This window comes from Ziziphus jujuba, chromosome 3 (assembly GCF_031755915.1).
Source record: "Ziziphus jujuba cultivar Dongzao chromosome 3, ASM3175591v1".
Lineage (NCBI taxonomy): Eukaryota > Viridiplantae > Streptophyta > Magnoliopsida > Rosales > Rhamnaceae > Ziziphus > Ziziphus jujuba.
Genome location: NC_083381.1, coordinates 4375286 through 4447374, shown reverse-complemented (window position 1 = coordinate 4447374; position 72089 = coordinate 4375286). Strand labels below are relative to the sequence as shown.

At 32.9% G+C, this 72089-nt stretch overlaps 3 protein-coding genes across 11 annotated transcripts; all 3 read left to right on the top strand.

Moving 5' to 3' along the window:
- The first annotated feature begins 21512 nt into the window (after positions 1-21512).
- LOC132803216 (uncharacterized) lies at positions 21513-25225 on the top strand. The gene is made up of 2 exons (XM_060815548.1): positions 21513-23589; positions 24787-25225. The coding sequence occupies exon 1, from the start codon at positions 21675-21677 to the stop codon at positions 23133-23135; it is 1461 nt and encodes a 486-aa protein (XP_060671531.1). The 5' UTR covers positions 21513-21674; the 3' UTR covers positions 23136-23589; positions 24787-25225.
- A 22247-nt stretch (positions 25226-47472) lies between these two features.
- LOC132803069 (uncharacterized) lies at positions 47473-48992 on the top strand. The gene is made up of 2 exons (XM_060815290.1): positions 47473-47791; positions 47909-48992. The coding sequence occupies exon 2, from the start codon at positions 48046-48048 to the stop codon at positions 48697-48699; it is 654 nt and encodes a 217-aa protein (XP_060671273.1). The 5' UTR covers positions 47473-47791; positions 47909-48045; the 3' UTR covers positions 48700-48992.
- A 725-nt stretch (positions 48993-49717) lies between these two features.
- LOC125423472 (ankyrin repeat-containing protein NPR4-like) lies at positions 49718-61542 on the top strand. 9 transcript variants are annotated; one of them, XM_060815282.1, is made up of 6 exons: positions 49718-49868; positions 50158-51053; positions 51149-51555; positions 52686-53330; positions 54880-55075; positions 55574-55742. In XM_060815282.1, exons 2-6 carry the CDS (start codon positions 50231-50233, stop codon positions 55597-55599), a joined length of 2097 nt encoding a protein of 698 aa, XP_060671265.1. In that variant the 5' UTR covers positions 49718-49868; positions 50158-50230; the 3' UTR covers positions 55600-55742. The 9 variants fall into 9 exon arrangements, 8 of the variants coding, with proteins under 8 accessions (XP_060671265.1, XP_060671264.1, XP_060671267.1 ...); XM_060815281.1 differs by having other exon boundaries at positions 49718-49923; XM_060815284.1 differs by lacking the exon at positions 49718-49868 and adding an exon at positions 49891-50007.
- The last annotated feature ends 10547 nt before the right edge of the window (positions 61543-72089 follow it).

Sequence of the window (72089 nt, the reverse complement as noted above, 5' to 3'; positions counted from 1 at the left end):
CAAAGTTCCTTCTTCCTCTGCTTCTTCTTCTTGCCGGTGGTTGGGTTGGAAGAACTTCACCCTTTTGCCGTCGCCATCGCCATGTTTGGTGGGTCCTGTACGTCGCCGTCGCGCTGGGTGGCTGGGATTTTGGCCGTCTCGTCGCCGGGATTGGGTTGCTGGGTTTCTGCCATGCTGTCGCCGTCGGCTGCTGTGGTGGCTTGATGTTCCTCTTGATTGCTGGATTTGTAAGGGTGTGCTGTTTTTGTGTGCTGTTCTTCATCCCTTTTGGGGTTCGGTGGTGTATGTGTGCTGTTTTTGTGTGCTGTTTTTCATCCCTTTTGGGGTTCAGTGGTGTATGTGTTTGCTGGAAAAAATATTCTGTTTGCTGGTTTTTTTGTTTTTTTAAATATCTGTTGGGGTTTTATGTTGTCAAAATCATGGCTTGTTGTCGACAATGGGTTAGCTAAATTTTGTTTGGAAAAATAGCTATATTTATTGAGTGGGGTTCGATTGTATGTAAAGCAAAATGATATGCTAATATTTGTATTATATGTTTATATGGTTAAATTCAAGATATAGCCTTTATAAATTGCGTGGGAAATGTCAAAGGTGGTGCTCTGTTGTGGGTCTTAAAATGACGTCGTTTGTACGACTCAAAATCCATTAGTGATTTAGTCGCCGGATGCAAAGTTTGAAAATGTTAATGACTGTTAAAGAGGATAGATGTTAAGAGAAGATACTATTACTGCATCACTTGGTAAATAAATTACATGAATTTATCGTTTATTATTGTTATTAATGGTTTATTCATTATACTACACCCTATGTTCATATTGTTAGTAATATTAATTTGTGTTTATGTTTTTTGTATGTAGAATTATGGATCCTTTTAATGAACATGTCCTCTCGGATGGGGATGGCGCTGGATCACCATCCAGTGATATGGAAAGGCCGAATACGTCATCCCCAAGGCATAGAAAACGAGGGGCCACAACAATGAAAGGCTTTAGGAACCATTTGGCGGGAAACAAAAGCTTGGAACCTCAATATAATGAGGTTGGAGTTGCTATTAACTCTGAGGCTGTTCGACTAAACAATTTGGAGGGCTCATTGGCTAGGAGCACAATACCAATTAATATACCTAATTGGAGAGATGTGTCCGATAGGTTAAAAGATAACCTATGGGCATCAAAAAAGGTACGGAGTGCATTATTGTTAGATATTGTTTATTATGAATAATATTTAATTGATGGAGATTTTATAATTCGTTTTTTGCATTTGCAGCTTGTATATATGCATTTTACTTGCATTTCTAACTTACCGCATTTACTTGTCAATCAATGTTACTAAATATATATATATATATATTTTAATTTTGCAGCAATATACGGGTAAGGATGATAATTTTAGGAAGGCAACTTTAAAAGATTGTTGTGACAAATGGAGAAAATTCAAGAATTACTTATATAGATATTTTGTTCGACCATATATCGACACACCCGAAAAGTTGAAGCATCGACCCTCAATTTATGAATTCATAAGCCAAGAGGTGTGGGATGATTTTGTACAACAAAGGTTGTCGGATAAATTCCAGGTATAGTTTTATTTAATGCACGTTAATGTTGTATTAAATTGCGCTGCCATTATTTATATAAAAATTAAAATTTGTTATGGTGACTTATGTTATTTGGGTTTTCTAATATGTTTGTTTATAACTTTTGTAGGCATTAAGTCAAGAATATTCGGAAAAACGGCAATTAAACAAGTATCCGCATAGGATGGGTGCAATGGGCTACGCGAGATTAGAAAGAGCCATTGTATGCAATTTATTTTTATTTACATTTAACCATATTAATTTTGTCATTGTTACTTGATCACTTGCATTATTAAAATTAATTTATTTATAATTTTGAAGCAACTTGAAAGAGGCACCGAAGATTATGTAGACCGAGATGACCTATGGATACGGGCACGTATGGGGACGGATGGAAAATATGCAAATGAAGAAACTGAACATGTAGCGGAAAAAATTGTGAGTATTGTATTTTTTATGAATATTTGTTGCATATATTATTATTTAGTTCATTATTATATAAACTGATATATTCAATCATTTAAACAATATATTGTAGAATGACTTAAAGAAGAAGGCAACAAAGGAGAAATTCGGCCTTCACCTCCGGTGGATATCCTAACACAAGCTTTAGGAAAAGAGGAGTATGGAGGTAGGCTTAGGGGTCGAGGCAAAGGATACACGGTGAATAACTTTTTCCATACTCATAAGCCGAGTTCACAAAAAAAGACCAAGTCGGAGGGAAGTGGAAATAATTCAATCTATGAGATGCTGCTCAAAGGTCTGGTGGCGATCCTCAGAAATTCAAGCAGCAGCAGCACTGCCCAAGTTGATGCGCTCATATCGGCATGTGGTATTGAGATTCCGTCACTCGCTCATCCAGCCGATACTGTTGATGCTCTTGGGACCCAAGTCGATGATGTTGCTGGTCAAAGGACCCCCCCAGCCGATGATGTTAATGCTCCTGGGACCCAAGTCGATGATGTTGATGCTCATGGGACCCCCCCAGCCGATGATGTTGATGCTCCAGGCACCCAACTCGATGATGTTGCTACTCATGGGACTCAATCTACATCTTGGATTGATGCTCATCGGATCTATCCTGAGGTAATTATTTCATATATATATATATGTATGTTTAAGTGGGTTATTACTATCTATATAGCTCCCATGGTTGAAGAGTCTTACCTACCACCATGAGGTCATGGGATCGAGTCTTTAAGTTGAAGGAATATTGTCATGTGAACATATATTAATCTTTTTATTTTTTTTATTTTAAACTTTGCAGGGTGTAAAATGCAATCTTGCACAAGGCAATGTTGGCCATATAGTAGCACGTGGCACTTTGGTACCTTCGCTGCCAACGAATATGTGCCATGGTGTGAAGCTAGGTGCAGCAAATTATAAGGTCACTGTTGATGACGTTATTGATGGATTTGCACCTTTGCCTATTCCGTCATTTGACATCATACGTGTCGGTGATGCTGAAGGTGCATTTGTTGCATGGCCAAGAGATCTTGTTATCTTGCCATCTGAGGAGGTATTGTTCGATGCAGCTATATATATTAATGAAGTTTAAAATAATTTCGTTTTTGTTCTCTTTTAAATGTTGTTTGTTGATATTTTATAGGGAAGCTTGAACAGGGCAAATGTTGAGAATGATCAAGATGATAATGTTGATCCCTTAGTCGTTACCCTAACGATCCAAGAGTTGCTACGTCGGATCAAGGACGTCGATAGCGATCATTTATGGTTTTTTAATATGAAAAAAGAGATCTTTGGGGAAGAACAACAATTGGGCATAGCGAGTAGCGATATAAACGATTTTTGTTACATGCAAGAATTATCTTCCGAATGCATCTTGTTCTACATAAATTAAACTAAAGTTGGATGTGTTTATAACTAATTCTTTAATTTAATTAATTAAACACTATAATTACTTGTAATTGAATTATGTAGGCAGTTGTGTGAGGGATTGATGGGGTCCTTCGAAGGGAATTATTGCTTTGTTCATTTGGATATTATTGCTTCGGTTGGTCATCCAAACCCTCATGAACGGATATTAAATATATTGAGTAGATGGCAAGATGCAAGAAATAATCAACTATGGTTGTCAGGACCCGTCCAGAATTCCTCCTCCGGAACCCTAGACAGCCCTGATCCCAGGGAAATACCACCGAACCTTCCAACGGAAAATCCGGCAGCACCTCCCCTAAGGGATTTACTTACCACAAATTTACCTGCACTGAAAACACACTTCAAAAATATCCCCTTATTCCTCCCACAAACTACAAATTGGTTCCACAAATTCCAGCACTTCAAAATACAGTAATCCAGTGCAAAATAAATACAACAAGAATGAAAGAAATAGTACAACCGCAATAAAGAAGAACAGGGTACTTCACGAAGTAAAACAGCGAGGAAGATCAAGTCCGCTCCGAATGAACACCGACAACCTGGAACCTAGAGGAACGGAATTTAAGAGTGTGAGATGCTAATCATCTCAGTGAGCGACCCTACTACTATACCATATAATATCACAGTAATAAGTATAAATAATAATTATTTGGAAATAATATTTTCTCTCACAACCCTTACAATTCTCTCAGTTGGAAAGGTTCCCCTTTTAAAACAATTTCACAAAACCCTTTATCCATATTCCCCGAAAACCAAGACATCAATTAAATACCATAAGCGGTAACAATTATATTTTTAATTCCAATTCAGTTTCCAAACATTTTATTTTTTTAAAACACAGTTCTGAAAATCATTTGATGCACCCACTATATACCAGTGGCGCCAACAGTACCCAGCGTCCCAAGGTACCGCCAGACAGGAGGTTATAGAGAGAAACCGGCATACGGTCGCGTGGCGTCCCACAGCGCCGCTGCTAACCTGGTGTCCCGGCCAAAGGGGGGTGGCCGCCCTCTCCGATGGCATCCACAGGACACCCTCATAATATCAACCGCGCGCTACTCACACCCACCTGCGCGCTAATCACATCACCTGCGCGCTAATCACACCCACCTGCGCGCTAATCACAACCGTGTGCACACTAACCATATCACATATACCATATCACATAATCAGAACACCAGTACGTGCACGGTGCATCTAAAAATTATAAAATCCATAAATTTAAATCATAAAACAAATTTCACATTTTTCATAAGCATAGCGGGCATAATCCATCCGCTTGAACCGGGAAATTCTCCACAATTTCCTTATAATCCATACCATAAATTCCATGATTTTCAAATCCACCAACTTCCAAATCCATCAATTCAAATATCCACATTTTCCCAATAGCATAAATAATTTCTCGAAATATCATAATCAAATCTCATAATATTCCATGGGCATATTTTATAAAAATTGAAATCACCAATATAACCAAATATTTTCTTTGAAATATTTGAAAATCAAATCATGCCCAATTTACCATTAAAACCACACCAATTTCAAAATCCTCAAAACCATAAAATAATTCCACATGGCATAAATTGTAGAATTCGCATTTTCTTAAATCCAATAAATTCATAAATAATTCTACAATAAATTCAATAAATATTTGGCACATAGAAATTAAATTCCAAATATTTAATTCACACATAATATATTCATCAATTAAATTCCCCAAAATTAATTTGAAGGTGGGTCACTCACCTGGAGCACGCAATTAACCCATGATCCACTACGGGATCAATTCTACGACTCACCGGTGCTCCTAGAACAAAATTCACAGACAGTCAAATAAATTAATATTTTATTCGGGTAAATAATACCCGGTACCCGGGGGGTCAAAACACAAACGATAACTAAAATTTACGAATCATATACCGAATCGAAGCTCGAGTGATGCTAATCACAGATCCGGTCTTAATTTCCGATGATCGTACCCGACGGGGTCGGAATTTTATCGGGAAGCTTTTCGGGTTTCGGCTCCGCAATTCTCCCAAACCGTCGCGAATTGGTGGAAACGGAAGTCGGATTTGGGTTCAGGAGGTCGAACACTGCGGACTGGAGCTGGCCGGAATTTTCGGGTACTCGCCGGAACAGTAATTTCCGGCGGGCCGCCACGTCATCGGCAACCGTCGCCGGAACAGTAATTTCCGACGGTGGCCGTTTGCTGTGAAATTTTGCAGATTTGTAGATCGTGAGGAGAGCAATCCAACGGGACCGACGGTGAGCAAAACGGAGGTCGGACGGCGGAGAAATCACCGTTTGAAGATTTTCGACCCCTCGCCGGAAAACGCTCCGATCCCGGCGCGTCGGTGGTCCGATGGCCGTGATTTTTGGTGGGTAGGCCGGACTTGAGGAGAGGATGCTGGGTGTATGGCGCGTGTACTGTATATCGGCCGGAATAGTGCCGATTCGCGGTGGCCGGCGGTGGAGGGGGAAAAATCGCCGCCAAACTTCGGACGTCCGATCCGGGCGCGTCCGGCGGCCGTTCGCCGTGAAATTTGGAGGTTTTGCCGGAAATGAGGTGGGCAATCTGGCTGGCCGGCGCGTGTACAGTAACTAGGCCGGAAAAACATGAAAATGACCGGCGGCCGGCGGGTCCTCTCTCTCTCTTTCTCTCTCCTCTCTCTCTTTCTCTTTCTTCTCTCTCTTTCTCTCTCTTCCCCGAGAGTTTTTCAAAATTAAAACCCTGCATGACACTGTTCATGCCACGTGGACCACTCAGAAGCTGACACGTGGCATTTCACTGTTCATGACCCAAAAACATTAAAATAATACGGTATCCGGTAAACTTCAAACGTCCATAACTTTTTAACCACATGTCCGATTTAAGAGTGCCGCTAGTCTATGAACTCGTATCGACGAGTACTTTACAACCATACAAGAGTCAACTCACAATTACATCATAAGAAAAAGTCAACTCCCGACACCTTTTAGACAGTTTACACTTCAACTTGTTTTGCCCATAACTTTCAAACCGTAGCTCCGTTTTCGACGTGCTACTAGTCTACGAACTCAGGGCATCATGCACTTCGCCATGGTACCCTAGTCAACTCAAAATTCTCACCGAGTCAAAAAGTCAACTTTTGACCCCTTCAGTCAACAGTCAACGGTCAACCTCGGTCAACGTGCACGGATTCCGGTGCGATTTGGGACGGGGTGTTACAATGGTTCTTTCCCTACTGTGCAAGGTAATATTGTGTTAGTTTTAATTGAATTATGTTGTGAAAATATTAATTTCGAAAAACATCATAATAACTAAAATATTTATTGGTGTTTTTAGGAATCATTGGATGCTATCTGTTGTTGATTTATACAAAGCAGTAGCATGGTTTTTTGATTCTTTGAAGACTCATAAGAATATAATTGATAAGGATCTAAAAACTTTGATCGATGAGTAAGTTAATAACTCTAATATTTTTAATTAATTGTTCTTATATTGGATTTGTACTTTTGAAGCTACTGTATAATCTTATACAATATTTATATTTCTATATAGTTCCTTCATTGCATGGAACCAAGGAAAGACATTTGAAAAGAAACTTCGGTGGCAAAATACTAAGGTAATTATTATATATAAACTTAGCATTATTAGTTGTTAGTTAATTTAAATACTTGTATATATTCGTATCTAATGTTACACATAATTTACTGTTTGCAAATTTAGACACCGATGCAGCCCAAGAGTACGGAATGCAGTTACTATATGATGATGATAATGCGAGATATCATTAGGTGCAAAGTTCCTCCCCGGGACTTAAGAGGAATGGTAAATTATTATTAATTTAATGATTTCATCATATTTCTGTTATGTAATAATTAATATTTATGATTATTGGTATATGTATTAACATAAGTTTCTCATGTTCAGTACGAAGGTGTCACTTGGTTACAAGCTGAAAATGTCAATGAATTTAGAGATGGATGGGCAACAGCGATGATCACAAGTATCTCAAACCAATGAATATATATGCATGGTAGTGAAATAGCTAGCTTTTGTTAATAGCTTTTGTTTGTACATATAAAATATCGTAGACAAATTTGTGAAAATTGCTCATAAGGTAGTATTTGTTTTGCATGAACTTTGGTTTTAAACATACCAATTTTACAAAATTTCAAACAATATTAAAAATAATTAAAATAAACGGTGAACAAGCGACACACAATATACTTGAGAGTCGTCTGATACAAATAATGCCAAAAAAAAACAAAAACCATCACAGTTATGTGCCTCAATATTTTAACAGATTATTTGATGCCAAAAGTAAAACAGATTGATATATATTTTTACAAAACCAAAAGAAAAAAAAATATTTAAATAAAAGGTGAACAGGCGACACACAAAATGCTTGAGGGTCGCCTGATACAAATAAGAAAAAAAAAAACAAAAAAAAAGCTCTGTGATGCTGCTTAAACATTTTCACTTGTTATTTAAAGTTGAAAGAAAATCAACTGTTTAATACTTACTAAAAATCCCAAAAAAAAAAAAAATAACACACTAATAGGCGACGCAAAATGCTTCTGCGTCGCCTGATATCAATAAAATGTTTTCCAAAAAATTTTTTGGAAAAAAAAAAAAAAGCACTGTGAAGCAGCTTAAACATTTTCACTTGTTATTTAAAGTTGAAATAAAATCAATTGTTTAATACTTACAAAAAACCCCAAAAAAAAAAAATAATATACTAATAAGCGACGCATAATAGTGAGTTTGCGTCGCCTTATATCAATAAAATGTTTTTCAAAAAATTTTTTGGAAAAAACAAAAAACATAAAAAGCACTGTGAAGCATCTTAAACATTTTCACTTATTATTTAAGGTTGAAAGAAAATCAACTGTTTAATACTTACAAAAAACCCCAAAAAAAAAAAAAATATTACACTAATAGGCAACGCATAATGATTCTGCGTCGCCTGATATTAATAATGTCTTCCAAAAACTTTTTTGGAAAAAAAAAAAAAGGCACTGTGATGCTGCTTAAACATTTTCACTTGTTATTTAAAGTTGAAAGAAAATCAACTGTTTAATACTTAGAAAAAAACCCAAAAAAAAAAATTATTACACTAATAGGTGACGCATAACAGTGAGTATACGTCGCCTTATATCAATAAAATATTTTCCAAAAAATTTATTTGAAAAAACAAAAAAAAAAAAAGCACTGTGAAGCAGCTTAAACATTTTCACTTGTTATTTAAATTTGAAAGAAAATCAACTGTTTAATACTTACAAAAAACAAAAAAGAAAAATATTACACTAATAGGTGACGCATAATGCTTGCTTCTGTGCCGCCTGATATCAATTATATGTCTTCCAAAAATTTTTTTTGGAAAAAACAAAAAAAAAAAAAGCATTGTGATGCTACTTAAACATTTTCACTTGTTATTTAAAGTTGAAAGAAAATCAACTGTTTAATACATACTAAAAGCCCAAAAAAAATATAATACACTAATATGCGATGCATAATAAAGCTTCTGAGTCGCCTAATATCAATAATATTTTTTCAAAAAATTTTTTTGGAAAAAAAAAAAAAAAAGCACTGTGATGCTGCTTAAACATTTTCACTTGTTATTTAAAGTTGAAAGAAAATCAATTGTGTAATACTTACATAAAACCCAAAAAAAAAAAAAATATTACACTAATAGGCGATGCATAATGCTTGCTTCTGTGTGGCCTGATATCAATTATATGTCTTCCAAAAATCTTTTTTGGAAAAAACAACAAAAAAAAAAGCACTGTGATGCTGCTTAAACATTTTCACTTGTTATTTAAAGTTGAAAGAAAATCAAATGTTTAATACATACTAAAAACCCAAAAAAAAAAAATATATTACACTAATAGGCGACGCATAATGCTTGCTTTTGTGTCGCCTGATATCAATTATATGTCTTCCAAAAAATTTTTTTGGAAAAAACAAAAAAAAAAGTACTGTGATGCTGCTTAAACATTTTCACTTGTTATTTAAAGTTGAAAGAAAATCAACTGTTTAATACATACTAAAACCCCCCAAAAAAAAAAAAGTAATACACTAATAGGCGACGCATAATAATGCTTTTGAGTCGCCTGCTATCAATAATATTTTTTCCAAAAAAATTTTTGGAAAAAATAAAAGCATTGTGATGCTGCTTAAACATTTTCACTTGTTATTTAAAGTTGAAAGAAAACCAACTGTTTAATACTTACAACAAACCCAAAAAAAAAAAAATTACATTATTAGGAGATGCATAATGCTTCTCGATTGCCTGATATCAATAATATGTCTTCCAAAAATTTTTTTGGAAAAAACAAAAAAAAAGCACTGTGATGTTGCTTAAACATTTTCACTTGTTATTTAAAGTTGAAAGAAAATCAACTGTTTAATACTTACAAAAAATCTAAAAAAAAAAAATAATAACTAATAGGCGACGCATAATAGTGCTTCTGCGTCGCCTGATATCAATAATATATCTTCCAAGAAATTAAAAATCCAGCACTGTTATTTTTCTTATATATTTTCACTGGTTTTTAAAGTTGAAAGAAAATCAGATTGATTAATATGTTATGAAAAATGAAAAGAAATAAATATAAGGGCATCAGGCGACTCACAATACTCCTATGTGTCGCCGAATGTATATGTTTTTGGGGAAAAAAAATTATCTTTCTCATGCTTCTTAAATATTTTCACTTGTTATTTAAAGTTGAAAGAAAATCAACTGATTAATATTTTCAAAAATCCAAAAAAAAAAAAATTAATAATTTAATAGGTGACTCATAGAGTTTGTTATGCGTCCCCGGATATTTATAAGGTGGAAAGAAAAAAAAATTAAGATACAGCTCTGTAAGTTTTCTTAAATTTTTTCACCTATTTGGAAAGTTGAAAGAAAATCAGATTGATTAACAATTATCTTTAGTGTAGCATTTAAACAATACAATTGATAAAAAATATACGCACTTTATTAAAGGCGACTCTATTGGGCTGAATAATCAGCGACTCTTAACGGATGCGTCGTGTGTTGTTGTTTCTCGCGACTTCTCGACGTCAACATTTTTCTTATGCGTCGTCGATTGGTCGAATTTTTACTAACGCATTAACCTCAGAGTCGTGGTTTTATTTTTTTAGATGCATTTATCTCGTAGCGTCATTAATGGTGTGTCGTTAGAGCTTAATTTTCGCGTAGTGAACAATGGGTAGCTTCATATTGCATGAAGAAACAGAGATCATAACCCTTATGGAACCTGACTTTTCTACACTATAGACTATAACATAAGGATATTTTCTAGCTTGACTATAGATTTTTCTACACTCTCAGGCTCGAGCATCAACTTATTAGAGTAAGCTTCAGGTTGGTCTTAGTATAGTTTATTATGTGAACTGATTGAAGCTATCATATAGAGATGCCAAGATCATGTCGATTTGCATATCTCATTCCAACTAAAACCTCATCACTTCCACATGGCTGATGCGCAACATTATCGTGAGACAATGTTCCCGCACTCTTTTTCGAGTCACAAGAGTGTACATTAATGCTTCTACAGCTTCTTGTCCAGGATTAGGCTTTCTAGTTTGAGTAGTTATTTCATCTAAAGCCTTGATCATTTTCAATCCAGACTTCGAACTAGACATTTGCTTATACAGATGGCCAACAACCTGGGTTGGAAGATTGTGGCGAATCTTAATATTCATACATTACCATTCTACATATTTCGTCCAAAATTTCCTTAGATGCAACAGTAGTAGGCTTTCTAAGGCTTTAGGGTTGTTAGGACAAATTTGATTATTTCATAATCACGAATAAAAAAGATATTGATTTTTCATTCATTGTAGTTACAATCCACAGGTGTTTGACTTATAATCATAGCTAGATGGTCGAGGGTTAACATTTTCTGAAAGTGAAAATGCATATATATTAAGGCATAACCTTCATAGTAAACATATAAATATGTAGCTCCCTTGATTACTTATTTTTTATGTTTGTTGTAACAATAATTTAGTTTCCATTACAAATACTTACATTGGGCAAGACCTTTGTAATAAACTAAATTTTGAACCTATATATAGTAACCTACAATGTTAGCTCCTAGAAAAGTTGACATAGGTTTTAGACTCCTTAAAATCCCATCTTCTTATATAGAGCTTTCTCAAATAACACAAATACACACTAGTAAAAGTTGAATTATTTTTTTTTATCAATAACTGTTCGAATAATCTTTGGGATTTTAGTAATATTAATAAAGCTTTCTTGGGAGAATTATTAATATTTTTAAAATTTAATGTATTAAACATTAATTTAATTTCAAAATTCTTTTGATATCCAAGTATTGTTGACGTGGGTTGTACAACCTTATTAAGATTTTAAAATTTTTTGAGGTCCAATCCAATAACATCTTGTCATGTTTATCTATTGGGATATCATATAACCATTTCATTATTGGACTTTTAATAAAGTCTGCAAGTTTCAAATTACTTAAATTAGTTTTAACATTAATCCATTCAATATTTTTATTAAATTAATTTAGGGATTTTCTATAAAAATATGAACTAGACAAAATCATATAGTATTATGTGCACGTATATATCATATGATGTAATAATATGACACCACCTATTCTATATAGCATGTTAGCACATTGATACATGTTGTATCCATGCAATTTAAACAATTATAAAAAAACCAAATAATAAATAGGGCCTAATCCATAGTTTCTTGAAAAGGAAAGATACAAACCTAATTAAGTCAGAAGCCCAATATTGATATCTTGGCCCGTTCTTTTCCTTTCTCCAATCTTATAGCTTATGGGGTTTGGCCCAAGGTAGAAATGATATTCTAAGATTTTAAGCCCAAATCACAAAACTTTAACTTGTTCAATTTTGAACTCTGGGAGCCAAAAACATCACCGGCGACCACATATATATATTGGATTACCACGAAAGTTTGCAAGCAAGGCACACCTAGAGGAAGCTAGTGTTAAAATTTCAGCTTGATGCAATGGTCTGTGAGCTGTCACATACCCTAAGAAGACAATCAAGTGAGATACTTACAACAACTTCTAATGGCATGTGCGCTCGCATTTGATTGCTTCAGGCATCATTCTAGCATTAGTTGTGTGACGACTCATCACAAGGTTAAAAATAGTTTAACCAGGTTTGAGTAATAAGACTGTTAATGAGCCCTATATTTGACTTTTTTTTGGTCAATAATTTGGTTTAATTGGTATACCATAGTGTAGAGCCTGTCGATATTGACTTTCAGATGAAAAGCCTCAGTTTTGAATATTGGGTATTTAGGGCTCACGGTATAGTTGGACCATTTGGTATTCAATTTTAAAAATTTTAGAGTTATAAAAATTATTTTGGGGCATCAACACACACCAATTCTTTGATTAAAATTTTGGAGCCTGAGAAATGTTTTATTATTATTTTAGGTACCGAAACTTATATTGGAGCCGATTAAGCGGAGGAGTTGGTTTAAGTTATGAACTATGAGTGAACTTATATTTTTGAAATGGTTTTGGGAATGATATATATTATCGTGTTATTATTATTATTTCTAAAATTATTTAATTACATGCTTTATTACTTACTATGAAAGAATTATCTGATTTATTATTTTATGATATATTAAAAGGAATGGTTTGGCATAAATAAAATTTGACATATGACTATATATAAATTATGTATGTTGGTATTTGCGAAAATATTTTGATATGATGATTATGGATATTATTTGATAAATCATATAAATATATTAGGTTATGAGTTGGATACTGGCTCGTGGATTGTTGTGTATTATACTGTACCATAGTTATAGATTTGTTAGATTATGATTATAGACGATTGTTTGACTATCACCTGCTTAACTACATGATTCTTAAGATTGGATGGGAGGTCTCAATCTGTGACGCTTCTAGGATGTCGAGGGTTGCATTGACATTTTCTCCCTCCTCCGGTATTCGATGACATACTAGGATGCTAGTTTTGATCATGCGATAGATTATGGTAATGGTTATGGTACATAGGGATGTTGTTGGATGCACTAAAGATACAGAATATACATATATTTTTACAATTATCAATATTTATGAATTATGGTCAGTAAAGTGTTATCTTATTTATGAAGTAATAGATATTATCTGATTTTAATTTTTTTACCCTATAATTTATGAAATTCTTATGTTTTGAGGATAATTATAGGTTTTGTGGAAATTATTTATCAAAACAGGGGAATTTTCAAAGAGTTAAAGTGAGGTTTTGAGAAAAAAGATTTTTAAAAGTAATACTTATTTTTATATAATATTTTACATGCTCACTCATTGAGCTCGTCTTATAGTTTTATATTTTTAAACTATTCCCCTAGGCCTCAATTAACAGTTGGTTTATACTACGTCTTGGTACCGTTCATTATCACCTTTGTATATTTCATTGTTCTCATGTTTTCATCTTTGATGCATTTCCACTGCTAATATGCATTCTCTTTCTTCCCTCTTATGACATACTATTTATGTTGTTTTATTTATTTTTAGACACATTTACTTCCTTTAGTATGTTTTGGTAGATAACCTAATATGTATATTTGATTTCTATTTTTCCTTCTCTTGGGTCTTAAGTTGAAACCCTTGATGGGTATAATTATGATTTATATAAATTTTATTAGAAACATTTATGTTTGTCTATTTTATTATTGGGTTATATCCAATTTATAGAAAGGTTCCACAAAACTTTCAGTACCGGTTCAGTAAAGTTTCCCTAGGCAGGACTCTCTTAGTTATCTAGAAAGGGCTTTAGGAGCAGTCCTATCAAGTTGTCTTTGTCTCTCTATTTACTTTTCATCCATGGTGGTTGACCCTCGAGTTAGTGTTTAGATTGGAATGAAATACAATGAATAGTAAGAGTGTATAGTTTTTATCGAATAAATTTACATATTTTTCTGGAAAATCTGAATTCATTGAAAAATAAATAAAAAAAATTGCAGAATAAATAAATAAATAAATAAACCAAAGAGCAAATTTAATCTTATGATTAATCTTCTTGTTACATCCAGAGTTAAAAAAAAAAAAAAGAGAAAAAAAGAAAAAAGAAAGATTAAAGATCTACCATGAATTAAAGCCAAAACCAAATCATCATTTATAATAACATAATTATAAATAACACGAAGATACAAATCCTAGGTGTCATATATCTAATAAACATCACATGTATATGAAAATAAAATTATGGCTTCAATCTATCACACACCAATTCAGCATGTGCTTCGATACTTATTGTAGCAATATTAAAGTGAAAGCTAGGATCACTCAATTGAATAAAACATATGATAAATATATTTTTATTGTCCATTACTAACTTATAATACTGCATGAAATATTTTTTTGAATTCACAAGATCTTCCAAGCTATTTTTTATGTGATATCTATGTGTGGGTGCACCTAGTCACAAAAGAAACAAAAACCTCATTGTTTCATTATTTCTCTCAATGTGTTTTATTTTCTACTGATATTTTAAATCTTTAAAAAATAATTTGTAAACACTATGTGGCTAAAAGGTAGAAAACAATATATTTATTGATTGCAACCCTTAGTCTTGTAGGATTTAGTTAATACTTTGGGCCCAATTAATATGCTTCTTCTAGTATCTAATTAACCATTTAAATGGACTTTGTTACTTATAAAGCTAGTTTGGGATCCTACGATCGTTACTCATCAAGATGCTGAATCAATAGATTAGCTTGCTCCTAGGGTATAATCTAATAGTATTTTTGCAAAAAGAGCTTTTGGCTCCTAAGTACAGCTTTTAGATTAAAAAAAAAAAAAAGAACAAAGAAAGAAAAAAGAGCTACCCCAAATAAATGCTTAATAGTCTAGTGATTTTCCCCTAATTATATACATGAGAAGCAAAATAAAATATTAAAAGAAGGTTTTGTTACTATTATGAAATTTTTTGGTGTGTTAATTGAAGTGATTTATTAGTTATGGACAAAATTAATTAGAATTTAACCAAACACTTTTATTTTATTCTCTTTCCCTTCGTAGTTTAATTTCACTGTCTTAAGGAATCACTCTTTTTGGACTGAAAAACCAATTATATCGTTATTACCCCCAAAAAAAAAGTTTCAATTATATCATAAGGGAAAAAAAAATTGGCAAGCAAGTTTTATTGCTAAAGCCTTATTTCTATAAAATATATTTTATTTATAATGGTTTTTAAATTCGTTAGTTTCTAATAATTCTTCCTTTTTTGAACATTTTTTACAATTAAAGAACGTTTTTTAAACATATATGAGGTCACCTTATAAGAATAGTTATTAACTGATTACCAAGCCAAAAATAGGGCCCAAAGTAATGAAGATAAGGCCCAAAGTAATCAAGTACGAGCATGGTATTGCGCCACAAAAAAAAAAAAAAAAAAGAAGAAGAAGAAGAAGAAGTGATTAATGTCATTATGGAGGATTCTAACCCAATAGCCAAGCCACAAGGACGACCCTTTGTAATAAAAAGGCTAATATTTTCTCATCAATAACGTGTAATAAGGACGCTTAAAAAAGTTTTAGCCAAAAATAATAAAAAAAGAAGAAGATATCATATCAACTTTCAATGTTTCATTCTTGTTTCAAAAAATAATTTATGTTTTGAAACAATTTAAAAACATGTTTTATGTGATTAACTTTAGTCCAATTTTTTTTTTCTTTTCTACATGACATTATAAAATGATTTAAATACTTTTACAATTAAAAATATAACTTAATAATTACCTGTACATTTAATATTATATACACACTTATATTAATTACTACTTTAACAAATACCATCAAACAAAAATAATTACTTATTTAATTTTATTACAGTACTATTCTCATATTTTGTTACAAAATTTTGCTTCAATTTTTTTCTTTTGTTTTATTATGTGCATAGATATATTTACATAATTTAAACAAAAATAGATATATTTAGATGTATAAAATTTGTCAAATATCTAAATATATCAATTAACTGTGTTATTTTACCATAAAAAATTAATTTTATTACTCTACCATAACAAAATTTGATTAAATATTTCGTATTAATATTTTTTTAGTTTCCATTATATATATGTTTATGAATTTTAAATTTGATTTATAACATAGTTTTTTTTTTAATTTTTTCAACAAAATTTGATTAAATATTTTGCATAAATATTTTTTTAGTTTCTATTATATATATATATATAGATTAATAAATTTTAAATTTGATTATAATTTTTTTATAAAACTAATTTTTCCAATATTTACCAAAAAAACTATTTTTTTCTATTGATTTATAACCAAAATGTATTACATACGAAATATAGAACAAAAATAGCATAAAAAAAAAGAAAAAGAAAAATGCAGATGAGCCTTGATGCCGCTTCTTCTGTGTCTTGACATGGATTTTATGGTTTGCAATTTGCAGATCACAAAAAAAAAAAAAAAAAAAAATAATAATAATAATAATACTAATAATAGCCCAAAAAAATGTAATAATAGCCAAAAAAATTCCCAGGAAATATATATAAAAAGAGAAAAAAAAAATATTTGTTGAACTCAAATAATCACAAATAAAATTTGAAAACCAAGTTAAGGAATTGAAACCCACAAATAAAAATCCATTCCACATGAGGTTTTTTTTTTTTTTTTTTTTTGCTTTTTCAATCTCCTGGATCTGCGTGTCAAGAAAGGCATTTCCCCCCCCCTCTTTTGCTTCTTCAATCCACTGAATCTGTAAATCACAAGCAAAAAAAATGCAAAATATGCAAATCAAGAAGAGGAAGAAAGCTTTTATTTTTTACTTTTCTCTTTCTTTGTTGCATCATCTGCAAATCAAGAAGATAAAGAAGAATAAGAAGAAAAAGAAGAGTGGGCCGGGTGTGATAACAGTGGGTCTTCTTTAATTCGTTTCATCTCCAAACCTGTTTTTTTAAAGATCTTTTTTCTAACATTTTGATAAAAATGGGAAGAAAATTTGTGTGGTTTAACTATATATAATATTAAAATAAAAAAATAATTAAATAATGTATATTAAAATAAAAATAACAATTAAAATATTGTTTATATTGATTTTTTATATAATGTTTTCAATTACCACTTTATGCATTTTTAAGTAAATTTAACAAAAATTGGCTAATGACATGGAATGTTTTTGAATTATTTCAAATTACAAATTACTTTTTGAAATAAGGATAAAACACATGAAATCTATATGACATTAACCCGAAAGATAAATGAAATGAGTATGCTGTTTTAGGGAAGGAAAAAAAAAAAAAAAAAAGAAAAAAGAAAAAACAGAAAGCTAGGTATTATCTTTATGGAGGATTCTGCCTCAACAGCCAAGCCACAAGGACTGTCCTTCGTAATAAAAGCGGTAATATTATCTCATCATGAACATGTAATGAGGACGCTTGACAAAGTTTCGGCCAAAAAAAAAAATGGACGCTTGACAAAGCACAATCATTGGACCCGAAGCAATAAAGATAAAGACAGTAAAGAAAAAAGAAAAAGTTGGTTACTGTCATTGTGGAGGATTCTGCCTCAGTAGCCAAGCCACAAGGACAGTCCTTTGTAACAAAAAGGGCAATATTATCTCATAATTAACATGTCATGAGGACATCTGACAAAGAATTTATATATACATAATATTATAATTTTAATCCAGTTGGCTATCTATGTAATATTAAGTTAGCAAAAGAGGAAACATAGATATTTTTATTTTTTTGTTAAAAAAAATAAAAATAAAGAGGCATCTGTACAACAGCATGTAACAATCTGATTCATTGTCATTAAATGATTCAAGAGTTAAAAAAAAAAAAAAGATTTAAACCCATAATTTATCAACAAAGCCAATATCACTTGATATGTTTTTAATATTTAAAATAAAATATAAATTAATATTGTCATTGATAATTTTCCATTTATATCATTATGTACAATGGTAGAGCCATGAATGTCTATGATGAGATGACAACTATATATATTATATATATATAAATACATATTTACTGGCTATTCTTACTGAATCCATTAAAATTCAAAAGTAAAAGTATTCTTTGAGAAAGAAATCAGCGACATTTTTTTTTTTTTTTTTGAATGCAAATCAGCTAGATTAAAGTAGGAGCCAATTCCTATTAACTTAAAAAGGAATTCAACTATAGAATTGAAAGCAATTACGTCAAATTTATTCTTTAGTTCCCTGGGCGAGTCACGTATATATTCCATTTTTAAATTTTTTGTCCAAACTGGTACTCTCGTTTTTAATTCACAAACACTTTACATCTTAAAGTTAGCCATAGTGAAAAAAATAAAAAATAAAAAAATGTCCTAATCAACTTATGAAAAGTCTATTTTAGCTTAATTAGTATCAAAATAAGGTAAATTATTATTTTACACTTTATTTTATGCAATAAAAAATTAATGAAATGTCATTCACTAGCCTTTTTATTTAAACCTTTTACATTTTATACATTATTCTATAAAACAAAGTATGTATATAATATTTATTTTGATCCCATTCAAAAAAATATTTGTTTTGATATATAAGGGTAAAGCAGATTTTTTTATAAATGAAGTTAGTACTAAAAAAGTTTACTATGGTTAATTGGTGGAAATTTTCCAAATATGTAGGGTATAAATAAAATGTATTTTCGTCGTTCCCCGTATATTTATAATGGTGAGTCTTATATTGAGGAAATTTTTATGGATGATCAACTTATATTCAATAATAAATTACTTATTATTGGTAATAAAGTGACTTATTCTATTATATAAATTAATTTTGAACAAAATTTTATCCGAGATCTTGGACGAAAGATATTTTTTATTTATAATATATATATAAGGAATGTATGCTTATATATAAGTACAGTTAATCTTTCATCAAGAAATTATGATAAATTTTGCATTAAGATTTCTTTAATTATCAATCCTTGGATCATTTCAAATTATTAAATTTAAAAATGTAGTATAGTACGATACTAAAAGCCCAGAATAGCAAAAACACTTTCAAAACTCTTATAAATCCCAAATATATTTTTTTAATCTCAGTCGTTGAAGAAATTTAATGATTGATAAAGGAGATTTTGATAAAAAATCTATCAAGATATCTTAATGAATGACTAGCTATGTATAAATATAGTATGTATATATAGATATATACACACAAATCATTTTGCTATCCAGACTTTTTAATATTTTTACCATTAAAGTAATCTAAGGGCATGTTTGGATGTATTTTTAGAGCTCCATTAAATGCTTTCAAAGCAAAAACACACCTATGATTATGCTTGGCAAAAAAATAAAAAGTGCTCTTTTAGCAGAAAATAAGCATTAAAGGTTTTTCTAATTGAAGCAGGGTGGTGCTTTTCCAAATAAGTGCTTCAGAATTTAAAAGAAAAAAAAAGACATTAAATGCATTAATTAAAATATAAAAATGTCAAAAATAAATTAGAAAATTTTTTCCATTGTACATAGCAAAACATTATACCATTTATTTTATGATGCACTTATTAATAAAAGTGCTATGAAAAATAAATATTTCTAAAAGTAAGCACTAATTAAAATGCATTTTCAAATATGCCCAGACATGTAAGGATGTTTATGATTTGAGAATATGCATATATATGTAAAGGACTACGATATAAGATGATTATATAAGTCGTGATATTCTAAAATTTTAGGAGAGCAAAGTGAAATATATATAAACTTATTTAAACCCTAACCGTATTTTTAAATAATTAACCTTTCAACCAATGCAAATGTTAGCATGTCATAATGTGAGAATTCCTATATATTTATATATATTATTTATTTACGTTACAAATTTTATTTTATTTTTCTTCCTCTTTTTGACATGAAAAGGAATATATATATATATATAGGCGTTATTTTGTTACAAGCAACAGTGACATATGTATATATATATATATATATTTACGTCTCTAAAATTTTGAGGCCGAATGGCCATTTATATCTATTATTAGAACATGAACTCAATCAAATATGAGTAGAATTAATAAAGTTGTGAACTCCGTCGCTAATTCCAATATATGGCCAAAGAATTGTTTTGTTAAAAAAAAAAAAAAAAATCTTTATACACATTATAAATTTTACATTAAAAACTTTCAGAGGCAAAACCAGGAATAAATTTTAGGAACCAGCAAATCAAGTTATACAAAATAATATTATATGTAAAATAGATAATATAATATTTTAATTTTCATTAATACAAAACTTATATTATATCTGATTTCACATGTTACCCTTTCTCTTTAGCATATAAGTTATTTTGTTCCTTAGTAAAATTTAGGCAATGCTTGAAAAATTAATATTAGTGTAGAAATTTGTCGGCTTTCAGCAATCACTAAAAACAGATTGTTTAAAAAATGTGCTTTTTGTGTTTAGAAGTCGAAATTTTTTTCTCTAAAGACAAATATACATGTTTGGCTATTGTTTTCTGAAAACAGATTTGAAGAGCAAGTTGTTTCAAAACTTCAAACGCAGAAAAAACAATGTAAAGTTGTTTTGGTTTTTTTTTTTTTTTTTTTTTTTTTAAATTTTATTTTTATGTTAAGTGTAAATATGCAAGAACAATTTGCTTGTATGGAGGTCCCCACCTCATCCATGATTCCCTGATCTTTTCCGTGCTCGATAAAAGATACTTAGAGCCAACCAGAGAAAACTATGGTAATTTTTTTATTTTATTTTTTTAAAAAAAGAAGAATTTGCCAAACAGGCCGTAAATCCCCATTATTTTCTGGTGTTGATTTCTCGCCTGTCTATTTAACTGCACAAAAGAGGGAAAAGGTTTATTCGCCTGTGAAATTAATTTGAGCTTTCCAAACAAATCAACGAAAATAAAGACAAGAGAATGGATTCGCAGAGTTTCAATATTCGGCCCCTGATAGAGATTTAGTTAACTTGAGGGTATCTCTTGTTGTCGAATCTGTTATGGAATCTTGCTTTCTATAATCTGCTGTAAATAGTTTTTATCAATACTCCATTGTATAGTTATCTACACCAACTGAACGGTTGTATAAATATAGTTTATTCTCATTCAATAAAATACAATTTTCTTTGATCAGTCAACAACAATTCTCATATGGTATCAGAGCATTAAAAGCTCTAATAGAGTTCTTTGTTTTCCTATCCAGTCTGTGCCGAACTTTTTCTTTTTACTCTTTGATATGGCTGACCAAACACCCATCTCCTCTGCTTCTTACTCTTCTATGGCTGATACTCAAAACTATGACTTTGCCAATCTGGTATTCATTAATGTTGCTACACAGGCAACAATTCGGCTCACTCCAGATAACTTCTTCACTTGGAAAGCACAGTGGGATGCTCTTCTTTATGGATACGCACTTACAGGTTATGTTGATGGTTCTTTACCTTGTCCTTCCCCATCCTCCAACCTGGCGTATTTATTTTGGACTCGGAAAGATCATCTTCTCTTTGGATCTCTCCTTGCTTCTCTGTCTCCTGACCTTGCATCAATGGTGCTTTCAGCTAAAACATCGCGTGAGTTATGGAGCAAGCTATGTCTCATCTATGCCAAGCCGTCTCGATCACGCATCATTAGACTTCGAGAAAAGCTTGTTCAACCACAAGGATCTTGCAGTATCACAACTTACATGTTTGAAATCAAAGCAGCAGCAGATGAGTTACCCTTGCTTGATGAACCGCTCAAAGATGAAGAGATAACAATTTATGTCCTCAAAGGCTTAAATCCTGATCTAAAAGGAATCTCTGCTGCCTTGAGATCAGGGGATACAGAGATCTCCTTTGAAGATCTCCATGAACGGTTGCTGGAATATGAAGCCAACATTCACAAGTCTGATATTCACACTCCTCATGATATCATCAGCATAGATCATCAGATGTACAGGGAAGCAGCTATTGGCCAAATTTCTGCATTTGAACAACATAAAGATCGTCTTCATCTTTTACTGACTCGAGGTAGGAATACAGTCCTCCATATCCATTTCAAAAACAGATTATCATTAGCTGAAAAACAAAAGTCTTGGTCAAAAATTCTATTTAAGATGTTTCCAGTAAATTGTGGAAACGATGGAAATGATTCTGAAACAAAGTCAGGCAACTTTGTGAAAAAGATCCTTGGCATGTGTCCAAGATTGTTGAAGCAACAAAACTTTATGGGAGAAACGCCGCTGCACGTAGCAGCAAAATATGGGGATGTTTTCGCCGTGGAACTACTTATTGGTCAATGTGTTGATCATCATGTAGACAGTGAAAGCGGTTTCTGTGGGGTCAGCAAGCAGATGTTGTTGAGGATGAAGAATAACGCCGGAGACACGGCGTTGCATGTATGGCTTGGGCTTAAGCTTCACAAATACAGTGCTCAGTGGTCGAAACATCGTGAAGTTGCAGAGATTTTGAGTGAAGAAGCCATTGAGGTCATGTATGATGGTAATGCAGTAGGCGAAACTCCTCTTTACCTAGCTGTCAAGGCAGGATTTTATTCTGTGGTAAAAAAAGGGTTGCACAACATGGATGCAAAAACAACTTCTACTTATTATGGTGGCTCCGATGGCAAAACTATTCTGCATGAGGCAGTAATTTCCAATTTTTTGGGTGTATATAAATATATATATATACACTTCAAGACTATTTATATATATGTTTAAGATTTAGTTTCATATGATTTTTAATTTCATATATTTAATTGTTGTAGGTATCAGCGTTATTCTGAAAAAGAGGAAAGAGTTATGCAGAGTAGCAGATGATGAAAAAGGTTGGGGTCCATTACATTATGCTGCAAACCGGGGAAACATAGATGCACTTGAAGTATTGTTAGAATATGATCCATTTGCAGCAGGTATCAAAGACAAAAATGGTCAGATACCACTTCAAGTAATAGCCGATCCCAAAATTTGTCGTTCATTTATAAGAGAAATTATGTCATGGTCTCCAGATTGTTGTGAATCATTATTGGTCGATGAAAATTTTTATCATGATGACCATGCTGCCACCGAGTTCGACAAGATCACAAAACAAGACCGTCGAATTATCAGAGCCTTTGATCTCAATTTTATGGAATTTGAAGGAGAAACCAAAAATGCTTTCAAGATTTGGACAAAGGTATGTATATTAGATGGTATATGTGCGACTAATATCACGACACGTTTTGCGTTTTACTTCCAAACTACAAAAACTTTATTTATTTATTACTATTAGTTTTTATCAATATTTATTTATTGTTATTATTATCTTTTATGAATTTAGTCCGGTAATAATGGAATTTTCTCTAATCAATACAAACAAACTAGTCAAACAAGCAAAAACAATATTTAAATTAAATAGAACATATTATAACTTCCAAAAAAAAAAAAGCTATGAGTTCTGTATGGTTGGCTTTATCAAACTAGTCAAAAGGACATGTACGATTCAACTAAACAGCAAAGAAAACAATAATTTAATGGGCAATGTGAGTAAGAATTTTGTAGTTCAAAGGATATTTAAATTGCAAAGCGAATCATTAATTTTTAGGGTGCCAAACCATATTAAATTATATTTGTACATATCAGGCCGGCTCAACCGATCTGGGGCTATCACAACAATAAAATGGCGAGTAATAAAAAACAATAAGTATTCAAAATTTGTCTTGTTTGGTTGCTTTGTTTTGTTTTATAAATTTTGACAAGAAAAATTGCTAGCTAAAATATTAAAATGATAGTTATTGTCACATTCCTAATTCATATAAAGATTGTAAGATAATAAAAAATGGAAGAATGTTTAGAAAAAAGAACAATTTTGATAGAATAAAATTAATGTGTATTTACAATATTTAAAATATGAAAAAATTAAATTAAAAAAATTAAAAGTTGACACTTGTTTTGAAAAGTTAGTTAGAGATAATTATTTATTTAAATATTTGATTGATTCAAACGTAGAAGTTAAAAAAATATTAATATGTCCCTACATTTCCAAAGAGATAAAAAACAATACTACTATATTTAACATAACAAATAAATTTTTTTATGTAAATAATACATATAATTAATAAGAAAAAAATTTTTTAGGTGGCCACCCTCTTTTCATCGTGGGGCCCTAGGCAGAAGCCTTATTTGTCGTACCCTTAAGGCGGAACTGGTGCATATATATATATATATATATATTCTTTAATTTCTCTATTTTACATTTCCATAACAAGTTCACTTTGGTGTCTTTCAAATAAAAAAGAGGGAAAAAAATAATAACAATAATAATAATAATAAAATAAGTTTCATTTTACTGGACATCTGTACTTGTATATATAATTTTGATCAAATATTGCAGGCGTTCAATGATCGTAAAAAGCCGGATAAGAAAAAGTCGTTGGACAAAGACTCAACTCTAGTGGTAGCTGCACTCATTGCTACTGTGACATTCGCAGCCGGTTTTACTATACCAGGTGGTTATTTGAGCGGCGGTGATAACCTGCCAAGCAACGCAGGCTCACAACCGGGCGCTGCTGGAAGTGCAGTTCTAAGCGAAAATGCAGCATTCAAGGCATTCCTTATATCGGATGCAATAGCCATGGCGCTTTCTAGTTGTGCTGTATTCATCCATATGTTCTTGGCACTCAAAAAAGATCGGACAAAGGACTCGTCATATTTCTTGCTCGCATTCAAGCTCATCATAGTGGCCATGGTAGTCATGGTGATTGCGTTTATGACAGGCATTTATGCGGCCTTAGGATCTTCTAATGCATTCGCCATTGCTTCTTGCGTGTTCATCAGCGTGTCTTTCTTGCTCTGCATTCTCAATCTCACTTTCGGATATTTCCCCGACAGGGCTCTCCGCATTTTATGGACCTTCCTCTATATCTTCGTGCGCCCCATCGTCCTAGCCATGGATTATACTGATGATTACAAAAATCGGAGAAGACGAGGCCAATTAGATAAGGTATGATTTTTTATTTGTGCTTTGAATAATATTCCTTTTTTTTTTTTTTTTGGGTAAAAAATAAATTGCTCTCTTAAACTATTGTTTATTTGCTCACTTTGCCCACAAAATTTTAAAAATCACCATATTGCCTTTTGAAGTATCATATATATATATATATATTATTTCTGTATCACTTTGGTCGATTAATAACGAACACCTCAGAACAATAAAATTGATTTTCAAAAAAAAAAAAAAAATCATTAAAAATAAAAATTGATTTTCAAAAAAAAAAAAAAGAAAAGAAAAATCATTAAAAATAAGTAATGAAAATTAAAACCAGAAACAGAAAAAAACTAAGCGGGCTGTCCTCGAGGAACTGTAAGTATTGCATTTTAGGTACATTAATTAGCTTGTTTTATTATGCTATTCTCACGCGTCATACCTGGTATATAAAGATTATTTCGTAATTTATTAATGATTATAATGATTATAATTATTATTATTTTTTGGGCTTTTTACACAATAAACTCTAATGTCTGTTGACTGTTGCAACTTTGTTAGTCTTTATTTCATTTTTCATACAATTTTTTTTTTTAAGTTTATCGAATTTTTTTGACAGATTATTTTCCATAAAATAACTGTAAAAGACTTATTTTTTGTTTTTTTTTTTTAATTTTTTTTTGGTAATATTGTGGTGGAGAATTTGAATTTAGATCTTAGAGGACGTATAGCTTTTACTATAGAAATATCCCCATAAAGATTACTCTCGAAGTAGCTTTGAATCTAGGAAATAGCTTCGTCGAAGCTTCTACAGAATATCCAACGGAATTTCTTCTAAAATATGGACATTCCTAAATATTCCTACATCTTGCACAAGACACAATAATATATATATCCATATCAAACACATCAACAACAACAATCACAACAATAAACATCCACATATATTATAATATTTACTATTTTCTTGATATGAGTATATTGAGAAAGCGCTTCCTAAAGCTAGTTGCTTGTGGTACTTTATTTGAGTAGCATTATAACCTCACTTTTTTATCGTATTGAAACATTTTCATTTAAGCAACATCATTTAGATTATTATCATTTCAAATTTCCAAGCATTTGCGGTATTTAAAATGCATATTGTTTTCGTCACAAGGTTTAATGTATATTCAATTGCTCACTGTTTTAATTAATAGAGCTACACTTTTGAATACATGTTCTCTATACATTGTGAACTTGATGTTGAATAGCTTCATTCGTTTTCCCATGTCGTAACTTTATTTTGTATATTACTTAATTTCAAAGTTTCCAAACATTAATAGATATCATAAACGTGAATTTCCTTAGTTTTTGAGGCTATGGTTTTTAAATAAAGTTTGAATTTTTTAACCTTTGATAGTTTACAAGTAAAAAGGTTGAATATTTTAACCTGAAGTTTAAGATTTCATTGATTTTAATCTCATCAAGACTCTTCAACAATGGATGTAGAAATACTTATAAGTTCTGAACCACTATAAAACTTATGTTTCGTGGTTGTATTTTATTTTCTCAGTTTATCTTGTTTACTTTACGTGTGAGTTCTTCAATTGAGAAGAAAATTGTTGCTGCAAGTTTAAAATAAGTTAATTTCCACTTGGAAACTCCACTCTTTCTTAAAATTATAATTGAATACCGCCAGCTTGGATAGTGCACATGAATATATAAAATATGGTCATATGTGCAAAGACAATTAATTAATGCTCATGTAGAGTGGAGATACTGGGATCTCATATGTGAACAAATTTTCTAGCATTATATATACATCAGTCAACTTAAGATGCTTATACTCAGCTTTTTCATTAAAAATTTCCTTCACAGAAACAAAAAAATGAATTCAAAAGGAGTTAATCGTTATAGATAGTTGGTTACTGAAAAAATAATGATGCCCCCTACATTGAGTTTTGGAAATTAAATGCCAACTTACGCATATAGTAAGAAAAATATTTGCTCGATAAATTGAAAATTCTAAGTTGAGCTTGTTTTGGGGTTACTTTGGGGATCCACTAGGCATGCTTCTTTTCCACAAGCCAAATAATTCAATTAATGAGCCAAGCTTAAAAAATTGACGGGCCAAATTGACTTTGGTCTTGTAAATAGGTACTTAGTTAATGCCATACATGAGCGTAACGCATTCCCTACACCTACACAACAATGATCACAGTACAGCAGACCATCAAAACTTATCCGACATTGTTATGGTACAACCCAGGCCAATAAAATTGGGAGAAATTAAGTCTTACTGCAGCAGAGGGTCCTATTAGCTCAGATCAGTCACTGTCCTAAATTTATTGAGCAAAACCAAAATTACGGCTCCACCTTTATTAGGAGGTTTACAATGAAGCAGAGTAGCTTCAGAAAAAAGAAAGAACTATCAACTTGGGCAGCCATAGATCACCTACAGAAGATATTAAGCTTCTTAAATAATTTGAAACTTTTGGCGAGTCTTACACAAATGCTATACAACCAATAAACCATATAATACCCCAGAAAATTAAAATCTTATCACTCTGATCTATGTTATGTAGAAGTTGCGACATGTGACAGTAAAATTGTTCTGAATTATGCAAATTTATATCCTCTGTTCTAAGCCTCAATCACATCTTGAATATGGCTTGTGCTACTTTGATATATAGATGTAAATCTATTCTCTCCCTTTAAATTCAAAGGAAAACAGATCATCTTGCAATCAGACTACTATCATCCAAACAAAGGAACATTACTAGTCGAATGTGGATACAAATCACTGATTTATTTTCCTCATGGTTACCTAGCAAATATGGATAGAAGATAGCAATTTATTTCACAAAAACCCTTTATAAATCTCCATAGTTCATTCTTATCAGTGCTTTTCAGATCAGTGTATTTTATTTTTTAACATTGGCGTAAAGATATTAGATTTTACAAATCAAATAATTCAATAACATGATCCTAGTATGCAATTAGATTTTTTAAACAATGTATTCTGATTCCGGCCGTAGAGGATGCAAAAACAATAACACCAAAGGTGAATAACAGAAGTGAAAATGAAAAGGAAAAGTCTAAGGTCGTCGAAAGCATATTAATCATAATAAAATAATTGGCATTCTCGAATAAAATAAGAAGAAAAAAAGAGAAAATGATGAATAAAATAAATTTGACATCAACTAATAAAAGAGATTTTTTTATTTTTTGGCTGGAACTATTGAAAGAGAACTTGTGGTGAGTAAAGGTCACCTTATTACAAGGAAATCAAGGTATTGGCTCCAAAGATATGTCAAATTGAACAACTCCATGTAACTTTATCTGACAGTGTTTTGTCAAGAACACTTGCCCCCACACCCAACTCTCCAACAGTTTTATAGAGGAAGGACCCGAAGGGTCGTTATCAATGACTCCACTTGACATTGCATTAAAAGAAACCGTGTGACTTCTCCTTCCTTTCCCATGCCATAGAGCCCCTCAATCAAACTAGCATAAGTAGACTTGTTGGGGAAACATCCCTTATCCAATATCTCCTTTAGAATTCTAATCCCCTCCTCTTCTTTACCAATAATACAAAATCCCTTAATTAGCATATTGTAGGTAAAAGCATTAGGAACACGACCATTTTCCACCATATTATCCCACAACCTACCTGCCTCACAAAACTGCCCCTTCTCGCACATTCCTGCAATTAGTTTGTTATAAGTTATGACACTTGGAATTGATCCCTTTTTGAACTGATCAAATAACTTTCTGGCTTCCCATGTCTTCCCTTGCTTACAAGGCCAATGTATGAGTGCACTTATAATTGCATTATCAAGGGTAGCATTCTTCTCTAAAAGTCTTTTTCATAGCTGACAAGCATCCTCCACCTTTTTGACCAGTTGGTACTTTCTTCTCCAGCTTTCGGTTTTGGTTTGATTTCATTAGTTGGATTGTTTCTCCAGGCACTTGAATTGAATCTCCCACTGCTGGAAACTCCTCCAAGCCGTGAGCCTACACCCCTCCTCTTGAATTGGTGCTCAAGCTTAATGGCTACATGCAACATCTCCTCCAACTCCAAGTATTATTGCAATTCAAGCTGGTTGGCAATGTCACAGTTCAAACGACCAAGAAATCTCGCCATTGTTGCCTCCCTATCCTCATTCATATTCAACCTCATCATGAGCATCTCCATCTCTTTGTAATAATCCTCCACAGACCTACTTCCTTGAGACAAAGATTGAAGCCTTTGATGCAGCAACCTATGGTAATGTGATGGCACAAACCGCTTTCTCATGGCTCCTTTCATTTGTCGCGATGTTGTGATCAAGTCATCACCAACTCTCCTCTGGGTGACTTGCTCATTTGTCCACCATTGGAGTGCATAATGGCCAAACTCCATTGCTGCCAACTTCACCTTCTTACCCTCCGAATAATTATGGCAGTCGAATATCATCTCCATCTTTTCTTCCCACTCCAAATATGCCTCGGGATCACTTTTTCCCATGAATGGTGGGGTGTTGATCTTGATATTGATAAGATTGTCATCTGTTTCTTCCCTCCTATACCTTCCACGGCCAGCTCTCTCTTGGACAGCAAAGGTTTCGTCCATGCCTTTCTCAAAGTCTCCACCGAAATTCTCCTCCTCAAATTCCTCTCTTGGTCTCTCACGGCCTCCTTATCCTCGACCTCGACCTTCATGGAATTCTTGCCTATTTCTTGTGTTCGGTATTCTTTGGGAGACTTCTAGCCTTCCCATCGTTTGATTCATGTGCTCAACTTGAGCACTCACCCACTGTAATTGTTCCAAAACAGCTTTCAATTCCATTTGCTCACCACTCCTGGTAGCTCGTGGATCACCATGAAATCCTACGGACTCCTCTTCATTAATTCTCAGTGGTGTGTCTCCTCTTCTTATTCTAGAATCTTCCATATTAGTAAAATACTGCAAAAATAGAATAAATCCTCACAATATTCACTCCCTCACTTGTTTCACTCAAACAAGGTCTCGACACTCGTGTTTGCACACTAGTTTCGGCTTTTACCCACTCTCTTGCCTTTTTCCACTCAATGAATTATCTCAAAGTTCTAATTAAAACACTCTCAACACAGCAATTAGATCACAAGTATGTTTTAATTAAACTTATCAACAAAACAGTAAGCAAAAATAAACAAATACCAAACGGAATAAGAATACCTACTTTCGGTTTTTCTAGGTAAAATAAAGCAAATTAATGAGAAAACTTTGGAATTTTGAAGAACTGGACCAGATGGTAATAGATTATGAGTTCAAGAATAAAATTCTAGAAAAAAAAAATTCAAATACGAACAAGAATCAAAGAGAACAAAAATATAGAAAAGTTGTTGGTTGTTGTTCTTTGTAATTCAAGTTTTTGTATCAAATCCTTTAACTAATTTTAATCCAAATAATTTAGCACTCAAACTCAATCATCCAGTAGCAAAAATAACTCTCCAGAAACTCCAAATATGGAATAAATAATCAACAAAGCAGCAGTTACAAAAAATTTCCAGCAACAAACTTCAAACACCAAGTTTCAACAAACCGACATATATATTTTTTATATTCAGCCTTCTTCTTTTTTTTTTTCTTTTCTTTTTTTTTTCCCACTCACTGAATATCAAAAAAACTGCAGTAGCAAGAATAAACAACAAATTTTCAATTCCAAATCCAAAAATTCACCAAACCCGTGACCTCCAAATAAACACAAATGTGCAGTTTTATTTTTTATTTTTAATTTTTTTATATATGTTGCCGCAAACCCTTCTTTTTTTTTTTTTGTTTGAATATACGAATGCAAATATTTAAGACTAAAACAGCAAATAAAAATCAACAAAAACCAAAATTCACAAGAACAATGATGAAAAACAACCAACAAACTAGGAAACAAAAATACGATAAAACTAGGAGACCTAATTCAACTAGGAATGAATTTTTTTTTTTTTTTTAAATGTAGGATGTGTATGGGATGGATGAAACCTTAACCTAATGCTAAAATTGCAGAATAACACAAAAACAAATAAAACAAATAAAGATAGATCAAACCTAAACAAAATTCGGCTCTGATACCAAATGATATGAACCTAGGACGACCTGCTCCTAAACCCGTATTATATTAGCCTGGATCTTAATTAAGTTCAAGTTCTAATGGAATTGACCTCAACCCCTAACCAAACTGTGGTTAAAAACCTTGGTATAATGTAGATGCCATAACAGGGGATGGAAAACCTATTGATAAGTTAAGCTAAAACAACCAATTCTCTAACGGTGTTTTAGGTGTTCTAAAAAAACAAAGAGATAATCAATCTCACCAGTATTTTCTCAATCAAGTCAAAGTTGTATTCTTATTGAAAAATAAGCTTTTAAATATGCTTTGAAGGAAACAAAGTAAACCCTAAAAACCATAGGAAAAATCGGCCACACAATGAAGAGTTCTAGCTTGACCAAATCTTTCCTTTTCCTAATCTAATTAATTAATTCCCTTATTTTCAATTAGGAATTAATTAATTTACAAACAAAATAATAAAATAAAAACTTTCCTAAACTTATTTGTCCAGCAAATAAATAAATACAAACCCAAAAAAAAAAAAAAATCAAACGCAAATTAGAAAACGAGTTGACTAGTTTGACAACTAAGCTGACTTATGTCTGATGTCCGAGCTAACTTATGTCTGCCTGATGTCCGAGCTAACTTATGCTTGTCCGAGCTAACTTATGTCTTCCTGATATCCAAACTAAGTTATGTCTGATATCCGAAGTCCGAGGTCAAATGTTCGAGGCATGGGTGTCCGATATAAAATGTCCGATGTATGGGTGTTCGATATAAAATGTCCGATGTATCAGTCTCCACCACTTGGATGCTTAAAACAAGTCTTTTATTTTCAGGTATGGACAAGCCCTTTTGAGAATGAATTACTTTCTAGATAAAGGCAGCAATGTTATCCTTAAACCTCTTAGCTTGAGCCCTAGTGATCGATCCAGTCTTCATCCGTATCAGATCAGTACCCCAGTGAATTGTCGGTTGTGCGAGCTCGGGTGGATTCACATCAACTTTCCTCAATTCTTAACGGATTGTGAGAATCGAAGGCCTAAAATCCGAGAACTTTCGGACGAGATTCCGGCCACCATGGGTCCAACCTTCGGGAAGTAAATCCATATTCGTAATCCTCGCTTCACAAGCATCAATTCGGTATATCATTTGTAAATTTTTGTTGTCGTTTGTGTTTGCTCCCCCAGATACAGGGTATTATTTATCCGAATAAAATATTAATTTATTTAATCCTGTATAATATTGTTATTCTAGGAGCACGTATGAGTCGTAGAATTGATGCTATGTAGGATCTTGGTTGGATTGCATGCTCGAGATGAATGACCCACCTTTAAAACTATTTTGGGGTGATTAATTATGATTATTTTATGTTAATCTAATATTTAGAAAATATGCTCATGTGGTGGAATTTATTTATAACTGTGGTAAATTGTATTATCAATTTCGGTGATTTCTTTTATATCTATATATATATGCTTATTGATGCTAAATGAAAGTTTGGTTTATTAAGAAATTCTTGATTATTATTATTGTGATTAATTGAATTTATTACGCATGAACAAGGTGTTTTCATTTAATTAATTGTATTTGGATTTTAATATTATTTTTGGGCATGATTCGATTTTAAATATTTCAAGAAAAATATTGGTTTAAGTTTGGTGCTTTCAAATTATATAATTATGCCCTTGAAATATTATTTGATTGATTTTATGATTTGGGAAAAGTTATTTGTATATAATTATTGATGGATTTATGCTGGAGATATTAAAGAAAAAAATGTAGGATTGTGAATTTGAAAAATGGTATAATTCCCACGGTGAATTTTGGAAAAATTGAATATTTTAATAATAAACTTGGTTATTTGTTTTAGACGCACTCATACAGTACTTGTATTCTTTACTATATATGTGGATGAGTACGCAAGTTGTAATGTCTCCCATGAGTTGTCATCGGACCGAGGGCAGGCAAGTTCTATATGGTGCACATAAGCCGCTTCCCTCCATGGCCGGGATGACGGTTTAAGCAGTGGCGCTGTCGGGACACTGAAGCAACCGTATGCAAGTTTCTCTCTTTAACCCCCCGCCGGATGGTGATCGGGACGCTGGGTATCGTAGGGCATCACTGGTATATAGTGTGGTGCGTCAAGTATTATTTTTCAAATATAAATTTTAATTCCCAAAGTTTTAAAGTTGTATTTAAATTAAATGTATTTAATTTGTTTTATCACCTATTTCCAATTAGTATTTTCAAAAATATATTTATTCATATTTTATGTCACTTATTTTAAAACAATGTTTTTAAAATGCATCTTGCCATATTTTTATTAGATAGATTGATTGAATATTTCAAAATGAATTTTATAATATTTTTTACCACTTATTTTACATGATTGTTTGTAATTATTTAAATTATATTTTTGATACTGTTTATTTTGATTTATTAAATCAAATTTTATGAATTATATATTGAATTTCACTTTTATGTTATATTTCTTTAATGCAAGTATTTTAAATTATTTTATTGTATTTTATTCGTATTTAGATTATTTAATGATTTATTAAATTAATTATTTCTTGATTTTTTGGGGCATAAAAGATTGGGTTTTGCGAAAATGTTTTAAAAGAGAAACCTTTCAAATGGAGTAAATGGTGAGGTTTTGAGAGAAAATATTATTTTCAGTTAATTATTATTTATTTACTTGTTTATTCTTAATTAATCAAGTGTACTATGATTATCGTTACTATTATAATTGTATACTAGATCGGGTGACTCACTGAGATTATTAGTATCTCATATTTTTTTAACTCTGTTCCCTTAGGTACAAAGGTTGGTAAATGTTCGTTCGGAGTGAGTTTGACCTTTGTTGCTGTCGTATTTCGAGGAGTTCTTTTTTTTTTTTCATTTATTTCTATTGTAATATTTCTTTCCATCCTTTGTTGTATAACTTTCATACTTAATAGTACCCTATGATGTTTTGTATACTGTATTGGATATATTTTATTAAATAATGCATTAGTTCCCTATTTAATTTATGGAAGTGCTGATTATTGTGGAATTAAATTGTAGTAAGGTGGAGGAATAAGGTGGTATATATAGAAGTGTGTTTTCAGTGCAGGGAATTGTGGTAAGTCCAACTCTTAGGGGAGGTTCTACCGGATTTTCCATTGGAGGGTCCAGTAGGATTTTCCTGGGATCAAGGCTTGTCTAGGGTTCTGATGAAAGATCTTAGATGGGTCTTGACAATACCACATGTTATGTTCTTTGCCAATCCCATGAGTGCACAGTGGCACCCACGAGAGGCATTTTAATTGGGTGAGAAGAGGGAGAAAGGAGAGGGAAAGAGAAAGAGAAAAGAGAGAAGAAGGAGAAAGAAAGAGAACAGGCGTCGTTGCCTATCCTCTGGCCACCTTCCATTGACACACACTAGACCACCACCACCACCAATTCATTTTCAGCCGACCATCGAAGCCTAGATCGATTGATTTTACGGCGACATATCGTTTTCCTTTTTTGGCAGATTTCTCCCAAACCAGCCACCCATTTTTGACACCGTGGGTTCCATTGAGACACCCATCCTCCGATCTACCTTTTCACCAAAAATCGTAGCTAGTGGCCACCGAACGCGCCATCGACGGTGACGGTTTTCAGTAACCACGGTGACTCATCGAGAAACTTGGTTCCAGTGCGTTCTCGTGATCCTACCTATCCTTTGCCACTGATTTGAGCCCCCTAAATCCATTTCCAAGGTCCTTTTTCATCAACTCTCGATGGATTATGACATTGGGGGACATTAAACCTGAAACCTTTCTGGTAAGATTCCAGCCACCACAGGTCCAATCTTTGGAAGGAGCATGTGTGAGTGGTGGGATCGATCTCGTTGAGGATCTTGATTGATACACGTCCCACCTTCAAATTTATTTTTGAGTGCTAAATTATATATATATATATATATATTAATATATATATATTTTATGATAATTGAATTTTTAGGAAATATGATAATTGTGTTTAATATTTAAGAGAATTTCATCCAAATTTATATTGTCAAATTATGATGAATTTATATATAGGTTGCTGCCAAATGTTATTTTGAGGTTTTAAAGAAATTATTGTTTTAAGTTATGTTAAATTATTTGTTAAATTATTTTAGAAATTATGATGCATAATAAATGTGTTTATATGATTTTAAGAATATATGAATTTTATGACGTTTTAGTATTATTTTTGGCATAGATTGATTTTACGGATTTGAAAGAAAATATTCATTTAAATTTATTATGAATTGACATAATAGTGGAAATTATTTTAAAGTATTGATGAATTGTGAAATTTAATAATGTATGAATTTTACGTGATTTTAAGGACATGTTAACTTAAATTGATTTTAAGGATTTGAGAAAAATATTGTTTTAAATTATTATGCTTGAAAATTATATTTATGCATTTAAATGTTTATGGATCTAGTTTTATGATATTGAAAAATTGGTATATTTATACTAATGAATTTAAATTGATAGATTTGAAATTTATGGATTTACGTTGATGGATTTTAAGTGATGGGATTATGATGATGGTTTAAAGGAAATGTGGATTATATGGATTTGAAAAGAGATATTTAATTTAGTGGTATTTATGAGATTTTGAGATTTGGAAAGACGTATGATTTTACTGGTTTTAGATACACCATACAGTACTGGTGTTCTGTACTATATATGTGGATATGACTAGCGCGCAAGTGTATAGGGTGTCCCGTGGAATATTGTGGACTTGAGAGTTGACAGGTATAATGCATGGTGAGCGTCAGCCGCCCTCCATAACCCGGATGACTGTTGATAGCAGCGGCACTGTGGGACACCATGCGACCGTATGCCGGTTTCTCTCTTTAACCTCCTTGTTAGACGATGCTCAGGACACTGGGTACCATCGGGTGCCATTGGTTTATAGTTTGGTGGATCAAGTGGTTTTCTCGATACGATTTCCAAAATAATAATGTTTCAAAAATTGTATTGAAGTTTTAAATGTACTTAATTGTGTTTTTATTATTTATTAGAAAGTTATGATTTAAAATGCATTTTAACATGTTTTTATAATTTTATGTTTGGTGAATTAAAATGGATTTTATTAGTATTTTTACCATTCACTTCAAATTAATGTTTAAAATTTTTTTTACCTTTAAAATGTGTTTAATTGCGTTTTATCATTATTTCAATTAATGCTTTAAATTGTATTTTATCATATTTTATCATTTATTTTAAATTGATGTATACAATGCGTTTTATCATGATTTTAATATTTATTTTAAATTAGTGTTTTAGAATTTCATTTTACGATGTTGGTATTATTTATTTAAATTTGAGATTTTAAGATGAATTTTATTATATTCTAATACTAGCTTAGGTCTACTCGCACTTAAACCCGTATTATATTAGCCTGAATCTCAATTAAGTTCAAGTTCTTATGGAAAAATCTTAATCCCTAACCAACCTATGATTAGAAATATTGGTATAATGAAGACGCCACAATAGGTGATGGGTATCCTATTGATAAGTCAAAACTAAAACACTCACTTTCTAATGGTATTTTAGGTGTTCAAAAAGAATAAAGAGAATTTTATCTCACAATTAATTTTTTGAATATTATTAAAGGTTGATTTCTCATTGAAAATAAGCCCTTAAATAGGACAAAGTCATAAAGCAATCAACCCTAAAAATCTAAGACAAAGCCGACCAAAGAGATTAGGAAACAAGCTTGGCCAATTCTTTCACTACTTTCCTAAACTAAATTGTATTAAGTAATTTCTTTATTTTGATTTAGGAATTAATTAATTTACAATGAAAATAATAAAATAATAACTTTCCTAAGTTGATTTTTCCAGCAAATAAATAATAGAAATCAAATAAAAGAATAATTTTCTAAAACAAAAAGTCAAAATCAAATTAGGAAACTAGTTGACTAGTTTGACCACTAAGCTAACTTTGATCGAATCCCAGCTTATAAAGGCTCCAAATCAGCTCCCATATGCCATGTGGGATGAAAAATATAATTAATAATAATTCCCACACGTTTCCTCTTCATTGGACTAAGTCAAACTGGCTTCAACAAAAAGAAAAGTCAAAGTCAGCGGCTAAACAGCACATTTTCGGTCAAATTAAGGTGTTGTTCGTACAAGCTGGTTTTAGGTGCTTTTGATTTTACCTTGATATGATTCCATGGCCTCTTGGTGATGTCCATTGAATCCATGAAGTGTTGGATCCATTCGTTGCTACCCGGAGTCCATATATGCATTAAAACAGCTACTTGGGCCTATATCGGCTTCCACCACTTAAATGCTTAAAACATGCTTTGTATCTTCGGATATTAACAAGCCCTTTTGAGAACTGATTACTCCCTATATAAAAGCAGGCAGGTTGTCTTTAAATCTCTTGGCTTAAGCCCTAGTGATTGTCCCAGTCTTCATCCGTATCAGGTCAGCACCCCAACGGGTAGTTGGTTGTGTGGATACAGACGAATTCTCATCATATTCTATTATCTATTTTAAATTGAGGATTTAAATTAATTAAAATAATTCTTTGATTATTTCATTAATTTAATTAACAAATTGTACAAATTATATATTGAGTTTAATTTTGTTTTATGCAAAATTTCTCTACTACAAGTTTATTTATGATTTTATTTTATTTTTTTGATATTTTATTATAAATTCAATTATTTGTTATTAAATTATTCTCTAGGTCATATTATAAATTCTAAATTATTTGTACATTATTTGTTATTTACTTCATTGATTTTTGGGGTATACAAATATTGGCTTTTGTGAAACTATTTTAAAAAGAAGAACCTTTCCAATTGAGTGAATTGTGAGGTTTTGAGGGAAAACATTGTTTTCAACTAATTATTATTTATTTCTTATTAATTAATCAAGTGTATAATAATAATAATTATTATTATTATTACTAATGTATAGTAGACTGGGTCACTTACTGAGATGATTAGTATATCATAGTTTTTTTAAAATTTGTTCTCCTGGGTCTTGTTGCCGATTCCAGATAGTTTCCTTTCTTCTCGTATCATCTTGTATTATCTCTTTCCTTCCATCTGTATTTGTATTACACTTCGTACTGTTTGTAGTACTTAATGCTTTGTATACTACAATGGAAATTTATTTATTTATTTAATATTGCACTGGTTCTCTGTTTATTATTGGAGTGCTGTAAATTTGTTTAATTATTTTATAGTAAGATGGGAGGAATAAGAAGATATTGCTAGAAATGTATTTTCTATGTACAAAATTTTGTGGTAAGTCCAACCTTTAGGGGAGATACTGTTGGATTTTTCATCGGAGGGTCCGGTAGGGTTTCTTTGGGATCAGAGCTTGTCTAGAATTTCATTGAGGAATCTTGGACAGGTCCTGATAGTTTATAAGATACACAGAGGGGGAGTTAGGCTGAAATTTTCTGACTATTTTCCGGCCACCATCGATGAAATGGTGACTAATAGAGGTTAGTAACATGTTCCTCGTCCTCTTAACTTTCTATTAGTACCTTGTTTGTGAATTTTGGTGGATTATTTAGAAAGATGCCATTTTTTAATAAAATATTATTTTAAATGTGTGAATTTGGGAAATATACATGTTAAAATGTTTTAAAAAATTGTTATTTGAATTTATGTTGAATTGAATAAGTATAGCATTGAATTAATATTTTCAAAAATTTAGGAAAACCAAAATTTTAAATTGTTGTTAAATTTACTATTGAGATTATGACATATAGTAAATGTATCTTTATATATTTGCTGATATATGGTCTTAATGATATTTTTGATATAAATTGATTTTAAGGTTTGAGAAAATAATTATATTAAATTACTGTGATCAAGTGTACATCCATGATTAATTTATTCATGGATTTGGTTCTATGACGATCGAAATTGAACTATTTAAATTGACAAATTTATGATGTTTTGTACAAATAAATTTTATGAAGGAAGAAAATATTTGTATTAAATTATGGAGTTTAGATGTATTCATGTGAGTTTAAATATTTGTGTAAATATATCTATATGTGCATATATATATATATGCATAATTGTTAAAAGGTGGTATATGTATTTGTGTGTGCGAAAGTATATTTTGTGTTATTTAGAATTTTGAAAATGTATTATGTATGTTTTAAAGATTGAGAAAATTGTTATTTACTTTTACTATGCTATTTTATATGATTTAAACATATTTTTTTTTATATATATATAATATTTATTATATCGTTTGGAGAAATTAATTGTATTTATTGATTATTCAATTTATTGTTATATTTATTGTGTATGATAAAATGTAATTATGTAAAATTAAATTATATGTGAATTTATGTGTTTTAATATAATTTTTCCATAAATAAATTTTAATGATTTAAGAAGAATAATAAGTTTTAGGGTATAAAATATATTGTATATTTGGATAATCATGAAATTGAATTATTGTAAAAGAAATTAATTTTATGAGATTGATTGATTTATTTTGATGATAAGAGAAATATGGAATTTAACGGATTTAGTAATAGTATATAAATTTGAATGTATTTTATTTAATTTTGGTAATTATAATATTATAAAATTTTATTAGTTTTTAAGATGCACCATATAGTACTAGTGTTTTGTATTGTATTATTGTTAAGCATGTAAGTTTGTATGGTCGTCTAGTGGGATGCCATGGACCTGAGAGTTGATAAGTATTAAACCGTGAGCATAAGCCGCCCCTTTCCATGGCCAAGAATGAGTGTTTATTATATTATGCCGCCCCTTTCCATGGCCAAGAATGAGTGTTTATTATATTATGGCTATCCTATGGGTGCTATAGATCTGAGGGTTGGCGAGTATATATTTGCACATTGAGCATTAAACGCCCCTCTCCTTGGTCACAGGATGGTTGTTTATTATAATTATGGATAAACGCGCAAGTTATATTCATAGTCGTTCCTGTGAGGGTAGGCAAGTATATTACAGAGCGAGCACTAGCTGTCCCCCCTTTGGCTACAAGATAGTTGTCATTACAGATTAGTATGCATATATGTATGACCATTCTGTGGGAGCTCTAGATCTGAGATACGGCAAGTATTATGCACAGTAAGTATCAGTTGCCTTCACGGTCGACTGTTTAGCCATGGCAAATTATAAGCATTGGCGCCGTTGGGATGCCAAAGTGACCGTTTGCAAGTTTTTCTCTTTAACCTCCTATCAGGCCGTACCTGAGACGCTGGATATCGTCTGGCACCATTGGTATGTAGTATGCACCAAGTATATATATATATATATGTAGTATGCACCAGGTATATTTATATATATATATATACACACCTACAAAAAAAATATATATATTTATATATATGTGTTATATTATATTATGTTTGTATGTACCACACCGTACAGAGGCGACGATCCAATATAGTCCATAAAGAGCTACCCTCGTAACTATGTTGTTTATGAGTCTAGAGGATCAAAGAGCCAATGTCGGCAACCACTCTATGTCTGTATTGGCAGCAGAGTGCCGATGATAGCTGGAATCATTGATCGCAACATGCTAGATGGTGTCGTATGTACCTCCGATACGAGTGTGTATATTTCATAATATGTTATGAATTTTAAAATATTATTTTATCTTATGTTATCTTATCTATACGGGATTTAATTTTCTAATATTATACTTAATCGCCTTTTTGTTATTATTATTATTATTAACATTATTGTTCTTATTAATATTGTCATTATTATTATTGTTATTATTGTTTATTCATTTATTAATTATTATTATCATTATTAGCGGTTATTATTATTGTTGTTGTTGTTGTTGTTGTATTAGTTATTAATATTTATTAAGGTTATTTTTTTATTGTCAATTTTATTATTTATCATTATTATTACCATTATTATTGTTGTTACCATTTTTTATTATTGGTAAATTGTGTTTATTATTATCGGCTGTTATATTCTTATTATTATTATTTTTATTATTATTGTTCTCATAATTATCATTTATTACATTATCATTATTTTTATTTTTATTATTATTATTAGTATTATATGGAAGCCTTCGGTTAAATATGTAAGCCTTCGAGCAAATGTGGCAGCCGTCGGGCAAGTATGGAAGCCTCGGGACAAGTATCGAAGCTTTCGGGCAAGTTGTGCTATTATTGTTATTGATATTGCTATTATTATTATCGTTGTTTTATTTCCATCCTATGTACTTATGCATTGGTGCGTTTGTTAAACGATATGAAATGTAACATGACACTAAATGGGTGGTGTGGGTGGACGTGAATATTTAAAGGTATATTTTTGTTGTTTATTTATTAGATCATTTCTATTGTATATATATATATATATATTTATAGTTTGTTATCAAAGTGTTGCCAACTGTGGGAACTGTTTGTAGTAAGGAGGGAGGAATAAGGTGGCATAATATAGAAGTGCGTCTTTATGCAGGTAATTTTTGGGGTATGCTCTACCCTTGCGTTTGGTATACAGGATAGGTCCGGATCGGACTGAATCGGACAGTACAGATCCGGATCAAACAGGATAGAATAGTGTAGTCTTGTGTTTGGCATAACTTTAAACTGAATGGTGGACTAGTTATCCCATATTTAGTACAATATCGGAATGTATTGGACTATTTTGTTTTTTTTTTTTTTTAAAGTGAAAAGTATAAAAATTATATTTATGTTTACAAAAAAATATATTATATTTAACTAAAATTGTAAATTTATATATTTATATTTACATAAAAAAATTGATTTTTGTTAGACCCACAAAGTATATTAATATATAATTTTAGAAATAAATTAAAATTAAATTATAACATAGTATTTCATAAATAATAATTAATTAAAAATCAAAATAACTTAATGGTATTTATAACTAGAATTATAAATATTATACATTTTTATTATAAGACAATTGTAAATTTTTTTTACACCCATAAATTATGTTAATATAATCATAAAATTGTTTTTACATGCATAATTAGACTCTGAGTTAACATATTATTCTTATATTCCTAGCAAGATTTGCCAAACTAAACTACAACATATTTGTTCCAAAATTATCCAAAATATTCATCTCTTCATGAAATGGAATTTGACATGTAAATATTCATTGCTAAGCCCTTCTGGAAACAACCACCTCAGAGAAGCAATACTCAAGCTTAAATATGGTTTTCTACATAACCAAAATTACTTCCTTCCTCTGGTCAGCCTCTGCAGATGATAATTAATGCTTCCTTATGGCTTTCTGTTTTTTGTTGGTCTATAACAGAAAGAAGTAACAAGCTTTAGGGATATTCTTAATAGAAAATTTTATGAACACAAATGAACAAATTTAGAAGCACAAATGTAACAGCCTAGACCACCCGCATCAAGATATTGTCCGCTTTGGGCCCGGCCCGCATGGTTTTGCTCTTCCCGACCCCATTACAATGGTGGATCACAGAAAAAGGCCTCTTGAAAGGAAAGGTATCCACACGCTTATAAGCCATGCTTCGTTCCCCTTTCCAACCGATGTGGGATGTTACAACAAAAGAAAAAAAAAAAGCTTAGAAGAAACAGAATCCACAGCAGGAAATCTAAAAAGTCTACCTGAGCATCCATGCAAGCATTCAATAGATCCTTAGTCCGTACACACTTATCATCATTGTTCTGGTTAAGAGAGCTGCTTCGGCGAGAGACACCAGCGAGAGAGAGGAGAGCTTTAGCGAGTTTGGGACAAAAGTGACCCAAGGGTAGAGACGGATCTGATAATCCTGAATGAGTGGGATAGAATCACTGTTTGGGACAACTTGTCCCGTTCTCAAAATTGGATTACCAAACACCGGACTGGGACACAGTCCTATCCTGACCTGTCTTGTCCAGTGAAACAAACACAACCTTCAAGGAGATACTATTGGATTTTTATTAGGACGGTCCAGTAGGATTTCCTCTGAGATTAAGGCTTATCTAGGATTTCGGAAAGGGATATATATCTTATAATTCTTTTTTTTTTTTTTTTTTTAAATACTACTTTGTGGTATGGGAAGAAGAAACAAAGTAGAAAAAGAAAATATGAATTATAACTGTTTATGGGAAAATGTAAAACAAAGAGTAATTATAGAGAGTTCTATTGGAGTTAGATAAAAAAATTTCATTCTATATTCTTGAAAATTTTTAAAGATGTTTTTCATTTTGAAAATTATACTCTTTGAAAAAAGAGTACCACTGAAAATGCTCTATTAAAATGGTAGCTCCTTCTTGAACAATTTCTTATATGGATATTAGCATTTATTTTTAATATTGATTTTGAAAAGTTATTTTTTAAAGAAATAAGAAAATTATTTATTTTATTTTCTTAAGTTAATATATTTGTTTTTCTTTTTTTTTTTTTTTAATAGCTGTTGAGTGGCCTAATAGCACCAGAGATATTATCTGTTTTGAAGTGTTCTTATTTTTGAGGCATTATTTCCAACATTTTCATGAAACTATTATGGTCAGAAGCTCCGAATATAAACGACTGTAAATAGATTCAGCATGTCTTTACTGGCCAAATATTGAATAATGATTTTTGTTAAAAATTCTTTTGGACTTGTTATGCTTTATAGTTTATAGCCATTATGCAATGTTTATTTCTGTTATCGCATACAACCAAACATTCAAAGATATGAAGGCTTTCAATTGAGAACCACAAGTCAGAAATTGATCACAAATTGATTTGGGAGCTGGAACTTTTATTTCATTCTATTTATTGAGGATTTTATTGCTGGAAGTTATATAACAATTCTATAAATGAATTGCTAATTTAAACTTATCAAATATATCCAGTCTAAGCTGCAGAACGCAGGGTCTATTAGCCATTATGTATTCTTGGTCATTATTAATTAACTTGTAGAATAGTAAACTCAGATTAACAGGATTCAAAGATTAATATATAGTCTAGTAAATCCCATTTGAATTAGATGCATATGATATGGGATGTGAACCATTGAGGTAGATCCAAGCTGTTAAACTAGACAAGATGTAGGCATAATTGGATTAGTCATATTTGGAGATCACATGTGGAGAAGTATATTCTGGATAAATTAAATACTTGTTTTGTGAGGTTGTTGGAAGTTGGAAAGTTGTTGAAACTTGATGATCATATATTAAATGATGGGGGAACTATACAGTAAGCTATTAATCTGAGAGTGGAGAGGGCTTCACAAGAGATATTCAAACTTGTGGTGACAAAAAGTTCACCTGTTTAGAAAAGCCATCAAGTATTAATGGCTCCAAATATGTGCCATTTGGTCAAGAATACTTGGCCCCAAAACAACTCTCCATTATATTGAAAAAGAGACCTCAAGAGTCATTGTCAATTGGCCGAGTTGTTAGCTTTTTAATTTTCCAATTCAATGTGGTTGCTATGATCGTGTGGTGGAAACAGATTGTTAGCAAGCTATCACCTTATTCCATGAGGATCGGCTTTCTCTTCTACCAGTTTAATATTTGTTTTATCTTGGAGTAGGCGAAGACTAGTCTTCAGCAACATGGTTCTTTTAGATGCACTTTTTCTCCTAAAACTGCAAATAATGTGGCTCACTGTTTGGCTAAGCATTCTCTAGTCCTGTTGATTCTTCTATCTGGCTTGATGTGAACCCAAGGTGGCTCCGATTTTTCTCCCCAAAAAAAAGGTCATTTTCAAATGACTCCACTTGACATTGCCATTGAAGGAACCTCAGTACTTTTCCTTCAATTCCCAAGCCATATAGACCAAATAATTTTATTAGAAAAACGGCAAGTGACCAATAATTTATAAACTTGAAACAAGAATTTCCAGGAGAAGCAAGACCAAAACGTATTCACATATTACACTTGCTCTCTATCATACAAACAAAAAGCTCAACCGTATACCACTAAAGTTCATGCATTCATTAGGAGGGAAAAAAAGAAAGAAAGAAAGAAAGACCAAAAAAAAAAAAAATTGACTAGGGCACATTTGGTAGGTAAGAATAGAAGAAAGAACAGAATAGCTAGCTATTTCTTATGCAAAGATAATTTTATGTTCGCTTAGGTTTATTATTGTATTCTTTGAGAATAGCTATATCCGTTTTAAGGAATATTTATTCCTTTCTCAAAACCTAAACGAATAGCCATTCCTTCATCCTATTTAGGATTAAACTTATATTCAAAATTGATAATTCCTATAAATGTGTAACTTAATACATTGTCTATATATTAAAAATATATAAATAAAAAAATCCACATAAAAATAAAAATAAAGAATATATATTAAATTTAAAAACAATAATTACATATTTAATTAAAACAAATATTTTAAAATAAAATTATAAAAAATATAAACATAAATATAAAGAAATAATATTAACTTTCAAAACTAAAATAAAGGAATTGAAAAGTAAAATAGATAAATATTTATTTAATCTAACAATTTCTAATCTATTAACATGACCAAACAAAGATTTCACGAAAATATACATTTACACATAGCCAAAAAAAGGAAATGGATGAGAGATTCGTTTTATAACCAAATAGAAGGACTATTCATATTCTACAAGAATAGTCTTTCCTTATACCAAAACCTGTCCTAAGTTAATGTGATTTATTGTGTTGAGGGCCCACAATCATTTTTGTTGTGAAAAGTTTCTTCTGAGTCACCCAGTGCAAAAGCAAATGACTTATAGAATCATATGCCATATGTTTAGTTTAATTGGCTACTCTAAAATTATATTTCTGTTATAAAAAATCAATACGGAATAAAAACATTTAATAAAATACATTTAATTAATATTTATCATCTAAATCTGAATTTTATTGATACTTCTGTACTGATAAATAGTACAACTCTTATTTGTCGTCAATTGGGTCCACTTATCTTTAACACCATTATACACGTGTTTGTTGCAGATTAAGGACAATGTCGGAAGCTTGATGGTGCCACGCTCTACCCACTCAAAAGACGTGGTTGTATTCAATGCATTGTCGTCAATTGGGTCCACTTATTTTTAACACCATTATACACGTGTTTATTGCAGATTAAGGATAATGTCGGTAGCTTGATAGTTCCATGCTCTACCCGGTCAAAAGACGCGGTTGTATTCAATGCATTGTTTAATGAAGTAGACTTCCCACCCTCTCATTTAAATACAAATTTCTATTTATTTACCCTACCAATTTTTTTCTCCCGTCCTTTTGATACGAAGATAAAGAAAAAATAATAAATATACCGATCATTGTCTTAGTAGCAACATTGATTTTTTTCTTTTTTTTTTTTTCTTTTCGTCTCTAAAATTTCGAGGCCAAATGGTCATTTATATGTATTGTTAGAACATGAGCTCAATCAATTATGTGTATAATGAAGTTGTGAACTCCCCAGCTAATTCCAATGTAGCACCAAAGAATTCTTTTTTAGGAAAGAAAAACACTTTATACATGTTTGAAATTTTAGATTGTTCTGAGCATGAACTTAATTGTAAACACTTTCAGAGGCAAAGCCAGGAATAAATTTTAGGGATTTAGCCAATCAAGTTATACGAAATAATATTATACGTAAAATAAGATATTGCAATATTTTAATTTTCATTAAAATAAAACATTTATTATATTTTACAAATTAAACGTATGTAAAATGGTATTATTTTTTGACCACGAAGAAAACACAAAAAATAAAGAAGGAGAAAACACAGAAATATTTAGATAAAAAAATGTATTACTACTCTCTAAAATTAGTATACAAAAAACTTTTTTAAAAATTCTTTGTAATCTCTAAAAAATTGTATCGTCAATGATTTGTGTGTTATAAAATTGAAAAACTAAACACCTATAAGGTTTCTAAAGTTATCTTTTTAATAAATTTAAGTAAATAAATAAATAAATAAAAACTCTAATGGATTAGACTTAGAATGTTGGACCCCAAAATAAAATATATATAAAATATCTATTTTTAAATGTATAAATATCAAATACAAATGCTATTTCATATAATATGCTTTCTCAAGTTATTTTGTTCCTTAACAAACTTTAGGCAATGCTTGAAAAATTAATGTTAGTGTAGAAATTTGTGTTTTCAGCAATCACTAAAAACAAATTGATTAAAAAATTGGCTTTTGTGTTTCGAAGCCGACAATTTTTCTCTAAAAACAAGTATAGATGTTACACGGCTATTGTTGTCTGAAAAGGGATTTGCCGAACAAGTTGTTTTATAACTTCAGACACAGGAAAAACAATAAGAATTTATTTATTTATTTGTTTATTTTGTGGGCGAACTGCTTGTATGGAGGTTCCTACCTAATCTAGTGAGTCCCTGACCTTTTCCGTGCTCAATACAAGATAACTAGACCCAAACAGACAAATGTATGGTAGTTTTATTTTTCTAGTACTTTTTAGTTTCATAGAAATATCGTTTATTCATCATTTCAAGAACCATTTTCTCGGGTTGATTTCCATACCCACTGTTTTCTGTCCAAACAGGCCCTAAATCCCCCCTATTTTCTGGTGAAGATTTCTCGCTTGTCTATCTAATTGCACAAAAGAGGGAAAAGGTTTATTCGCCTGTGAAATTAATTTATGAGTTTTCCAAACAAATCAACGCCAATAAAGACAAGAGAATGGATTCGCATAGTTTCAATATTCCGCCCCAAGTCCCCCAACAAACAGATGATATCATCAGCATAGATCGTAAGCCGTACGAGGCAGCAGCAGCTAGGGGCCAAATTTCTGAATTTGAACAACATAAAGATCGTCTTCACCGCTTACTGACTCGAGGTGGGAATACAGTCCTCCATATCCATTTCAAAAACAGATTATTACCTGCTGAAAAACCAAAATCAGCCAACTTTGGGTTAGAGATACTGTCTAAGATGTTTCCTGCACTTAATCATAGCGAAGAAGACATTGATCCTGAAACAAAGTCAGCCAACTTTCTGAAAAATATCCTTGAGATGTGTCCAACATTGTTGACGCAACAGAACCGAATCGGAGAAAATCCACTGCACATAGCAGCAAAATACGGGGATGTTTTTGCCGTGAAACTACTTCTTGATCAATGTGCAAAAGATAATATTGGTAGTAGTGTTGATCATCATGTAGACAGTGAAAGCGGTTTCTGTGGGGTCAGCAAGCAGATGTTGTTGAGGATGAAGAATAACGCCGGAAACACAGCGTTGCATGAGTCAATATTAATGGGGCTTAAGCGTAACATGTGGAGAGCTCCTATTTACATATCTGTCAAGGGGCCCCAAAAAAAATTAAGAAGATTATGAAGAAATGGATTAAATTTTCATAAATATTATAAAAATTTAATCAATTTCTCTTTGTGACCCAAATTTTCTTTCCGCTAATCAAAAACAAAAATTTTACTACTTTTTCAAGTTTTTAAACCTTGCATACAATAATTCATTGAAATAGTTAAACTACCTCACTGAAAGAAGCTGAATGTTAGTTGGTTCCTTGGGTGAGTCTTTCAAAATACATATTACTACAATAATTCATTCTAATAACACTAAAGAAAGACTCCTGGAGATTTTTCGCGTTCTTTTTTTTTTTTTTTTCTTGACTTTTTCAAATTTTTAAACCTTACATACAATAATTCATTGAAATAGTTCAACTACCTCATTGAAAGAAAGTGAATGTTAGTTAATTCCTTGGGTGAGTCTTTCAAAATACATATTACATACAATAATTCATTCTAATAACACTAAAGAAAGACTCCCCGAGACTTTTCATGTTCTTTTTTTTTTTTTTTTCTTTCACGATTTTTTCAATTTTTTAAAACTTGCATACAATAATTCATTGAAATAGTTCAGCTACCTCGCTGAAAGAAATTGAATATTAGTTAATTCCTTGGGTGAGCCTTTCAAAATACATATTACATATAATAGTTCATTCTAGTAACACTAAAGAAAGACTCCCCGAGACTTTTCGTGTTCTTCTTTTTTTTTTTTTTTTTTTTTTTTTTTTTTTTCCTGTGCTCGAATAAAGAAATAACTACGGAGAAAATTTTTCAATCGATTAAAACGTATAATAAGTGGATCAACTTTTTCTCTTTTTATTTATTTATTTATTAATTTTTGTTTCCGATACCACGAGTGGATCAAATTGATGAGTATAATATATAAACAAAATGACCTAATACGGCACAGCATCTTTCTCTTTTCATTTATTTATTTAATTTTTATTTCCGATACCACTAGTGGATCAACTTGATGAGTATAGAATAAATAAAATGACCAAACACGTCACAGCAACTTTTTCACTCTTTATTTATTTTTTATTTCCGATACCACAAGTGGAGCAGCATGATGAGTATAAAATACAAATAAAATAACCAAACACGTGCTGTGACTTTCTTTTTTTTTTTTTTGGGGTTTCTTTCTTTGGCGTGCGAATACGAGTCTCATCTCATCCCACGTGGGAAGGAAACAAAGCAACCGTGAGTTTTGGAAAAGTAAATTCAAAAAAAAAAAAAAAAAAAAAAGACATGCGGAGTAAGTGAGAAAATAAAGAGACAATTCTAATTTTTTGTTTGATGAATATTTGTTGAAATCTATTTCTTTGAGTGAAGTTAATTCGTAAGCCTCTAAATGTTATCTAGAAAAGACCATTGATTCCGTTTTTCTTCATTTATTCTGAAATATCTTTCTACATAAAATTATCGACGTCTATTCGCTGCATTATATTTTTATTATTTGCTTTCTTGTCGCTTGCCTATTTAATTGCAGGAGGAGGAAATTGGTTTTATTCCAGTGTGAAATTTAATTTTTGAGTTCTTCAAAGACTAGTTAAGAGAAGAGAATGGACTCACACAGATCCAATATTCGGCCCCAAGAGACAGATATCATCATCATAGATCATCGGCTATACAAGGCAGCAGCTAAGGGCGAAACTTCTGCATTTGAACAATATAAAGATTGTCTTCATCTCTTACTGACTCGAGGTAGGAATACAGTCCTCCATATCCATCTCAAAAACAGATTATTACTCGCTGAAAAACAAAAATCAACCAAGTTTGGGTTAGAGATACTGTCTAAGATGTTTACTGCACTTAATAATACCGAAAAAGACATTGATCCTGAAACAAAGTCAGACAAATTTCTGAAAAAGATCCTTGAGATGTGTCCAACATTGTTGACGCAACAGAACCATATTGGAGAAAATCCACTGCACGTAGCAGCAAAATACGGGGATATTTTGGCCGTGAAACTACTTATTGATCAATGCGCAAAAAGTAATATTGGTAGTAGCGTTGATCATCATGTAGACAGTGAAAGCGGTTTCTGTGGGGTCAGCAAGCAGATGTTGTTGAGGATGAAGACTAAGGCCGGAGACACGGCGTTGCATGAGTCAATATTAATGGGGCTTAAGCTTAACAAAGACACAGATCAGTGGTGGAAACATCAGGAATTGGCAGAGATTTTGCGTAAAGAAGATCACAGTGAGGTCATGTATGATCGTAATGCAGCAGGCGAGACTCCTCTGTACCTAGCTGTCAAGGCAGGATTTTTTTATGTGGTAAAAAATGGGTTGCGAAACATAGATGCACAGACAACATCTACTTATTATGGTGGCTACGATGGCAAAACTATTCTGCATGAGGCAGTAATATCCGATTTTTGGGGTATATATATATATATATATATTTAAGATTATTTATACATATGTTTAAGATTTAGTTTCATATGATTTTTAATTTCATATATTTAATTGTTTTAGGAATCCATGTTATTCTGAAAAGAGGGAAAGAGTTATGCAGAGTAGCAGATGATGAAAAAGGTTGGGTTCCATTACATTATGCTGCAAACCTGGGAAACAAATCTGCAATTGGGACGTTGTTAGAATGCGATCCATTTGCAGCAGGCATCAAAGACAAAAATGGTCAGATACCACTTCAAGTAATAGCTGATCCCAAAATTTGTCGTTCATTTATAAGAGAAATTATAGCATGGTCTCCAGATTGTTGTGAATCATTATTGGTCGATGAAAAATTTTATCATGATCACCATGCTGCCACCGAGTTCGACAAGATCACCTTACAAGACCGTCGAATTATCAAATACTTTGGTCGCAATTTTATGGAATTTGAAGGAGAAACCAAAAATGCTTTCAAGATTTGGACAAAGGTATGTATATTAGATGGTATATGTGCGACTAATATCCAAACTACAAAAACTTTATTTATTTATTACTATTATTTTTTATCAATATTTATTTATTGTTATTATTATCTTTTATGAATTTAGTCCGGTAATAATGGAATTTTCTCTAATCAATACAAACAAACTAGTCAAATACGCAAAAACAATATTTAAATTAAATAGAACATATTATAACTTCAGGAAAAAAAGAAAGAAAAAAAGCTATGAGTTCTGTATGGTTGGCTTTATCAAACTAGTCAAAAGGACATGTACGATTCAACTAAACAGCAAAGAAAACAATAATTTAATGGGCAATGTGAGTAAGAATTTTGTAGTTCAAAGGATATTTAAATTGCAAAGCGAATCGTTAATTTTTAGGGTGCCAAACCATATTAAATTATATTTGTACATATCAGGCCCGCTCAACCGATCTGGGGCTACGACAACAATAAAATGGCGAGTAATAAAAAACAATAAGTATTCAAAATTTGTCTTGTTTGGTTACTTTGTTTGTTTTATAAATTTTGACAGGAAAAATTGCTAGCTAAAATATTAAAATGACAGTTAGTCACATTCCTAATTCATATAAAGATTGTAAGATAATAAAAAATGGGAGAATGTTTAGAAAAAAGAACAATTTTAAAATATGAAAAAAATTAAAAGTTGACACTTGTTTTGAAAAGTTAGTTAAAGATAATTATTTATTTAAATATTTGATTGATTCTAACGTAGAAGTTAAAAAAATATTAATATGTCCGTACATTTCCAAAAAGATAAAAAACAATACTACTATATTTAACATAACAAATAATTTTTTTATGTAAATAATACATATAATTAATAAAAAAAAAATTTTTAGGTGGCCACCCTCTTTTCATCGTGGGGCCCTAGGCAGAAGCCTTATTTGTCGTACCCTTAAGGCGGAACTGGTGCATATATATATATATATATATATTCTTTAATTTCTCTATTTTACATTTCCATAACAAGTTCACTTTGGTGTCTTTCAAATAAAAAAGAGGGAAAAAAATAATAACAATAATAATAATAATAAAATAAGTTTCCTTTTACTGGACATCTGTACTTGTATATATAATTTTGATCAAATATTGCAGGCGTTCAATGATCGTAAAAAGCCGGATGAGGAAAAGTCGTTGGACAAAGAATCAACTCTAGTGGTGGCTGCACTCATTGCTACTGTGACATTCGCAGCTGGTTTCACTTTACCAGGTGGTTATTTGAGCGGCGGTGATAACCTGCCAAGCAACGCAGGCTCACAACCGGGCGCTGCTGGAAGTGCAGTTCTAAGCGAAAATGCAGCATTCAAGGCATTCCTTATATCGGATGCAATAGCCATGGCGCTTTCTAGTTGTGCTGTATTCATCCATATGTTCTTGGCACTCAAAAAAGATCGGACAAAGGACTCGTCATATTTCTTGCTCGCATTCAAGCTCATCATAGTGGCCATGGTAGTCATGGTGATTGCGTTTATGACAGGCATTTATGCGGCCTTAGGATCTTCGAATGCATTCGCCATTGCTTCTTGCGTGTTCATCAGCGTGTCTTTCTTGCTTTGCATTCTCTATCTCACTTTCGGATATTTCACCGACAGTGTTTATTATTTTCTTCGTGAATGCGCTTTCTGCATTTTATCGACCTTCGGCTATATCTTCGTGCGCCCCATCGTGCTCCCCATCGTCCTAGCCATGGATTATTATGATGATTACAAAAATTGGAGAAGACGAGGCCAATTAGATAAGGTATGATTTTTTATTTGTGCTTTGAAAAATATTCCTTTTTTTTTTTTTTTTTTTTTGGGTAAAAAATAAATTGCTCTCTTAAACTATTGTTTATTTGCTCACTTTGCCCACAAAATTTTAAAAATCACCATATTGCCTTTTGAATTATCATATATATATATATATATATATTATTTCTGTATCACTTTGGTCGATTAATAACGAACACCTCAACAAGGAACAATAAATTTGATTTTCAAAAAAAAAAAAAAAACAAATCATTAAAAATAGAATTTGATTTTCAAAAAAAAAAAAAAAAAGAAAGAAAAGAAAAATCATTAAAAATAAGTAATGAAAATTAAAACCAGAAACAGAAAAAATACTAAGCGGGCTGTCCTCGAGGAACAGTAAGTATTGCATTTTAGGTACATTAATTAGCTTGTTTTATTATGCTATTCTCACGCGTCGTACCTGGTATATAAAGATTATTTCGCAATTTATTAATGATTATAATTATTATAATTATTATTATTTTTTGGGCTTTTTACACAATAAACTCTAATGTCTGTTGACTGTTGCAACTTTATTAGTCTTTATTTCATTTTTCATACAATTTTTTTTTTAAGTTTATCGAATTTTTTTGACAGATTATTTTCCATAAAATAACTGTAAAAGACTTTTTTTTTTTTTTTTGGTAATATTGTGGTGGAAAATTTGAATTTAGAGGGATGTATTCAATTTAGAGTTTGATGGATTTAAAATGAATTATAGACTTTAAAGGATTTGATGGATTGTTATAGAATTCTACAGACTCCATAAAGATTTTGTAAGAATCCAATGAAATCTTTGCATTTAAAGGTGGATTTCATATTGACAATTTTCTTCACAATTTTCCTATTAAAATCCTTTCAAATCCATTAAAATCCATCATTTTTTAAAGTCTTTTAAAATCAATGACTTTTTGAATACCACCAGATTTTAAAAGAATTCTATAAAGTCCTAATTGAATACATCTAGATTTTAATGGATTTTTATAAAATCCATCAAAATCTGAATTGAATATCATTAGATTTGTATGGACTCTTTTAAAATCTAAATCGAATACCTCAAAACTTTAAAAGACTTTTAAAATCCTTTAAATTCTAAATTGAATACATACCCCTTAGATCTTAGAGGACGTATAGCTTTTACTAGAGAAATATCCCCATAAAGATTACAAATCAATGATTTAAAATTTAAAAATCTTTACCAATTATAAAAATGTAAATAATATAACTTTCATATAAAATCATATTTAAAGATTTAACTGAGAATTAATATTTTAAAATTTTTTTTATGGAATAATTTAAAATGGATAAATTACACTTTAGTTGCCTTTAAAATTACATTATGTCGTTTAGGAATAATTTTTTTTTAATTTTTTTATTTAACATTTGATATTCTCTATTTTCAAAATTTTACATCCTAGTCCACATCTTTTAATTTCATGAACATTTTTTCATTTTTAATTTCAATTTCTTGAAATTAATTTGTGAGATTAATTCCAAACCTAAAGATCTACACGGCACAGTTTAAACAATCCAATACTTCAGAATTTAAACCCAAACTACAACTGGATATCATCGTTGAGCAGCGGTGTAATCAAAGCCGTTTTAATCACCGAACATGCAGACGAACGACGACGGTCCAGTGCTTCCAACGACTCTGTAAGCGACTGTGCCGCAGAACAATGGCATGGCTTAGACCATATAATCCTAACTGCTCAGGCAAGCAATGCCAAACAGTTGTCATTATGCCCCATTTTAAATTTTGAACAAAATAATTCCTGTTTTCTTTTTTAATATTATTGAATTGAATGCTTAGTCTAAAAAAGCTTTCCAATCTTGTACTTGTTATACAGTCAAATCTTTTATTTAACTCCTCAGTGCTAACGATTTAAATTTACCGGAAGAGAAAGTGTTTTCTTTAATTTTTAAATTTTTTAAATTTTTTTGGTTATATCTTTCAGTCTTTGAACAATATTAAATTTTTTTAATTAATTCCGTGAAACAAAGCAATAAAATTTGACCACTTTCTAGAATTTTCAATTGTTATATATATATATATATGCATATTTTACTTTTGCTTTGGTTTTGTCAATTTAACTATACAAATAAATTGAACAGAATTTGATTTAAAAAAATGAAGAAGATTCCTTAGGCCTTCTTAAATTTATTCTACTTAGAAAATTTTTGTTTCTTTCTCTTTGTTGAAAAAATTCTCAGGATTCACAACAAGAAAATTCCACTGAGTACACAGAACAAGAAGGTGATCCACCTCCAAAATCTAATGATTCAAGAAACCTGGAAACATTACCTGAGTCTAACGTGAATCCAAGGACTCCCTCCATAAATGAAGAAAGTGCAAAATCATTGAAGAATGCCAACTATTTAGAGGCTGAAAAAGGCCACGATGCGGTCTGATCCGACGAGCAGTTGAGTAAGGTAAAGTTTTTAATATGATATTCAGAGGTTGAAGAAGGTGAACATGAATTAATATTGAATTCATGGTTTAGGAACCTTCTGTTTGAAAATAAAAATAAAAATTACTGTGTATTAGTTAATATATTATACCAAATAATATACAAACACAAAAGTGATTAAGTTTTATTCAAGTAAAATAAAGTACAAAAATATATAATTGAGGTAGAAGGTAGAGATTATAGAATAACCAATATTAGAGTCGAGATAAGAACTTAATTTTTTAGCCTTTAGGCAATTTTTGTTCCGTTGATGCTAAACTTGTTGAAGTGTGGCAATTTTGCCACTTGATGGTGCATGTCACCGGCTAGCATGCACACCTTGGTATCAAATCCTTTCCTTTTATGAGTTTATATTTTTTTGTATGTTTTTAATTTATGCAAGGTATATTTTGATAATGTTTTGTGCCTAAGTTATGTATGCAAAATTATAGGCAAGATTATGCACAAAAGAGTAGGAATGTTATGCTTGAAATGCCTATGGTGCTGGATTCATAATTTCCAGCAACATAGTTCCACTATTTATCTTATATCTCAGGTTGCAAATGGAGTTTTGGGCTGAAATTTTGAGGGATGTCTACAGACATATATAGAAGACTATGGTTTAAATTTCAGGTCAAAATGACATGGGAAAGTCCATTTTCTATTCCAAACAGATTGCTGTATCTGATGGGCCCAGTATGCAGAGTATGGGCCAGTTTTGGAGCTGTTTGGCCCATGATCCGGTTCCAGAACTTTCCTAGCTCTTGGAACAATATTTATTGATGACCAAGGATGCTTCAAACCAAGTTTCATAAGCAGATACAAAGGGGAACTAAGTAGGTGAAGCTAGTTTGGTTGTTTACCCAAACTAGTTAAACAATAGGAACTTAGTTCAAAACCATGTGCCAGTTTTTACTATATTTGGAATAGACATGTTGCAGCTGGTTTTTGACTCTTTTGTGTATGAAAAGTTAGGTGTTGACCATTTTATTTTTTAAATTTCAAATACTTTACTCATTTTGTAAGCTCACATGCTTGGCATGTGTGAACTAGTTGTAATTTCAAGCTTATATAGTAAAATGAATGAAATGGCTACACATCCAAGCCTTATTTTCAAAAGCCAACGTGTTCCTCTTCTTCTTATCTCTTCTTCAACACCTTAGAACACTTTAGGAACCCTAAAAACCAGAAAACACCATAACCAAAACCTAAAAACACAACTCACACACAACCATTCCCAAGAGCATCACCAAAAGCTTGCTTGTTGCTAACACTTCAAGCTAGCTTGCTCTTGGTCATAACGTTCTCACCCCAACAAAGTGGTATCAGAGCAAGGCATATTTTTTGTGAGATTTGTGAGGTTTTTGGGCTGGTTCGTTCCTTGAGAGTGAAGAGATACTTGAAATCACAAATATATTTTCATATTCCTTCATACTAGAAAGCAACATTCACATGGCTTCTTCAAGTTTTTCAACTCCTTCTCCTCCTATCTTCAATGGGGAGAACTACAACATTTGGAGTATCAAGATGCAAGCCTACTTGAAGGCTTATGGTCTTTGAGAGATCACCATAAATCCCCAAGAACCCGAGCCTTTGAGACAAGGGGCAACGGTCAACCAAATCAAGCACCATGAGGAGGAATTGGCTAAATGTTTCAAGGCTCTCACCGCCATTCATTCTTGTATTAGTGATACCATTTTCACAAGGATAATGGCATGTGAGAGTGCCAAAGAAGCTTGGGACAAACTTCAAGATGAGTTCCAAGGGAGAAGGACAATGATACGAACCTAGGACGACCTGCTCCTAAACCCGTATTATATTAGCCCGGATCTTTAATTAAGTTCAAGTTCTAATGGAATGGACCTCAACCCCTAACCAACCTGTGGTTAGAAACCTTGGTATAATGTAGACGCCACAATAGGGGATGGAAAACCTATTGATAAGTCAAGCTAAAACAACCAATTCTCTAATGGTGTTTTAAGTGTTCTTAAAGAACAAAGAGATAATTAATCTCACAAGTATTTTTTTAATCAAATCAAAGTTTAAAGTTTTCTTATTGAAGAATAAGCCTTTAAATAGGCTATAAAGCCACGAAATAAAACCCTAAAAACAAAAGAAAACCAGCCACCACACATAAAGAAACCTAGTTGGCTGAAACTATACTTCCTTTCCTAATCTAAGTTTGATTAATTAATTCCTTTATATTAAATTAGGAATTAATTAATTTACAATCGAAAGAATAAAATAAAAACCTTGAAAGAATAAAATAAAAACCTTCCTAAAGTTATTTTTCCAGAAAATAAATAAATAAAAGCCAAAAAGTAATGGTAGTTTCCTAAGACAAAAAGTAAAAACAAATTAGGAAACTAAAAATGCTAGCCTTTTTGATCAAGTTGACTTTGATCAATCTTTGACCTCTTTGAGCTTCAAATCAGCTTCTAGATGCTTTGTAGGATGCCAAATAAGTTGAATATGAAGTCCCACACGTTGCCCATGCTTGGAAAAATAAGAAAAGGCTAAAACAGTAAAATACAGTAAAGCCAGCAAGCAATACAGCAAATTTGGCCAAATTGTTGATGCTGTCCGTACAAGCCCTTTTTGATTGCATTTGAGGCTGCTTTAACTTGATTCCATGACCTCTTAGGCATATGTATTGAACCCATAAAGCATTGGAACCATTTCATGCTTCTTGGACTCCAAAAATGTACCAAAACCGTCACCCGGGTCCGTATCGGTTTCCACCACTTGGATGCTTCGAATAGGCTTTGTATCTTCAAGTATGGACAAGATCTGTTGAGATTGATTACCCTCTGTATAAATACTCCCAGGTTGCCCTTAAATCTCTTAATTTGAGCTCTTGTGGTTGGCCTAGTCTTCATCCGTGTCGAGTCAGCACCCCAGCGGGTTATCGGTGGAACGGGCTCGGGCGGAATCACATCATTCCCCTCCTCTTGAAAAGGATTTATCCTCAAATCAAGATCATCACCTGCAGCAAAAGGAGTTAAATCAGCAACATTAAATGTAGCACTCATGTAACACCCCGTCCCGAATCGCACCGGAATCCGTGCACGTTGACCGAGGTTGATCGTTGACCGTTGACCAAGGGATCAAAAGTTGACTTTTTGACTCGGTGGGAATTTCGAGTTGACCAGGGTACCGTGGCGAAGTACACGATGCCCTGAGTTCGTAGACTGGTAGCACGTCGGAAACAGAGCTACGGTTTGATAGTTATGGACGAAACAAGTTGCAGTCCAAATTGTCCAAGGGGTGTCGGAGTTGACTTTTTGTTTATGGGGAATTGAGCTTTGACTCGTGTGTGGTTGTGAAGTGCTCGTCGATACGAGTTCACAGACTAGCGGCACGCTAAAAACGGACATCCGGTTAAAAAGTTATGGACGTTTGAAGTTTACCGATACCGTATTATTTTAATGTTTTTGGGTCGGTGAACAGTGAAACACCACGTGTCAGCTTCTGATTGGTCCACGTGGTATGAACAGTGTCACACAAGGGTTTTTATTTGGTAAAACTCTCGGGGAAGAGAGAGAAAGAGAGAGAGAGAGGACCGCCGGCCACCGGAATTTTTGCACTGTTCCGGCCGAGTTACTATACACGCGCCGGCCAGCCAGATTGCCCTCCTCATTTCCGGTAAAACCTCCAAATTTCACAGTAAACGGCCGCCGGACGCGCCCGGATCGGAGCTCCGAAATTCGGCGGCGAGTTTTTCCCCTCCACCGCCGGCCACCGCAAATCGACCCTTTTTCGGCCATTTTCCGGCCACACGCGCCGTACACCCTTGATCCTCTCCTCAAGTCCGGCCGACCCACCAAAAATCACGGCCATCGGACCACCGACGCGCCGGGATCGGAGCGTTTTCCGGCGAGGGGCCGGAAATCTTCAAACGGTGATTTCTCCGCCGTCCGACCTCCGTTTTGCTCACCGCCGGTCCCGTTGGGTTGCTCTCCTCACCAACGGCCACCGCACGCGCCGCCGCCGGCGACGGTTGCCGGTGACCACGACGGTTCGTCGGAAAGTACTGTTCCGGCGAGTACCCGAAATTCCGACCAGCTCCAGTCCGCAGTGTTCGACCTCCTGAACCCGAATCCGGCTTCCGTTTCCGCCAATTCGCGACGGTTTGGGAGAATTGCGGAGCCGAAATCCGAAAAGCTTCCCGATGAAATTCAAACCCCGTCGGGTACGATCATCGGAAATTGAGACCGAATCTATGATCAGCATCACTCGAGCTTCGATTCGGTATATAACTCGTAAATTCTAGGTATCGTTTGTGTTTTGACCCTCCGGGTACCGGGTATTATTTATCCGAATAAAATATTAATTTATTTGACTGTCTGTGAATTTTGTTCTAGGAGCACCGGTGAGTCGTAGAATTGATCCCGTAGTGGATCATGGGTTAATTGCGTGCTCCAGGTGAGTGACCCACCTTCAAATTAATTTTGGAAATTTATTTGGTGAATATATTATGTGCGATTTAAATATTTGGAATTTAATTTCTATGTGCCAAATATTTATTGGATTTATTGTGGAATTATTTATGAATTTATTGGATTTAAGAAAATGTGCATTTTACAAATTTATGCCATGTGAAATTATTTTATGGTTTTGAGGATTTTGAAATTGGTGTGGTTTTAATGGTAAATTGGGCACGATTTGACTTTCAAATATTTCAAGGAAAATATTTCGTTATGTTGGTGATTTCAATTTTTATAAAATATGCCCATGGAATATTATGAGATTTGATTATTATATTTCGAGAATTATTTATGCTATTGAGAAAATGTGGATATTTGAATTGGTGGATTTTGGTAGTTGGTGGATTTGAAAATCATGGAATTTATGGTGTTGATTATAAAGAAATTACGGAGAATTTCCGAGTTCAAGCGGATGGACTATGCCCGCTATGTTTATGAAAAATGTGAAATTTGTTATATAATTTAAGCATGTGGATTTTATGATTTTTGGATGCACCGTGCACGTACTGGTGTTCTGTTTATATGTGATATGGTTAGTGTGCACACGGTTGTGATTAGCGCGCAGGTGGGTGTGAGTAGCGCGCGGTTGATATTATAAGGTTGTCCTGTGGTTGCCATCGGATGAGGGTAGGCCACCCCCCTTGGCCGGGACACCTGGTTAGCAGCGGCGCAGTGGGACGCCACGCGACCGTATGCCGGTTTCTCTCTATAACCTCCTGTCTGGCGGTACCTTGGGACACTGGGTACTGTTGGCGCCACTGGTATATAGTGGATGCATCAACTGATTTTCGGAACGGTGTTTTAAAAATAAATTGTTTTAAAGCTGTATTGGAATTAAAATTAATTATTACTGTTCGGATATTTATTTGATGTCTTGGTTTTCGGGGAATATGAATAAAGGGTTTTGTGAAAAGGTTTTAAAAGGGGAACCTTTCCAACTGAGAGAATTGTAAGGGTTTTGAGAGAAATTATTATTTCCAATTAATTATTATCTATCTACTTATTACTGTGATATTATATTGTATAGTAGATAGGGTCACTCACTGAGATGATTAGCATCTCACACTCTTAAATTCCGTTCCTTTAGGTACCAGGTTGTCGGTGTTCATCCAGAGCGGACTTGATCTTCATCGCTGTTTTACTTCGTGAAGTAACCTGTTCTTCTTTATTGCAGTTGTACTATTTCTTTCACTCTTGTTGTATTTATTTTGCACTGGATTACTGTATTTATTTTGAAGTGCTGTAAATTTGTGGAACCAAATTGTAGTATTGTGGGAGGAATAAGGGGATGTTTATAGAAGTGTGTTTTCAGTGCAGGTAATTTGTGGTAAGTAAATCCCTTAGGGGAGGTGCTGCCGGATTTTCCGTTGGAAGATTCGGTGGTATTTCCTTGGGATCAGGGCTTGTCTAGGGTTCCGGGGAAGGAATTCTGGACGGGTCCTGACAACTCATGTTATACTCACCTAGTAAATCAAGCTTGTAGGCATTCTTGTTATTGGGCTCCAAAACTTGAAAAGGTCCATCCATAGGCGGCATGAGCTTTGACTTTCTTTGATTAGGAAACCTTTCCTTTTGTAAGTGCAACCAAACCAATTCTCCTGGGTCAAATACTATTACAACAAAATCTAGAAATACATGCTTATTATGGTAAAAATTACACTTTTTAAAGTTAGCAAACAATATTTTCCAAATTTTCAAATTGCCACTAAGTAAAGCTCTCAACAATGCAGATAAATTTCTATGCAATAAAGACATCTTTAAATAAGTATCTTTAAAATTCATGGTCAGCAATGATTTCTTATTCATAATTACTTTATTAACATCACCAAAGCTAAGATAAAAATTTGTATTTTTCCTTTCTTGTCTTCCTTTTCCTTTCTCACTCACGGCCATCTCACCTTCCTCACTCTCGGCTTTTACACCAAAATTCTCACTCTTGGTTTTATTAAAATTTTTCCACACAACCTGAGTATTAGAAGACTTACCTTGGACAGCAAGCTCACCTTGTCCCTCTTGATTGGATGGTAGTCCACTTGGAATTTCATTTGGGAAGACATCTCCAAATTCCTTCAAAAGAGAAATCATTGAATTTCGCAATTCAAGTTCTTCAAAGTTAGTTTGATCATTAAAATAATTTTCTTTATAAATCATGACCAGCAAAGGTTTCTTACACTCAATAACCTTATTAATATCCCCTAAACTCAAATAAAAGTTGCTACTTGACCTTTCTTTTCTTTCTTTTTCTTTTTCCCCCTTGGATTGGCTCAAACCTTCCGATTTCCCTTCCTTCTCCAAGCTGTCGGGTTTGCCACTTTCTTTCCCCTCTCTTTCGGCTTTTCCTTGATCTTTCCACTCAATATGAGCCTTAGAAACCTTACCTTGACCAGCAACCTCATTCTTACATTCTTGAAAGGATGGTGAAGCCGTTGGTGCCATACTTGCTTTTTCCTTGAGCTTTTCAGCTTCTCTCCTTTGTTGCATTTGTAATTGGTCTTTGTAAACCTCTTTAGGAGATAATGGTTCCAGCTTGACCTTCTTTCCTTTAAACCTGAAAACAATACTATTTTCTCGACCAAAATGAGTAGCATCTTTATCAAATTGCCATGGTCTACCTAATAGTATATGTTCAGCAATCATGGGCACAATATCACATAAAACTACATCCTCATATCTACCTATATTAAATTTTACTTTGGCTTGTTTGTTTACTTTCATCTCACCACTATCATTAAGCCATTGTAATCTATAAGGTTCTGGATGTTTGATTGTTTTCAAGCCTACTTTATCAACTACAAGATTACTTATCACATTAGTACAACTCCCACTATCTATAATCATGCCACAAATTTTATCTTGTATTTCGCAGCGAGTGTGGAAGATGTTTTCCCTTTGTATCTGCTCTTCATCTTTGTAGACAGCAAGTACTCTCCTTGAAACCAAGCTCAACTCAGCATTAGATGTATCTACAGGTTCGGCTTCATCTTCATTGCAATCCTCCTCTTGCTCGGTTTCAGCCCCACTTTCTTCACTTGCAGATTCCAGCTCACCATCACCCTTTAATACCATGATTATTCTATTTGGGCATTGGCTGGCTATGTGTCCTCTTAGTTGGCACTTAAAACAAATTATTTCTCTGGATTTTTGAGGTTTAGGATCAGATTTTATCTCACCTCTAAGTGCTTGGACAGATTCGGTCTTGACCTCCCTTCTTGGCTGGTTGGTAGATTCTTCTCCTAATTTCGGCTTCAACTTGTTTTCATAAGTGGAATTGTTTTTCCAGCCACTTGAACTTGTCCTTCCACTGCTAGAAACTCCTCCAAACCGTGTACTAACACCCCTCCTCTTGAATTGGTTCTCAAGCTTAATGGCTACATGCAACATCTCCTCCAATTCCAAGTATTGTTGTAATTCAAGTTGGTTGGCAATGTCTCGGTTTAACCCTCCAAGAAATCTTGCCATGGTTGCCTCCCTATCCTCATTCATATTCAGCCTCATCATTAACATTTCCATCTCTTTGTAATAATCCTCCACGGACCTACTTCCTTGAGACAAAGATTGAAGCCTTTGATGCAGCAACCTATGGTAAGGGGATGGCACAAACCGCTTCCTCATGGCTCCTTTCATTTGTCGCCATGTTGTAATTAAGTCATCACCAACTCTCCTTCGGGTGCTTTGCTCATGTGTCCACCATTGGAGTGCATAATGGCCAAACTCCATTGCTGCCAACTTCACCTTCTTACCTTCCGAATAGTTGTGGCAGTCAAAAATCATCTCCATTTTCTCTTCCCACTCCAAATAAGCTTCGGGATCACTTTTACCCATAAAAGGTGGGATATTAACCTTGATATTTCCCAAATCATCATCTGTATCTTCCCTCCTATATCTCCCATGGCCAGCTCTATCTTGGACAGCAAAGGTTTCGTCCATACCTTCCTCAAAGTCGCCGTCGAATGGCTCCTCATCAAATTCCTCTCTTGGCCTCTCACGACCTCCTCGTCCTCGGCCTCGTCCTCCATGGAATTCTTGCCTATTTCTTGTATTCGGCCTTCCTTGTGAGGCTTCTAGTCTTCCCACTCTTTGATTTACATGCTCAACTTGAGCACTAACCCGCTGTATTGATTCCAAAACAGCTCTCATGTCCACTTGGTCTCCACTCCCGGTAGCTCGGGCATCGCCATGGAATGCTACGGACTCTTCCTCATTGATCCTCAAAGGTGGATCTCCTCTTCTTATTCTAGAATCTGCCATGTTAGTAAAATAATGCAAAAATAAAATGAATCCTCACAATATTCACTCCCTCACGTGTTTCACTCAAACAAGGTCTCGATACTCGTGTTTGCTCACTAGTTTCGGCTTTTACCCTCTTTTAAGCTCACACACTCTTGCCTTTTTCCACTCAATGAATTATCTCAAAGTTCTAATTAAAACACCCACAAAACAGCAATTAGATCACTAGTATGTTTTAATTAAACTTATCAACAAAACAGTAGCAAAAAGTAGGCAATACCGAAAGAATCCAACAAATCCTAATTTTTTCGGCTTTCTAGACAAGAAAACACAAAATAATGGGAAAACGTTGGAATTTTTGAAAACTGCACCAGATGGTAGTAGATTATGAGTTCAAGAATAAAATTCCAGAAAAAGAAATTCAAATACGAACAAGAATCAAAGAGAACAAAAATATAGAAAAGTGTTGGTTGTTGTTCTTGTAATTCAAGTTTTGTATCAATTCCTTTAACTAATTTTAATCCAAAAAATTTAAACACCCAAAATCCAAATATCCAGCAGCAAAAATAATTTCCCAGCAACTCAAATATTGAATAAATAATCAAAAACCAGCAGCTCCAACAAATTTCCAGCAAACAAATCAAACTCCAACAAACCGAAATATTTTTCTGTTTTTTTTTTTTTTTTTTTATTCGGCTTTACCTCTTTTTTTTTTTTTTTTTTTCACTCGTAGAACATAAACAACTGCAGTAGCAAGAATAATTAACAAAATTGCAATTCCAACTCCAAAACAAACACCAAACCCGTGACCTCCAAATAAACAAAATGTGCAGTTTTTTTTTTTTTTTTAAATGTTGCTGCAAACTTTTTTTTTTTTTTTTTGAATATATGAATGCAAATATTTAAGACTAAAACAGCAAAGAAAAATCAACAAAAACCAAATTAACAAGAACAATGATAAAAGACAACCAACAAACTAGGAAACAAAAATACGATAAAACTAGGAAATCCTAAATCAACTAGGAATGAATTTTTTTTTAAGATGCTGAACGTGTATAGGATGGATGCAACCTTAACCTAATGCTAAAATTGCAGAATAACACAAAAACAAATAAAGCAAATAAAGATAGATCAAACCTGAACAAAATTTAGCTCTGATACCAAATGATACGAACCTAGGACGACCTGCTCCTAAACCCGTATTATATTAGCCCGGATCTTTAATTAAGTTCAATTTCTAATGGAATGGACCTCAACCCCTAACCAACCTGTGGTTAGAAACCTTGGTATAATGTAGACGCCACAATAGGGGATGGAAAACCTATTGATAAGTCAAGCTAAAACAACCAATTCTCTAATGGTGTTTTAGGTGTTCTTAAAAAACAAAGAGATAATTAATCTCACAAGTATTTTTTTAATCAAATCAAAGTTTAAAGTTTTCTTATTGAAGAATAAGCCTTTAAATAGGCTATAAATCCATGAAATACAACCCTAAAAACAAAAGAAAACCAGCCACCACACATAAAGAAACCTAGTTGGCTGAAACTATACTTCCTTTCCTAATCTAAGTTTGATTAATTAATTCCTTTATATTAAATTAGAAATTAATTAATTTACAATGGAAAGAATAAAATAAAAACCTTGAAAGAATAAAATAAAAACCTTCCTAAATTTATTTTTCCAGAAAATAAATAAATAAAAGCCAAAAAGTAATGGTAGTTTCCTAAGACAAAAAGTAAAAACAAATTAGGAAACTAAAAATCCTAGCCTTTTTGATCAAGTTGACTTTGATCAATCTTTGACCTCTTTGAGCTTCAAATCAGCTTCTAGATGCTTTGTAGGATGCCAAATAAGTTGAATATGAAGTCCCACACGTTGCCCATGCTTGGAAAAATAAGAAAAGGCTAAAACAGTAAAATACAGTAAAGCCAGCAAGCAATACAGCAAATTCGGCCAAATTGTTGATGCTGTCCGTACAAGCCCTTTTTGATTGCATTTGAGGCTACTTTAACTTGATTCCATGACCTCTTAGGCATATGTATTGAACCCATAAAGCATTGGAACCATTTCATGCTTCTTGGACTCCAAAAATGTACCAAAACCGTCACCCGGGTCCGTATCGGCTTCCACCACTTGGATGCTTCGAATAGGCTTTGTATCTTCAAGTATGGACAAGATCTGTTGAGATTGATTACCCTCTGTATAAATACTCCCAGGTTGCCCTTAAATCTCTTAATTTGAGCTCTTGTGGTTGGCCTAGTCTTCATCCGTGTCGAGTCAGCATCCCAGCGGGTTATCGGTGGAGCGGGCTCGGGCGGAATCACATCAGACAAGGCAAATGCAAATCCTTAACCTAAGGAGGGAGTTTGAGACTATCAAGATGAAAGACAAAGAAACGGTTAAGGAGTTCACCACAAGGCTTCTTAATGTGGTGAATCAAATTAGGGTGCTAGGTGAAAGATTAAGTGACCAAAGGATTGTGGAGAAGGTGTTGGTCTCCTTGCCCGAGAAGTTTGAAGCTAAGATATCTTCATTGGAGGAGTCAAGGAACCTAAATGAAATTTCCTTGACCGAGTTGGTGAATGCCTTGCAAGCTACGGAGCAAAGGAGGAGGATTAAACATGAAGAATCAATGGAGGCTGCATTTGTGTCTAAACAACATCAAAAGACACAAAATCAAAAGAAGAACAAGCTTAAGGTCATAAAGGAGAAAGGTGAAACTAGCAAACCCGAGAGGAAGTCCTATGAACCTTGTCACCATTGCAAGAAGAAAGGTCATCATCCAAGAAGGTGTTGGTGGAGGCCGGATGCATTTTGCCATAAATGCCAACAAAAGGGTCATGTGGAGAGAGTATGCAAGGCTAACAAGAAAGATAAGCAACAAGCAAATGTTGCTAAAGATAATGCAAGTGATAGTGAATCCGAAGAGTTGTTTGTTGCTACTTGTTTTAGTAGCATCAAGAATGATGAAGGATGGATCATTGATAGTGGAGCAACACACCATATGTCTCACAAGCATGAGTGGTTCACAAACTTGGATAGGAGCAGCCACAACAAAGTCAAAATTGGAAATGGAGCCTTGATGGAAGTGAAAGGCAAAGGAGATGTGGTGATACACACCACCAAAGGTATCAAAACTATCCATGATGTTCTCTATGTACCTTCTTTATGTGAGAACTTACTTAGTGTAGGTCAAATGCTTGAGAACAAATATGCATTACACTTCTCAAACATGACATGCACTATAGTTGATCCACATGGAAATGAATTAATGTGTGTTGGAATGAAGAACAAGAATTTTAGGTTGAATATGGATGAAAATGGTGCATCGGTTGCATTAAACACCAAAGTTGAGAACATCTCTCAACTTTGGCATAAAAGACTAGGCCATTCTAGCTTTAAGTCATTGGTAGGCACACATGAACTTGTTAGAGACATGCCATTGGTGGAGAAGCAAGAACATGTGTGTGAAGTGTGTCAAAAAGGAAAGCATACTAGGCTAGCATTTCAATCTTGTTCTTGGAGATCAAAGGAGAAGTTAGGACTTATACATTCGGATATTTGTGGTCCTATGAGTGTTCCATCCTTAAATGGCAGCAAGTATTTCATAACTTTCATTGATGATTACTCAAGAATGTGTTGGGTGTATTTCCTTGAAAGAAAATCACAAGCTTTGGAGAAGTTTGTAGAATTTATGAAGTTAGTGCAAAATCAATCCGGTTGCACTATAAAGGTATTAAGGATGGACAATGGTGGGGAATACACAAGTGAGGCTTTCAAACAACTTTGTAAGGATCATGGTATAGTTCATCAATTCACTACACCATACACACCACAACAAAATGGTGTATGTGAAAGGAAAAACCGTACCATCATGGAGATGGCTAGATGTTTGTTGTTTGAAAGTGGCTTGCCAAAGAAGTTTTGGGCCGAAGGAGTTAATACATCCATCTACATCCAAAATAGGCTTTACTCCAAGTCTTTGAGGAGTAAAACCCCATTTGAGCTTTGGTTTGGATATAAGCCTTCTCTTGATCATCTAAGGGTATTTGGAAGCATTTGTTACATCCTAGTACCACAAGAGAAGAGAGGAAAGCTTGATGAAAGGTCACAAGTTGGTGTTTTGGTTGGCTATAGTGATGTGACCAAGGGATATAGAGTGTATAACTTGGAAACCAAGAAACTTGTGATAAGTAGAGATGTGAAAGTTGATGAGGAAGCTAAATGGGTTTGTAGTAAGGAGGAGTTGGCTAGTATGGATGAAGACAATCGGCTTGAAGCTCATGATAATGATGAGGAACAAGGAAATGATGAAGGTGCTGCCCATGATGATGAATATAATGAGAATTAGCTAGAAATCTCCATAGGGGCTGATTTGGAGATTGGTGATGGTGTGAGAGGCACAAGACCTCTTAATGAGATTTATGAAAGGTGTAATGTGGCATTGAGTGATCCAATAAATGTCCATGAGGCTATGGCAAGAAAAGAGTGGAGACAAGCCATGCAAGATGAAATCGATGTGATAAACAAGAATGACACTTGGAGCTTGGTAACAAAACCGAAGGGAAAGAATGCTATTGGGGTAAAGTGGATCTTTAGGACCAAGTACAATCTGGATGGGTCCATAAATAAGCACAAGGCAAGGCTTGTTGTCAAAGGATATGCACAACAAACCGGTGTGGATTATGGAGAGACTTTTGCACCGGTTGCAAGGATGGAAACCATAAGATTTCTTCTTGCAATTTCGGCACAAAAGTCTTGGAAAGTATATCACCTTGATGTGAAGTCAGCCTTCTTGAATGGAATATTGAAGGAGGAGGTCTATGTTGTGCAACCCGAAGGTTTTGTGAAGAAAGGAAGTGAAGAGAAGGTATACAAGCTACACAAGGCCTTGTATGGCCTTAAACAAGCTCCTAGGGCATGGTATGCCAAGATAGATGGTTTTTTGACAAAGCATGGATTTAGGAGGAGTCCTAATGAGCCTACATTGTATATTAGGACTCATGGTTGCATGGTGTTGGTTTCTCTTTATGTTGATGACCTCCTAGTAACCGGTGGTAATGAGAAAGAAGTTAGCAATTTCAAAAGTGAGCTAGAATTGAACTTTGAGATGTCTAGCCTTGGAGAGATGAAATACTTTCTTGGAATTGAAATTGTCCAATCATCCAAGGGCATCTTCATATCTCAAGAAAGCTATGTGAAGGAGCTGCTCAAGAAGTTTGACATGGAAGATTGTAATAGCGTTGCCACACCTATGAATGAAGGCACCAAGTTGGTGAAGGATGATGATTCTTCAAAGGTAAATCCTTCCATCTATAGAAGTTTAATTGGTAGCCTTTTATATGTATGCTCTACTAGACCGGATATCATGTTTAGTGTGGCTGTTTTTTCAAGATTTATGCATAGTCCATCACAAAATCATCTTAGTTGTGCAAAAAGAATCCTAAGGTATTTGAAAGGTACTAGTGATTTTGGTATATGGTACAAGGATGGCATGAATGAAGCTTTGCTTGGTTATAGTGATAGTGATTGGGCTGGTTCTTTGGATGATAGCAAGAGCACATCGGGCTACATTTACACTCTTGGAAATGGTCCTTTCTCATTGAATTCCAAGAAGCAACAAACCGTTGCACAAAGCACCGCGGAAGCCGAGTATATTGCTTGCTCAAGTTGTGCTAATCAAGGTGTTTGGCTTAGGAAATTATTGGAGGACTTGAGCTTGAAGCAAGAGGAAGCCACGGTAATATTGTGTGACAATACTTCAGCAATAGCAATTGCACAAAATCCAGTCCAACATGGGAGGACCAAGCATATACCGGTCAAGTATCATTCCTTAAGGGAATTTGAAGCAAGTGGTGAAGTGAAGTTGGAGTATGTGACTTCCGAGGAGAACTTGGCGGATATCTTCACCAAGCCATTGGGAAAGAAGAGATTTGAGATATTGAGAGGACTTCTCAATGTCTCATACAAAATTGCCAAGGAGGAGTGTTGAAGTGTGGCAATTTTGCCACTTGATGGTGCATGTCACCGGCTAGCATGCACACCTTGGTATCAAATCCTTTCCTTTTATGAGTTTATATTTTTTTGTATGTTTTTAATTTATGCAAGGTATATTTTGATAATGTTTTGTGCCTAAGTTATGTATGCAAAATTATAGGCAAGATTATGCACAAAAGAGTAGGAATGTTATGCTTGAAATGCCTATGGTGCTGGATTCATAATTTCCAGCAACATAGTTCCACTATTTATCTTATATCTCAGGTTGCAAATGGAGGTTTGGGCTGAAATTTTGAGGGATGTCTACAGACATATATAGAAGACTATGGTTTAAATTTTAGGTCAAAATGACATGCGAAAGTCCATTTTCTATTCCAAACAGATTGCTGTATCTGATGGGCCCAATATGCAGAGTATGGGCCAGTTTTGGAGCTGTTTGGCCCATGATCCGGTTCCAGAACTTTCCTAGCTCTTGGAACAATATTTATTGATGACCAAGGATGCTTCAAACCAAGTTTCATAAGCAGATACAAAGGGGAACTAAGTAGGTGAAGCTAGTTTGGTTGTTTACCCAAACTAGTTAAACAATAGGAACTTAGTTCAAAACCATGTGCCAGTTTTTACTATATTTGGAATAGACATGTTGCAGCTGGTTTTTGACTCTTTTGTGTATGAAAAGTTAGGTGTTGACCATTTTATTTTTTAAATTTCAAATACTTTACTCATTTTGTAAGCTCACATGCTTGGCATGTGTGAACTAGTTGTAATTTCAAGCTTATATAGTAAAATGAATGAAATGGCTACACATCCAAGCCTTATTTTCAAAAGCCAACGTGTTCCTCTTCTTCTTATCTCTTCTTCAACACCTTAGAACACTTTACGAACCCTAAAAACCAGAAAACACCATAACCAAAACCTAAAAACACAACTCACACACAACCATTCCCAAGAGTATCACGAAAAGCTTGCTTGTTGCTAACACTTCAAGCTAGCTTGCTCTTGGTCATAACCTTCTCACCCCAACAAAACTGTCTTAAAATGACATTGTTTTCGAAGCTACAACAACTATCTTATGAGAATAGCAACATCTTATATGACACGATTTGCATCAAAATTTTCTGCAAGACTCTCGAAGTAGCTTTGAATCTAGGAAATAGCTTCGTCGAAGCTTCTACAGAATATCCAACAGAATTTCTTCTAAAATACGGACATTCCTAAATATTCCTACATCTTGCACAAGACACAATAATATATATATATATCCATATCAACCACATCAACAACAACAATCACAACAATAAACATCCACATATATTATAGTACTTACTATTTTCTTGATATGAGTATATTGAGAAAGCGCTTCCTAAAGCTAGTTGCTTGTGGTACTTTATTTGAGTAGCATTATAACCTCACTTTTTTATCGTATTGAAACATTTTCATTTAAGCAACATCATTTAGATTATCATCATTTCAAATTTCCAAGCATTTGTGGTATTTAAAAATGCATATTGTTTTCGTCACAAGGTTTAATGTATATTCAATTGCTCACTGTTTTAATTAATAGAGCTA

Coding starts and splice junctions, on each gene's coding strand:
- LOC125423472 (XM_060815282.1), top strand. CDS start 50,231: ATGGACTCACACAGATCCAATATTCGGCCCCAAGAGACAGATATCATC. Junction 51,556..52,685: donor CTTTCAAGATTTGGACAAAG/GTATGTATATTA, acceptor CAAATATTGCAG/GCGTTCAATGATCGTAAAAA. Junction 53,331..54,879: donor GACGAGGCCAATTAGATAAG/GTATGATTTTTT, acceptor TACACGGCACAG/TTTAAACAATCCAATACTTC.
- LOC132803069 (XM_060815290.1), top strand. CDS start 48,046: ATGGATTCGCATAGTTTCAATATTCCGCCCCAAGTCCCCCAACAAACA.
- LOC132803216 (XM_060815548.1), top strand. CDS start 21,675: ATGGCTGACCAAACACCCATCTCCTCTGCTTCTTACTCTTCTATGGCT.